The sequence below is a fragment of the Mesocricetus auratus genome, unplaced genomic scaffold (assembly GCF_017639785.1).
Source record: "Mesocricetus auratus isolate SY011 unplaced genomic scaffold, BCM_Maur_2.0 Super-Scaffold_100009, whole genome shotgun sequence".
Lineage (NCBI taxonomy): Eukaryota > Metazoa > Chordata > Mammalia > Rodentia > Cricetidae > Mesocricetus > Mesocricetus auratus.
Genome location: NW_024429193.1, coordinates 58,014,616 through 58,083,191, shown reverse-complemented (window position 1 = coordinate 58,083,191; position 68,576 = coordinate 58,014,616). Strand labels below are relative to the sequence as shown.

The window sequence follows — 68,576 nt, the reverse complement described above, 5'->3', positions numbered from 1 at the left end:
ACTAGCTGCCAGCTTAGGTCCAGGTTCAGTGAGAGACCCTGTCACAAGGGAATACTGTGGGGAGTGACAAGAGTAAGACACTGGACACCTCCTCTGGCTTCCACATGTGTACATATCACACATATACCACACATGCACTTTACACACATACTCTCACACACAAAACAGCGGGTCCATTTAGGTATTGGGAAGATGCAGTCTTTTTAGATCATGTTGTCCAGTCCCTTCAACAATTTGGGCAACTGGTAGACAAACCAGTTACTCAGTTGTACTTGGGTACAATTACTTGACTCAACAAGGCCTCTTTCGCTTTAGGAAATTGCCATTTGATGGGGTCTTGCTATGATTTTTCCCCATTTTTGCTTTTCTTAATACACTTCTGAATTTTAATAATGTCAAAGGACCAATCTAATATGTGGAATCATGTGAAATTGATGCATATGTCTCATATAACTTGATCTGGGGAAGTGTGGTCACCCCAGACAGGACACCATTGACAAATCAAAGAAATTCCACTCAAGTCTAGCTTGGTTTATTGAGGAGTAACTCAAAGGCAACTGGATCACAGAAAGGGCCACTTCAGCATGGGTGACAATAACCAAAGCTTGATTCCTACACTTGAGTAACAATAAAGGCCCATTAAGGAAAACCCTTTGCAGGAGAACAGACTCTTTGGCCCTAGCAGAAACCTAGCATTTCAGCTGGGTGGATCTATCCTGACCAAGGAACCACCTCTCAAGAAGGAGGACCACCCCTAGGAAAGTGGACCCACCTCAAACTATGTCAAAGAGATAGGCAGAATAATTATCCCTTTAAGGAGATGCTGCACTCTTCTTTCCCAGAATTCCTACCCTGTAGCTCAATTATATACGAAGTGCAGTCATACTGTTTTGGAATGTCACCTGAATTTCTCAGAGAAATGAACCTTCTCCTTTGCTTTCTATCTCTTCCCTAAGCATGTTTCCCCCTCACACCTCAGCTGTCACTCTTTCTTTGATACCTCTTTAAACCCTGTGGGTGACTCCATGTGGCCTTAACTTGAGTGACTTGTCCCTTCCTCTCTCCTCATTCTCTTCCTATGGGCAGCCGCTGAGCTATACAGATTGCCTTCCTGTGTGCTTTTCATTTAAGCTCTTAATTTACCTTGTGTTAGGGTTTCGACTGCTGTGCTCAAACACCACGAGCAAAAGCAGCGTGTGAAGGAAAGGGTTTATTTCATCTCGAAGATTACTGTCCGTCATTGTGAGAAGTCACGGCAGGGACTCAAGGAGGAACCTGGAATCGGGAACTGGAGGAGAAGCCGTGGAGAAAGGCTGCTTACTGGGCTTGCTCTTTACGGCTTACTCAGACTGTTTTCTGACAGCACTCTGGACCACCTAGCCAGGGGTAGCACTGTCCATAGTGAGGTGGGCCCTTCCACATCAACCTTGACTCTAGAAAATGTACCACAGGCTTGCCAACAGGCTAGTCTAGTGGGAGCATTTTCTCAGTTGAGGTTCCCTTGTCCAAAAATGATTCTAGCTTGTATCAAGTTGACATAAAATTACCCAGCACAGTCCTAAAGCTTTAATCAGAATTTCCCATCCTTTTCTTGGGATCTTACATTTTTCCTGCCCCTCTCCTGTCATGTTCCCTGAGTCATGGGGGGGGGGGAGTTGTATGGATGTCCCACGTGGCTAAGCACTCAACAGTCACTCATCCTCAGTGCCGTGTACCAGTTACAGATCCATGAAGTTACTGCCCAGTGTAAGCGTAGTAATTTAGAGTGAGCTTGTTAAGAGAATAGCATGGCCCTTAGAATCTTGAGCACAGGTATGACAGCTCCCCTCTACCCAGGGAAGTCTGGCTCACATGTCCTGACCTCTGACAACCCTGACTCTGCTGCTTTTAAAGTGCCATCCTTACCTCTGTTGGGCTCCCCATTGACTCTATTTTTCTACTGCTTATCTTTCCTCTCTTCTCCCTTCTCAGTTCAGATAACCACACTGTGTCACCATAAACTTCTAACTCCTTGTAAACACTTTGACATTGGTTCACTCAGATCTACTGAACTTTTGACTGTGACTGAATCCAGCTTTTGATCCACTTTATTTTATTATTATTATTTATTTTTTATTCTTTTCCACAGCAGTGTCTCTCTGTGAAGCCCTGGCTGTTCTGGAGCTTGCTCTGTAGACCAGGCTGGCTTCTAACTCTGAGATCCGCCTGTCTCTGCCTGCCAAGTGCTGGGATTAAAGGTGTGCGCCACCTCCTCCTGGTTATCCACTTTAGTCTTGCATCTGGGCAGCTAAGTATGGCTAACGGAAAACACAGTTCAGTGCTGGAAGGTTGGCTTTGGATTTACCATCATGCATTTCAACTGTGGAAGGAAAGAATGGCAGGTTCCGGAAAGGAGCCGTCAGATTATTGTTCAGATTGAACTTCATTGGGAGAGAGTCACGTGAACATGGGGAACCTGATTAAGAGGGATATAACACCATGTCAGAGACAACATGATGGGGTCTTAAAGAGAGGGAGAGGCTTTCTTTTAAGGGAACTGGCTTAACATACAGGAGTAGAAGAGGAAGTTTAAAGTGAACAGGATAATTGCCAAGGACAGCATGGTAGAGAAAGCCAAGGGAGAGAGGGGAGGAGAGGAACAGGGAGAGGGAGGGAGGGGGAGAGGGACAAAGAAATACAGAAGAGAGAGATAGAGACAGGAAGACAGAAAGAGACAGAGCTACAGAGACACGCAGAAAGAATGTGCTCTGAACACCAGAAAGCCCTTTCTTTCCTGTTTTCCCAGGAGGTGGGAACCTTGCCACAGCTCCAACCCAGTTCCGGGTAGGTATGGGAGTTGTTTGTCGAAGGGGCAGGAATAATGAGGAACATTTGTTTACAGATTCCTGTTATATTTGCCTGAGGTAGAACTGTGCTGCATAGGTGGTGTGGCCTGACTTCAGAGAGAGAGAGAGAGAGACAGAGACAGAGAGAGAGACAGAGACAGAGAGACAGAGAGACAGAGACAGAGAGACAGAGACAGAGACAGAGTGAAAGACACACACAGAGACAGAGAGAAAGAGACGGAGAAACACAGAGAGAGATCTAACAAAGTTATATTAAGTTCTCACATCCTCATTCTCAGCTGAACGCTTGGACTCTTGTTTCCCTGAGAACACAATAACCATCCTGAAGGGCTGCCCCCTCCCCCCTCCTCCCCTCCCCCTCCTGCTACTGGAGAGGAACAGTGCTTGCTTTGGGCTCGTGGCCAGTGTCACCACTTGCAGTGATGGTGTTGTCTCTTTCTGCACAAGGGCGGTTCGTTCCACGGCGCTCCCTCTCCCCCCGTGTCCGGTTTCCCTTTCTTCCTGTGTTGTCTTATCACCTGTTTCTGCACAGCTCCATCCTCTAAAGCTCTTTATAAGCCTCTTTGGTTTGCTGCTTGCCACCTAAGCTAAATCTCCTCTGTAGTAAATTCATTGTGTTACAATCTCTTTGGTTATCTGTCCCCAGTTCCCCATTGCCATAGAGATCTCTCCTATCAAGGTCACCAGTGACTTTCCTATCATCAAATCCAATGGCAGGTCCTGAGCCTTCAGTGTCCCAGACTGCTGGGTGACAAATGGCAAGGCCATTCTCCTTCTTTCTCAAGGCATAACAAGACCAGACAGGTCCTGGTCCATCCCCTGGCTGCTTCTCACGCTCTGATCTCCACATTTGGAGGAATGCAGGCAGTCCTCACGTGCTCCTGATGTCACTAAGATGTGTGGAGCTGAAAGAAACCTTGGGATTTTGCACAAACACACAATGTATTGATTTGATAATACTAGATACCATAAACATCCAATCTAATAGACACTTGATTTTGTATTATCAAAAGAGACAGCTCTTACTTCAAAGGAATAAAATACATGGCTTGTTCTGGAACAAAATTTGAATGACCCTGACATGGGGACATATATTTAGGTCTCTCCAAATGTAGTGTCCAACCTGGAAGCAGTTTCATGGAGTTTTATGGTAACAGAACAAAGAAAGTTCTAAATAAGGTATTTTTAAAATACATTGATGGAGACATCAGAGAGACAAGTTATAATAGGATGGGGGAAGCTCTGCTATGACCTTGGATGCTGTCTTCAACATTTAGCCTTTGTTAAGTTAGTAAGTTCCAAAGCCTTATCTGTCAGATGTTAGGTCTGGCTAGTAGTATGGTGTTAGGCCTGACACAGAGGAGCATGAAATGACTTATTGGGGTGCTAGAGATCACCCAGGATAAATTGTTTGTTTTTGTTTTTCAGACAGGGTTTCTCGGTGTAACTCTGGCTGTCCTTTGTAGACCAGGCTGGCTTTGAACTCACAGAAATCTGCCTTCCTCTGACTCCCGAGTGCTGAAATTAAAGGCATGCACAACCACCACCCAGCCAGAATAAATTGTTATGAGGCTCTGGAAGTGCAGCATTCAACCATTCCTCATCACTGAAGTTTCCATCATCAACCGCCTGTGTGGACGGATTCTATCCTGGGATTCTTGTTCCTGTGAATGTACTAAATGAGACACACTCGTAAGCCTTCCTGCAATAAAGATAGATTGTTGCCTTCAGCAACCTCCAGGGTCCCTTTAATTTTTTTAGGGACCTACCTAGACTAGGGCAAACTTTGACTTCAACACAAGAAAGGATTTCTGGGCAAGTAAGTATGAAGCGGAATTGGGGTTTATTAAAAAGAGGACTGGGGTGGGCGTTTGGGGAGATGGCTCTACTGGTGAAGTACAGACCAGAGTTCGGATTCCCGGCACCCACATAAATATCTGGGTGTGGTGATGTGTCTGCATCCCTGTGCTGAGGGTGAGGAGGCAGGAACACCTCTGAGGCTTGCTAGCTAGTCTGAATCAGCAAGCTCCAACTCCAGTGAGAGACCCTGATGCTAATTGTAAGAATAAAGAAGATGAGAGAGAGAAAAGACCCTACTTTGGCCTCTGGCCTCCACATGTACCCTACCACACACACATATACACACATAGAAAAAAATAAAATTTTTTTTAAAAACCCAAAAAGTAGATTTTAAGAACAAGAGTAAAGGGGGAAAAAAGATGTTTGGGAAGAAAACAGCAGAGGTAATGAGTATGGGTTTCTTTAAAAGAGTGTTGCATCTCATGGTCTTTAAAACAGCTATATATTCCAGTTTGGTGAGGTTGCTAAGGAAATGAAATGGCATCACAGGTCTGAGGGACAGTTGACATGACGTTGATTGAATAGGCAACCCTGTAGCCCTAACGGATGCAGGAAGGTATATTCATTGCAAACAGAGTTTATAATAGTCTTGTTTGACATTCCCACAAAACATCTTAGAAAAGAAATGGGTCCCTTCTCTTGACATAAAATGTCTGTACACAAAAGGGATGGTGTCTTTTTGTTGGCATCCTGGTAATGTGTTGGAATCTTGATGCTTGTCTGGGATAGGCTTTACCCATACTCAGGGGTGAGGGGCTCTTTCCCTATGCTCCCATGGTTCTCCATGTCTTTCTGTCCTGCTTCAGCAAGCACTAAGAATTCCAGCAAATTAATCAGCTTCATTTTCCTCTTTCAAGTATATGCAAAGTAGTCTGTGTTTGCCGGCTGCTGTGACAGGCATTTGAGAGTGTTCATTTTAATAAGTACTGGAGGTTGGTACTGTTATTGTACTCAATTTACACGTGTCTGAACAAAATCAAGATTATCACTGAGTTGCGAGGCTGAAATCACCAGGAAGACAAGAGCTTGAACATGCTAACTTCTGTAGGAAGCCAGGACGAAGGTTGATGCTCTAAAAGTGTTGAAGGTACTGATTGCAGAGAGGCAGCATTGATCCATGTGTTTAGAAACATCTGATGGGAAGTAGAGCAAGACTGAAACAAGTGTGATATCGGGTGGCCCAGACTGATGGCCTGGACTTTAAGACAACAGGCTTTGTTTATTTGTTTTGAGTCCAAAGTCTAAGGTAGTCTGGGCTGGATACATACCTCAGGGTGTGGACTCCTGGTCCTCCTGCCTTCACCCCTGAGTGTGTGTGGGGGGGAGAGGGCAGTGACAGAAATGCACCACCACATTTGACTTTTCAATAGCTGGCTTTGAAAGAATGGAAATTGTAAATACTCAATACTCGAGGTATCCGTGAAGACCCAAGAGGGTACATGTCTCGTTCTGAGTACTGAAGAGCCTTGAGTATGGGCGGCCAGAGGAGTGGATCGTGGAAAAGGAAAAGATTAAAACTGCCATTTAAAGAGCCAGGAGAATGCCGGCCGATCCATCCATTGGAAGTCCTGGGTCCCAGACAAGGGGCGTTTCAGAGGAGAGATGGCAGTAGGGAAGACTCTTGGTGAGAGAACTTCGAGGACGGCTCAGAGGAAGAGCATGCACACTGGGCGGAGACTGAGTTAGAATGAACACTAGCAAGAGGAATGCGGAGGGGAGGGAAGGAGGAACATTTGGCTCCCAGGATTGGGGGAAGGACAGAGGAGGAACACACCTAGTTGAGGTGCAGGGATAATGGGGGAGGGGGAATGCTACCACTGATGTGCTTGAGTCCTGCAACCTGAGATCTGTAAGCATCTTTGTGGAAGTGAGAACAGCCCTTGTCATTCTCCTCCCATCTACACCCCGGGGGAGTGTTAAGTGGAGGTCCACAGACAGGCTCTTGGTAGGGGTCTTGCCACAGAGAGACTGTTGCAGGTGGGCGTGACCTGAACAGTGGATTCAACAGTAAGGAGATGAGACTGTAAGGGGGATAGAGGACGTAGGACTCCAGGGGAATAAACGGAGCAAGAACTACCCTAGTCCTTGTGACGCCTTCACAGAGTTGCATTAGACACTGGCATTCACTGCCATCAGCGGCTGAGTGCACACATGATCACTGTGGGAGACAGAAGCCTGGTGACATGAGAAGGTTAGGGCAGACACGCACCCAGAACATCAGATGGCAGAACATCAGATGGCAGGAACTTTTGCCTTACGAAGTAGCAGAGGAGCTGGATTGGTGGCTCAGAGGGCAAAGTGAAAGCATGGGGACCTGGGTTTGGAACCCCACACCTATGTAAAAGCATACATCTGTAACCCCAGTTATGGAGGGGCACAGACGGGCGGATCCCAGCGGCTCTTTGGCCATCCGGTCTGGCCCAATAGGCAAGCTCTGGGCTCGGAGAGAGACACGTAGCAGAGAGTAACAAAGGAAGACATTGACGTCAGCCTCTGGCAGCCATAGGTACATGCACACTGGAGTGAACCTGCCATAGTCCACAAGTTAAAAGACACATGGGACCCCACTCTGCAACTTAGCAGCCATAGATCCTCCCTGGCTGTCTCCAGGGTCCAGCTTACACCTTTCCTTTTCAGGAGAGCCTGAACTTCAAGACAGTCTCCTTTTGGGGGACCCTGAAGCTCTCCACAGCACCAGCCGTGCAGAGAGCTGTGGAAGCATAATGGTGGGCAATAAAGATAACAGGAAAATAGTCAGCTCCACAGACCAAAGCCAGTCAGCCCTCACATGTGTGTCAACACCTACTCTCAGCTGCCTGAAGAGCCGGAATTAAAAGATTATAATGCAGTCGCAACACTCATGGGATGCTCACGGGATGCTGAGGAAGGGAGACTGACTTATAGTCCAAGGCTAGCCTGAGCTACATAGGGAGAACATGACAAGAGAAAGGAAGAAAGAAAGAGAGGGGGGAGGGAGGGATAAAGAATGAAAGAAGGAAGGGAGGGTGAAGGAAGGAAGGGAAAGGAAAAGTAATTTTTTGGCTTTAAAAATTGCTTCTTATACAAATAGCAATAGCTGACAGCACAGAGAGGCTTAGGAACCAGTGGTGAGTCACTCAGCAGGGAAGTCAGGGCCTGGGAAGATCGGTTGGGGTGACTTAGATATGTTAGGACCTGGCAAGAAAGCTTCCCCACTTCCATGGCTGGACAAATATAAGGCTGACGAAGGAAGTCTCAGAGCCAGCCAGAGAGCAGCCAAGAGCAGGGCAGAGCCAGCCAGCCAGAAGGCAGCCAGGAGCAGGGCAGAGCCAGCCAGCCAGAGAGCAGCCAGGAGCAGGGCAGCTATGTACATGTTAGAGATGATGTTTTTCTTCGACTTCGAGTTCTGAGACCTTTGGCCCAGTTTTTCCGAAGCAGGCAGAAGCCTCGATAAGGTGAGGCGGGGCTTTCCGAGGCTGGAGTCCCAGAGACTTATAAAGCCCAGCCCACAACTGCCAGGCATCTCTCCCATGGCCTGTGGACTGCTGGCTTTCCGCGGATACCCTAGAGATGCAGCGGCTTTTGGCTCCAGCAAGGAGGGTCTTGCAAGTGAAGAGAGTGATGCAGGAAGCTTTGCTCACACCTGCTCACCGGCTCTCAGCAGCCCAGCATAGGTGAGTCACCTGCTCTGAGGGTCTGTAGAGGTCACTCTCAGACAAGCACCACGGGAGACCAGTAAAGACCAGGCAGGGGACCTGTCGGAGAACTCACTAGAATCCCAGGCAAAAGCTGGCAAGGCTCACACTCAGTCATAAGCACACAAGTTAGCTTCAAAGCGCCTCTGTTGCCTCATTTCTAGTCAGGTGTTGAGCTGGAAAGGCCTAAGCATGAGTCTCCGATGTACGATGTGCTCTGTCTTAGGAAAAGCACATCCTCTCCCCTGAGCTACAGGAGGCAGCAGAACTCAGGAACCCGAAGCTGCAACCTTAGTTCAATTGCTCACTTTAGCTCGGTCCGGCAAGACCTAGAATGGACCCAAAAGAGGACGCTGTGTTTCTCCCTGCTTCAGTTTTATGAGATATAATATAGAAGTTGTGGGGGCGAGGGGTACATGTGCTTGTGCAAGAAGAAGACACGTGTGCCGTTTCTCTGTAAACACCTTTAGTCTGGTCCAAGTGCTGTGGTTGCCCAGAACTAACCGGATACAGCTGTGCTTCGTGCTTGGGCTCCCAGATACCAGTTTTATTTTCTCCTTTATTGCTGCCCACTGAGATCAGAGTCTCAAGGCTTCCTTTCTGCTGAATATTTGGGGGGGGGGGGGACAACTTTGCTCTCGTGCCTTCCCTTGCCTGCTCTCCACGGAGCCTGGTAGAGGTGTGTGGGGGGAGGGGCAATGCCCTTTACCTCTTCATGACTCCACCATCACCTCCACTCTCCCACTCCCGGCAAAACCGCTGCATTACAATAGAATATTCCAGCTCAGAATCTAGCTTGTCTCGGCATATGTGAGGAAGGGGTGGACGCGGTTTACTAATTTCAGAGCTGGGCAGGGGTGATCATTCCCTGGTCCCCCACCTGCACCCCTTTTTTTTATTGAGACAATGTCTCTCTGTGTAGCCTTGGCTGACCTAGATCTCACTATGCAGACCAGGCTGGCCTTGAACTTGTAAAGATACACCTGCCTGTGCCTCCCGAGCACTGGGATTATAGGTTGGTGCCACCATGCCCGGCACAAACTTTCCCTAAACCTCCATCCTCATCGACACTCTGTGACTTCTTTGATTCATGCTCTGGAATCCTTACATTTCCCTCTGGTTTCCTTGTGGTTAACCCCAGTGCTCACTGCCTGAACTATGGAAGTTCTTTACAGGCCACCTTTGCTCTAGAGGTCACCTCTAATCCACCCCAGAAAAACCACCACCCCAGCATCCTCTTGCCTGCCGTGATAGTCAACACCTGGGTCTCAGTGTCTCTCTCAACCGTAATCTCTCAGTTCCCTAGCCTGCTCACACACCCACACCGTGGTCACCGCCCCTTTTCCCCCTCCAGTCCTTCACTGACAGAAAACCACTGATCTGTCAATCAAGGTTGACCTTAGGGGCTGGTTCTATGATCCCATAGATAGAGGTGCCAAATCTGAGGGCTTAAGTTCAATTCCCAGAATGTACTCGGTAGGCGAGAACACACTCCTGAAATTTGTCTTCTGGCCCCACACATGTAAAAAACGTAAACAAAGAAAACAAGGCTGACGCCTAGCTTAGCCTCTGCCATGAAGCTCTCCTCATTTTCCTTTCGCAGACAGTCTCTGTTTCCTTTGCACTACACCATTTTGCCTGTGTCCCTTCATGGTTCTCTTCTCCCTCCAGTCTTGGCGGCTGGGCTGCAGACATGCTCATCTCCTTCCTCATGCCGATTAAGGGTTTTGAAAGCCCAGCCCTCTTTGTGTAACTCGTCCACATAACAGCACTCTTTTCATGGTGCAGAGCACAGGGTAGTCCGTTGTGAAGCCACAAGGAAACAGGCAGGATTGCGTGAATTAGAGATTGGTGCAGACTCTTGAGCTAGGCAGCAAGAAAAAGCTTCTTTAAATGAGATGCAGTGGTCATCCCTTGGAGGAAGTATGGGATGAGAAGGGAACTCTAACCAAGTGCCTGGTGCTTCTGGAAGCCTTTGTGCAGTCCTTTTATCTCCAAGGCTCGGAAATCCACGTCCAGAAAAGTCTCTACCAAGACAATAAGGAGAGTTCCTGGCTCTCTGAACTACTCCCTGGATCCTTCAACATGAGGAGGGAGGGACGGAGCCAGCCCGGATGAGACAGATAGATCTTGAAGGGAGAGCAGCCAAGCTGGCAGCTCCAAGCACTAGCTAACCATTAGCTCTTGGTCCTGGGGACACTCACCCATAAATATTTGAAAGTTCAAACTCCAGTTATTTGGAGGGCACCAAATAAATAAGTTAGTCCCCCCCCACCTCCTGCCAGAGGCCAATGAGACAATTGCTCTGCTTCAGTACCTTGTGACCATGGGATGCTCTTCTGTCTCACGGGATCCTTCAAAGTGACTCTCCTGGTGGGAGAGTTTGGGGACCCCAGATGTGCAGGTGGGGAGAAGCACTCAATATGAGACCGATCCCCTGGGGTACAGAGAAAGTTCTGTAAGCCAGGTGCCCAGGGCAACAACTAGACAGTATTTCTGAACCAAGATAGGCTGGGGAATTACTCCACTAGTGTTTCTAGCAAAGAAGGGTATTGGCTTCAGACCCTGGACACCTGTAGGAGGGGAGCTTGCAGCTGGGAAGAGAAACTGCCCATGTCCACCAGAGGAAGGACACAGAAAAGAAACACATTGTCTCTTTCCCTTCTACTGACTGCCATTCTAGTCCTCATTTGGAATGGCACTGTTGGTCATCTGTGCTCCCACGGGTTGGCCTGCTCCACTGCAGAAGGAGCTATGAAATGCCTGCTGCTCTGTGGACACAAAGGCTGTCTGTCTTGTTCTACAGTGAGTCAGCTCTGCACAGGGAGTGTCTGATAAATATTGAGAAGTCCCAATCAGAAGAAAGCAGACAGAACAAAAGACAGGGAATTTTCCTTTAAAAGTAGGACAATGACCTGGGCGCATTGGTGCACATTTGCAATGTCAGCATTCAGGAGCTGAGGCAGGAAGACCAGGAGCTCAAGGCCAGTTTGGGCTACACAGTGAGACTTTGTCTCAAAACAAAACAAACATACGAGCAAGTGGGGAAAGGATTCGTTTGTTCTTGTGTGGTAACAAGAGAAAGAGAGGAAGATTAAAGGGGTACACTGTGAAGATGAGTCGAGGTTTCTAGATTATTCCTTCTAAGAGCTTATAGCGCATGTGGAAATAAAACATCAGGATCATAACAGCTCAAAGTGATGGAAACAGTAACAGAACTGACCTGCAGAAAGGGTTTGCACTATTCTGGAGATAGTGGGGTGTACTCTGTTCTTAACAGACACACAATAACTGTCCATACTTAGGGATATGGTGTGATAATTAAGTGTGTGCTCATGGGCATGCACACATGCACACACACACACACACACACACACACACACACACACACACAATGACCCGATCAGAGAAATTGGCGTATTTATCCTTACAGACTTTTGTCATCTCTTTGTGTTTCGAACATTTGATATCTTCCCTGCTCGCTTCTTTGAAAAAATTAATTTCTGTCAATCATAATGACCCTGCTGTGTCATAGGACATTCAAGGTTACTTCTGGATCTGGAGAGATGGTTCGTCGGTTAAGAGCACTGGTTGCTCATCCAGAGGACACAGGTTCAATTCCCAGTATCCACATGGCATCTCACAGCTGTCTGTAGCTCCAGTTCCATGAAATCTGACACCCTCATACAGATAAACATACAGGCAAAACACCAACTCACATAAAATAAAAATAGATAAATTATTTAAAAAACAGAACGTTACTTCTGGCTGAGGATGTGGTATGGTGCGTTTGCCTGAGTGTCCCGTGTTTACATCCCAGCACCATGGAATAAAACAAGACAAAAATCGGAGCTTATTTCTCCCGTGTAGCTGTACCTGTGCACACAGCCATCATCTTCTCCCCATCTCTCATTTTCCTTACCCTGCCCAAGGCTCTTGCATCACTATTCCAGTCTCTACTGCTTTGAGGTCAATGTCTTCGCTAGCACCTGTGAGCAAGAACATGCAATTTTTGACTTTCTGTGCATAATATATGTCCCATCTGTGTTGCTGCAGTGACAGAATTCAGTCTTCATGACTAAATCATATTCCAGCATGCATACACGTCACAGTTTGCCTACATATTCATCTGTCAGTGGACAGCACAAACGATTCTTCTCTGTTGTGGTTCTTATAAACAGTGCTGCAATGTGTATGTGTGTCTATTATGTGTGACCATGAGCGATGTCTGTTCATTTCAGTTCCTTTGGGTACGTATCCAGTGTTGAGATTCATGGATCGAATGGTAGTTCTTTTCTGGTTTTTGGTGGTACAACTGTATGGTTCCCATGTGGCTATATCAATTCACACTCCCATCGTCTCTGTGTGAAAGGTTTTTCTTTGGAAAAAGTTGTGTGTCTCTCTGAGCACATGTGTGAGCATGTTTGCTGCCGCGGCGCACATGTGAAGGTCAGAGAACAACTCACAGGAGCCTTTCCTTCTGCCCTGTGGGTTACTGAGACTGAACAGAGGTCTGTCTCCTGGGGGAAAGCACCTTTGCCCATGGGGCCGGCCATCTCGCCAGCCCTGAAAGTTTCCTTTCCCAGCAGCCCCACTGCCTTTGGTGTTTATTTGCTTCTAAAGCCATGCAAACTGTGGTGAAGCCCCATCCTGGACCTTTACTCTGTATCTCCTTGCTGATGTGTGGTGCGTAGTGTGTTTGCTTCTGTTCTCTGTCAGTACATCCTCTCTTGAAAAATGTTGATTCCGATGTGGCCTATGTAAAAACACAACTATTTGGGTTTTTGTTGTCAAACTGTTTCAGTCCCTGGTATGTTCTGAGAGTTGTGCCCTTCAAATGAACAGATTGCCAAGTATTTTCTCCCACCGGAGGCTGTCTCTTTATTCTCACATCATTCCTTTTGCTATTCAGAAGCACTTTCAGCTTTAAATAATAATATTTACCTGATTTTGGGCGAAGGTTCTTAAAAAGTATTTGAAGGGCTAGCGAGATGCTCTGGCAGGTCATTGGACCAGAGTTCAAGTCCCCAAACCCGCATTGTGGGAGGAGAGGACTGACACCTACAGTTGCACTCTGAAGTTCACAATGTGCTGCCACGCTCGTGCTCACACACATGTAAGTAAATACATACATACATATATAGGTAAGTAAACACAGAAGCAGGGAAACTGAGGTGGAGAATCACGAATTTGAGGTGATTCCAGTCCAGGCGACACAGTGAAATTGTCTCAAGCAAATCAAATCAAAACAAGATGACTCTTCGCCAACATTAGCATGTGCTCTACAATTCCTTCCAGCAGAGTCATGATTTGAAGTCCTGCATTCGGGCCTTCCACCCATTTTGAACTGACTTTTGCATGGTGAAAGGCAGGGTCCGGGTTTACTGTGTGTGGATAGCTAGTTTTCTGAGCAGCACTCACTGAAAAGGTTCATTTCTTCAATTGTGCTGATTGCCTTCACCAAAAAAAAAATATCATCGGGCTATGAAAGTGTGAGTTTACTTATTCTGAGTTCTCAGCTCTGTTGGTCTATGCGTTGGTTTTTATTTCAGAGCTGTGCAGTTTGAGTTATCATAACTTTGTAGTGTGTTGTTGCTGCTTTGTTTGTGAAGAGTTCTGCTATGTAAGAGCAGGCTGACCTGGGCCTTGCTTGGTAGCCTAGTGAGGTCAACACTGGGTGTCATCTGCAATCTCTGTCCACCTTATTTTCTGAGACAGAACCTTTCACTGGTCATGGAGCTTTCTGACTAGTTAGACTTGCTGGGTAGTGATCCCCAATGCTGCTCCTGTATTCAACATGCCAGGTTTTTTTCTTGATTAATTAAACTAAAGGCCTATCACTGTGATTTATTATTTCAAAGACTACTTCTGTTTCGTTGTTTCTTCTATTTCTTTATTTCCTATTTTGTTTATTTCTGTTCTGCTGCTTATTGTTTCTTTCTTTCTCATACTTTTGACTTGGTTCTTTTCTTGTTCCTTGAATTGTGTCATTAAGTTGTTTATTGCATTGCATCATTAAGTTGTTTTTGTTTGGTACATAAGCTTCCTTATAAGTGTGTGTCTCATAGGTTTTGTAATGTAATTGTTTCATCTGCGCTGAGATTGTTGTTCAGAAACAGTAGCTGTTAGGTGATTCCTAGCAGCTTTGTTGACAGCCATCTGTTTTATTCACTTGGTCTACAGTCCAGATGAACTCTGTTGTTTCTTTGCTGACAATGATCTAACTCTTGATGGAAGTGGTGGTGGTGAAATCCCCAATTTTCGTATTAGAATCTGTTTTTCCAGTTATATCCGTAGTCTTGCTTTATGGAATTCATGCCCCTGCATTGAGTATATATCTATAGTATTTCCTCCTGTCGAATCAATCTAATTATTGTTAGACAATGACTGCTTTCATCTCTTTCTACAGACTTTATTTACGGTCTATCTTATTTGACATGAGCATAGGTACTCCTGTTTGCTTTGGGGTCCTTCTTCTGTATCTTTTTCCATCATGTCACTATTGGCATATGTGTATCTTCAGTGGTGAAATGAGTTTATTGTAGAGAGTTTATCACTGGGACTTGGTTGTAGTCCAGTCTTTAAGCTGGGAGGTTAAATACAAATGTCTTTCTATTACATGTTTTGCTGGTCATTTGTATGATCTGTGCTCCTTCCTTTTCTTGTTCATCACTGTGGTTGGTGGTCTTCTGTTCTTATAGGTTTCTCTTTCTCCTCTTTTGTGTATCTATCTGCTCTGCTATTGAGTTCTATGTTTCCAGATGTCTTCATAGTGTAGTTATCTTTTGTCACCTCAGTGTAGAACTACCGTAAGCATTCTCTTAGGAGTTATTTGTCAGTGATGAATTTCCTGCTTTTTCTTATTTTATAAAGACTTTATTTCTTCTTCATCTCTGAAGGATAGCTTTTCTGGATATAATATTCTTGGTTGGCATTTCTTTTCTTTCAGAAATTTGAATATATCACCCCATTCTCTACTGTTCTGCATGGTTTCTGCTGAGAAATCTGAATGTTTCCTTATACATAGCTTGAGTTGTTTTTTTGTTGTTTTTGGAATTTCTATCTTATATTTTCCATTTATTTATTTACTATGTTGGGCATATGGATGTGTCTGTGCCATACTTCAAACACCTTTCTTAAAAATCATTATTTTGAATTTTTTCAGGCAATTCACTGATTTCCTTTCTTTTGGTGGTGGTGGTGGTGGTGGTGTGTGTGTGGTGTCTGTTGCTAGAGAGTTCCTTTGGAGGTGTCATATTACTTGTTTAGTGATCCCACATTAACATTTGTGCATTTGGAGGGATCAGGTTCTCTCTCAATTTTATTGATTGGCTTTTATACTAAAAATCTGTGAACTGATGATCTGTCACACAGTACTGATTGTGTAGACCACATTGGCTTGGTACTCTAGTGTAGACCTTCTGTACATTCTCCAGCTGTCATCAGTGTTGGTGATGTATGTCTTTTTTATTTTATTATTTTAATTTTAAATAGCTTGTTTCACATGTCAATCCCAGTTCCCTCTCCCTCCCCTCCTCCCGCACCCTGGTGATGTATGTCTTAGTGATATAGGCTATAGGATTTGTGGGATTGCACACACATTTTCATGCATCTTTTTTTAGGCAAGGCAATATTGCTAGTAGTTGTGGGCAAAATGCTTTGAGGGTGGGGAGTGCCTTTCAATTTCTACAGATGGTATGCGAGTAGGGTCACTCCATGGGCCTAGACATGAATGGCACAGCATTCTCATCAGTAGAGCAGGGTGATAGTGGTGTCTGAAGCTTCACAGGGACTGAGCTACAGCTGTGGTACCACAAATGATAGAAGGTCATGGATGACATTGTGGGCTCAGAACAGGCTATTAATCTGCCTCTCAGAGACTCAGTGGGGTGACCTTCTAAGGTAGGCATATCTACTAATTTTTGAGGACTGCAGAAGGATTTTTCAGGGCCACTTAGAATCTCAGGGATGACTTCTGTGAATTAAGATACTCAAGAATATAGGGCTGCAGAGATAGCTCAGTGGTTAAGAGTACTGGCTGCTCTTCCAGTGGTCGTGAGTTTAATTCCCAGAAACCACATAGTGGCTCACAACCAGTTGTAGTGAGATCTGGTGCCCTCTTCTGGCCTGCAAGCGCACATGCAGATGGAACACTGTATATGTACTAAAACCTGTAGAATCATGGAAACACATGATGGCCTTAGAAGGAGAAGAAACCTACCTTGAAAAAAACCAAAATGAGTAAATAAATAAATCTTTTAAAAAGGGTACTCAAGAATAGAAACCTGTGTAGGCTTTGTGAGTCATGCAGGTATGACTGCTGACTGCCTGCCTACTTTCCATGTGTTTCATGGGCAGTAGAAAATGTGCCTCTGTAAGTCCAAGTCGTTCAACACAGCCTGCCCAGGTGCTTTCCAGGGGTGTGGGAAGGTAAACAGAGACACCTGTGTATTTCATAGAAATGGATTGGCTAAGCTTATAGAAACAGTTCTCTGGTTGCTTCATAAGCCCTAAGGTGAACAGAATCCCAAGATGGTCCTGTGGGGCAGGAGTCAAGTGGGAAGGGCATAACAGGGCTAGGCTCTTCTTTAGGGCAATTTGGTGGTGTAGTAAACAGGTAGTTACCCAAACCTGGCTCCAGAACTGCAAAGGCTGTAGACGCTCCAACAGTAAGCAGCCTGGTATGAAAGGGAACTAATGATCACCTTTTCCCTGCTAAGCAAAATTCCTCCTGGTTAAGAGTTGATCTTGAGAGGTAGGAGAGTAGAAATTAGTCTCTCCTTCTAAGGCCATCATGTGTTTCCATGCTTCTACAATGTTTTCCCCACATATCACTTTACTCCATGCAAACATGCTGGTGAAATAGCGATTGTTTTCCTTGTTACAGAGGGAAGAACACCAGACATGGCTCATGGATCATCTTCCTGACAACACCTTCTTAGTAGAAAAAGTAATTTATTTAGTTTGTGATAAGCTATGCCTGTTGTAACCTCTAGGGTCATCACTACAATGCAGATGGGGGTAAAGGCTAAGAAATATTTTAACTGGTAAATATTTAGTTAATTGATAAGAATTCAGGAAAGAGAAAATAAAGGATGAGAGATAATATAAGCAAATAAAATCAAATAGATGATGAATTTCACCCCAACTTTATCAGTAATTATAATAAATATAAACAGACTAAATACTCCAATTAAAATACCACTAGTGTCAGGCTTATTAAAAAATTAAAAGACTCTCCTATATGAAATGTATAAAAGATAGATGTGATAGTACATACCTGCTGTGTAAGCCAGTATTCTGTTGCTGTAAAGAGATACCACATCTACAGCAACTCTTTACAAAAGAAGCACTTAATTGTCATGGCAGGGAGCATGGCAGCACCCAGGCAGACATGGTGCTGGGGAAGTAGCTGAGCTTTCTATATCTGGATCTGAAGGTATGGGGAACAGAGAAACCCTGGGACTGAGACTGACTTAGGCTTTGAAACTCCAAAACCCACCCCCAGTAACACACTTCCTCCAACAACACCACACCTCCTAATCCTTCTCAAGCAGTTCCACTCCCTAATGCCCAAGCATTCAAATGTATGAGCCTATGGGGGTCATTCATATTCAAACCACCACCCCCAGAATCCCAATTCTTAGGAGGTAGAGTCAGAAGAATCCAGAATTCAGATCTAGTCTGCCTGGGGTAAAATGAGAGATCCTGACTCACAAAATCAAAACCCAAAACAGCAACAAAAGACACAAATGGAAACAAAACAAAACAACTATTAGAAATTAAAATAATAAATGGAGAAAAGGTATAAAGCCTTTTGTATTAGTTACTTCTCCTTTTGCTATGGCAGGATATCCTAACAAAAGCCACTTACTTAACAGAGGGAGCATTTATTTCTGTTCACAGTTCTAGGGCTTGGTTTACCATGGTGGGGAGGTCACAGAGACAGGAGCTTCAGAGAGTCAGGAGTCAGAGGATACTGTGAGTGGTTATGCTCAGTTAGCTTTGTCCTCTTTATACAGTCCAGGACCAAGCCCAGGGGAAAGTGCCCCACTCCTCCAGGGTGGGCCTTCCCAACTCAATTAAACCATCAAGATAATCCCTCACAGGCACGCCTGAAAGCTAACCTACTCTCAATGACCCCTCAAAGATATGTGTGGAGGCTTGTCTCCTGGGCAATTCCAGATCCTAACAAACTGGTAATCAACACTAACATTACACTCTGAGAATCTGGACAGACTACCATTCAAAGAGTGATCAAAGGACTAGCCTAGCTATGTTATTAGGAAAGGTAGACTTTATAATGAGTTAAAGGATAAAAGGGTCAAATTAGTAGATAAAACTACTGAATTTTCACTCACTTAATAACACAGCTTCAAAACATACTAAAACGTGAATGAAATTACTGCCACACTTTTTTGTTTTTGAGGCAATTGTCAAAAGACCATAGTGGATTTATGACTGTTATTTTAACCACAGGTTTTTTACAATCCCTCCTGCTCCCCTGGCCAAAACAGACACTTGGCCGAAAGATGTTGGCATCCTTGCCCTGGAGGTCTACTTTCCAGCCCAATACGTGGACCAGACTGACCTGGAGAAGTTCAACAATGTGGAAGCAGGGAAGTACACAGTGGGCTTGGGCCAGACCCGTATGGGCTTCTGTTCAGTGCAGGAGGACATCAACTCGCTGTGCCTGACCGTGGTGCAGAGGCTTATGGAGCACACAAAGCTGCCGTGGGACGCCGTGGGCCGCCTGGAAGTGGGCACTGAGACCATCATTGACAAGTCCAAGGCTGTCAAGACAGTGCTCATGGAACTCTTCCAGGATTCAGGCAACACTGACATTGAGGGCATAGATACCACCAACGCCTGCTACGGGGGCACTGCCTCCCTCTTCAATGCTGCCAACTGGATGGAATCCAGCTACTGGGATGGTATGTGTTTCCAGGACATTACAGACATATTATTCCTAGAGTAGAAGCTGAACACTATGCCCTGCTTATACTGGGATGGGAAAGGCAATTTATCTATACAGCTGCTGCTATCGCCCAACAAGAACACTGAGAACAGCCAGGTAGATGGCTACAACTTTATACAGTTGATCAGGTAGCATGTTCATGTAGCTGTTCATTTATTCTGTGCAGTATCCTGTGGTATGAGTGCCGCACCCGATCATAGATGAGAAAACGAAATGTCTGGTGTCTTGCTGTGTTAGTTTAGTTACTTGTCTTGCAGCTGTGACAGGACTCTCAAGGAAAGAAGGGTTTATTCTGGTTCACAGTCTGAGGGTGTAGCCCATCACGATGGGGGAAGTCATGGCTGCATGAGTTAGAGAGAGCTGGTCGCAGGGCATCCCCAGTCAGGAGGCACAGTCAGAGGAATGCTTTTGTTCAGCTCTCTTTCTCCTTTATTGTTCAGGCCAGGACCCCAGCCTTTGGGGTGATGCCACACACTTTTAGAGTGGTTCTTCTGTTTCAGTTAACCTAAATGAGAAGATTCCTCACGACATGCCCAGGAGTTTGCTTTCATGGTGGTTATAAACCTTATCAAGGTGACGGTGACATTAAGATCAAATGCCACACTGACGAAATGAGTGTAGAGGCAAAACTCCAAACCAAGCCCAACATATCTCTCCGGGTTTAGTTCTCTTTATTGCCTCCTAAGTCTCTGAAACAAAGATGTATGTGCACAAGCATCTGTGGCAAGGGGTGGACATTGGCCAAATGGACTGAGAGAAGCCCAGGGTAGACTGTGAACAGAGTGTCTTTCTCCTTCTCCTGAGCCTGCTCTTGAAATGTTGGTTTTTGTTTAACATATTAACATTGCTTTATAACTTACTTACATCTTTCCCCAGAGCTACATTGGTGGGATACCATCTACCAAGATGGCAAGGAAAGTCCAAGGGAAGAGTATAAGATGAGAATTAGATACCTAAGTTTGCTTCACTTAGTGTTCTGTTGCTGTGAAGACACATGTTGACCACAGCAAAAGGAAAACATTTAATTGAGGCTGGCCTACAATTTGAAAGGTTTTGGCCTATAGCTGTCATGTCAAGAAGCATGGCAGCCTGCAGACAGACAAGATGCTGGAGATGTAGCTGAGAGTTCTACATCCAGATCTGTAGGCAGCAGGAGAGAGACATTGGGTCTGGTTTGGACTTTTGAAACCTTAAAGCCCACCCTAAAGACACACCTCCTTCAACAAGGCCACACCTCCTAGTCCTTTCAAATAATGCCACTCCCCAGTGACTAAACATTCCAATACATGAGTCTATGGGGGCCATTCAAACCAACACATTAACCTCCTGGAGTCTCAAAGTTCCTGTTTACTTCTCTGCCTTTTGGGGCTGATGAAAGTATTGACTAAAGTGATGGGAATATGAGGGACCTTGGCTGTCTCTATATTTACTGAGTTGGAAACTATGAGGGTGAGCATTGAAAAACCGTAGTGAAATACTAATTACAAAATTAATTTTAAGGTTCTAATGTTGCCATGGATCTTAAGGAATATATAGACCGGCATTCTTTGCTTTTAGGTAAAGAGCAGGACTGCAGAGATGACCTAACGGTTAAAGTACTTGCAGTGCAAGCATGGGGACTGGAGTTTGGATCCCAAGTTAAAGCTGGGTGGACACGAGCACTTGCATGAAAACAAATAGAAAAGAGGGTAAACAATGTAAAAATGAGGGACTGGCAAGACAGCTCAGTAGATAAAGGTGCTTCTGCCAAGCCTGGTGATCTCAGTTAGGGTCCCAGACCTCACGAAGTGGAAGGAGAAAGCTAACTCTAACAAGTTGTCTTCTTGCTCCTTTTTGATTTGACTTTTATAAATGAAGGAAAATAGATTTTTGAAAAACTTCATGATAAAGAAGTTGGAGTTAAAATGACACACACTGAAATTAACTAGACTCAAAAGCTATTCAACTCAATAAACTTCTCTATAGCTAGAATAGCCACTCAGAACAGACACTGTAGGCTTTATACTTTCATTGTTGAATGTATTTTTATGCACTTACCCACCACCAAAACCAGAAGTTCCACGACAGAATTAGAACCAAAACAAGAATTAACTTTATAACTTGTGGCCACTACCCGAATCCAGTATTTTCTCATCTGTTGTGGAATAGTCTTTTTGTACACTGGGAAGATGTGTCATTCTGATTGGTTTAATAAAAAGCTGAATAGCCAATAGTTAGGCAGGATTTCCAGGCACAGAGAATGCTGGGGGAAAGAAGTGTGGAGTCTCAAGGAAACTTGAGGAAACATGACATGTAGGAGATGAGGTAACAAGCCATGAGTCACGCATCAGCATGTAAATGAATAGATATGTGTTAATTGAAGTTATAAGAGCTAGTTAGAAACAAGCCTAAGCTATCAGCTGAGCTTTCATAAATTATAGTAAGTCTTTGTGTGGTTATTTGGGAGCTGGCTGGTGGGACAGAGAAAGATTTGTTAAACTTATCCCTTAATATTTAGCCTCTCTTTTTCTTTTTTCTGCTTGTACCCACATGCACATTTGTTCGCAAATAAACAAATATTACTGATTGAATTCCACATCTGAGGGAAAACATGTTTTTTTCTTTCTGAAATTATATGACCTTGCTTAATATTATGCATTTTAAGTCCATCCATTTTCCTGCAAACTTTGTGATTTCATATTTCTTTAAAACAGAATAATATGGGCTGGAGAGATGGTTCAGTGGTTAAGAGGGACCAGGGGACCCTGGTTCAATTCCCAGAACCCACGTTACAGCTCACAGCTGTCTGTAACTCCAACTCCAGAGAGTCCAACACCCTCACACAGACATACGTGCAAATAAAACAATGAGAATAAAATAAAAAAACAGAATAATATTCTACTTTATATATAAAAATATTCATTATCCACTCAGTTACTGAGAACAATTAGGATGATTCCAATTCTTTGCTACAGTGACTAAAGCAACAATAAACATGGGGTATGGATATCTTTATGATAGGGTACAGAGATTTCTGGGTTTACGTCCAGGAGCAAAATAGTTGGATGGCATGGTAGTTCTATCTTTACTTTTTGAGAAATTTCCAAACTTATTTCCATAGCAGTGTATTAATTTGAACCCTCATGAATAAGCGTTCTTCTTTCTCCAGGATCTTTCCAACATTTATTGATAGATTGTTGATGATGGTCATTATGACTGGGGTGCTTAGGTAGCATTTCAAAGTCATTTTAGCTCACATTTACCTGATAGCTAGGAATATTAAACACTTTAAAAATAATTATTGGCCACCTGTGTTTCTTTTTTATGTTTTTGAAAAGTGTCTGTTCAGTTCACTCGCCCATTTGTTAACTGGGGCTTTTATTTCCTTCATATTTAATTTCTGTAATTCTTGATAAGTTCTTGATATTGGCCTACTGTCAGAAGCGTGACTGGTAAAGATCTTCTTCTTGTTTTTTTGTTCGTTTGTTTGTTTTGTTTTTTTTTGTTTTGTTTTTTTTTTTTCGAGACAGGGTTTCTCTGTGGCTTTGAAGGCTGTCCTGGAACTAGCTCTTGTAGACCAGGCTGGCCTCGAACTCACAGAGATCTGCCTGCCTCTGCCTCCCGAGTGCTGGGATTTAAGGCGTGCGCCACCAACGCCCAGCCAAGATCTTCTTCCAGGCTGTGTGAACATTTTAGGTAATTTTTCTATTACCCAGCTTGTCTTTCTTTTTTATTTTTTAAAGGAGACTTTTGTAATGAAGGAAAATAGCTTTTTGTTGGCTATAAGTACTGTAAATAGTCTTCAGTTTGTCTTTTGATTTTGTCTCTGCCTGGAGGTTGGTTTTTAGAGTTAAATTTAAAGGTCTTGTCCTAAATGAGTTCTAAGTGCTTTTCTATAGTTTCTGATATTTTCATATTGAAAGTGAAAAAAATATATATATGTTATTTTTCTCCAATTACATGCATGTACACCCCAATACTTTTTTTCTTGGGGTTGTTATAATTATTAATAGGAGGCCCTGGGACTTCCATGAATGTTGTGCTGGAGTCCTGTCCCTCAAAGCTTTATCTTACCGTTCATGTATTAAGTTCTTCAGACCTCAATTCCTTCCTTCTGTAAGGAGGGGATCACTAGGGTGTGACTCAATGGAGGTGTGCTTGTCGGGCATGCTCAAGAACTTGGTTCAATTGGCAGCACTGCCAAAACACAAGGGGAGAGGTTCTTACTGCTATCTCCCTATGGATCTGAGGCTCAGGATTCAGTCAGAACACGGTTTCAATTTCAAATCTGTATCCTCTAGGTCAGTGGTTCTCAACCTCCCTAAAGCTGCAACCCTTTAATACTGTTCCTCATGTTCTTCATAAAATTATTTTCATTGCTATGTCATAACTGTAATTTTACTACTGTTCTGAATCATAATGTAAATATCTGTTTTCCAACTGTCTTAGGTGACCCCTGTGAAAAGATCATTCAACCACAAAGGGGTTGTGACCCACAGGTTGAGAACCACTGCACTAACTGAATGCTTCAGATAAGTTTCTTTGGAGATAGCATCTTCAGCCATGAATGCTGGCATAGCCACCTGTCTTTCTGGCCTGTTTAGGGATTACTTGAAGCTGATGGCTATCTAGCCTGTTTTTAAATGCTAATCTCTTTCCCGATGTCCTGTCCTTCTATGGTTTAGTAGACATGTAGAGATGTGGGTGCTGTAAGTTAGTTGGTACAAACCTAAATTGTCTCCACAAGTTCCAGTTAAGAAAGTTTTAAGTGAATTTAGAAATGGAATTCTGGCCAGGCATGGAGACCCAAACTTGCTGATGCAGGATCTTGAGTTTGAGGTGAACCTGGGCTATGTAATGAGACCCTGTCTCAAGTACACTAAAAACAGGTAAGGAGCATGGTTCATCAGTTTTGAGCACTTGTTCTTGCAGAGGACCTGGGTTCAGTTCCCAGTACCCACACAGTGGCTCACAACCACCTGAACTCCAGTTCTAGAGAATCCAGCCCCTTCTACTGATCTGTGGTGCAGACACATGCATGCGGGCAGAAAACATATACACACAGTCTAAAATAAATAAATCTAGGCAATAAAGCTTAAATACTAAAAATAAATAATCCCTGGGGTCGGCAATATGGTTAATGACCTATGGGGCTACTGTGTCTATTCATTACTTACAGCTATGGATGGAATTTGAAGCAGACACTGTTTGGGCAGCAATTCTGCTCAGATTTCTTCCCCAGGAACTGTTGCAGTCACCCCTCACCCTAGGCTCCCCAGCTCCCAGGGTCTGCCCTTGCCAGAGACATAGCTATGCCTATAAACCCCTCTGTTCAATGAGATCCTGGTACCCTTGCTGCTTTCCCAGTTCTGAGCCACCATGCCTGGGGAGCCCATCAACCAGTGCTACAGGAGCCAAGACTGGAGAACTGGCAGCTCCCTGTCCCATGCTCTGCTGGTGATGAGAGATTGGGGTGGGTTGGCTGGAGCAGTGGCTCCGTGAACTGATATTATCAACCTCAACTCCCCTGACGTCCTTCACCAGAGCCCATGGAGTGGAGACCTGACTCTCAGTTGATCTCTGACCCACATGTGTTGCACTGTCTTGTATGCATGCAAACATACATTCACTTAAAAATTACACATGGTTCCGAGTGAGTATTTCGTAGCTGAACTGTAGGGACACTTAGCATTGAATTTATATTTCAAATACAAATAGATCATAGGTTTCACCAGAGTTTATGTGTGCTATTCTATTTTTGGTTTGCTTCCATCTACTTCCAGTATATAAAACTATGCTCAGTACACAGCAGGCTCACTCTACTCTAGATTTGACAGTGATGTCATGACTGTCTGTCTTTGCAGGTCGCTATGCCCTGGTGGTCTGTGGTGATATCGCAGTCTACCCTGTAGGTAACGCCAGACCCACAGGTGGCGCTGGGGCTGTGGCAATGCTGATTGGGCCCAAGGCCCCTCTAGTCCTGGAGCAAGGTTGGTAATAAACATTCCCAATAGGCTGCATGGGGCACAATCACCTTGTAGACCCTAATCCCAAACTGCCTTACACACTACTCAGGGCTGGGGGTTGGGAGGACTCATCTCTGAAAATCTGTCCAGGGGAGCAGCTGTCTGGGGGAAGAGAGAAGCCAGAATCTATGGTTTCATCATGTACTGGGATAACGATACGTGGAGTAGGCCTGGCAAATGCGGGTGAGGAACCAGCCACGGTGGGACTAAGAGTGACAAAATCCAGACATAAAGTGAGGCTTAGAGAATCCTAAGTCTGTGTTTCCAGAAGCCCACCAAGGTGTGGAGAGAGAAATCTAAACCTCGCTTCTCTAAAACTCCTTTTGCCTAAGCGCGAGCTCTGACTTGGGCGTAGGTGACAGAACACCTCTGCTTGAGGTGGCCTGTATGAGGCAGTCTCTGAAGCCTTCTGTGCCTTTCCAGGGCTGAGGGGGACCCACATGGAGAACGCATATGACTTCTACAAACCAAACCTGTCCTCGGAGTACCCACTAGTGGATGGGAAGCTCTCCATCCAGTGCTACATGCGGGCCTTGGATCGATGCTACGCAGCCTACCGCAAGAAAATCCAGAATCAGTGGAAGCAAGGTATGGGGCTGGGAAGGCAGAAAGGGGGGCTCTGCTCGTGTGGCCAAGAGCCCGCCTTTATCTTCCCTGTAGGGAACACTTGGTAATGTCTGTGGAATGAATGAATGTGTAGTGGAATGAATGAGAGAGCTTTACAGGTGTCTGCTGCAGCAGGAACTCTCTCTGGGAAGCTGAGCATCCTTACATCTGGGAGAGTGGGTCCCGGTAGCTCAATGTCACACTGCCCCTCACCTTCACACTTTCTTTTCCAGCGGGAAGCAGCAAACCTTTCACCCTCGACGATGTGCAATACATGATCTTCCACACACCCTTTTGCAAGATGGTCCAGAAATCCCTGGCTCGGCTGATGTTCAATGACTTCCTGTCATCCAGCAGCAACACACAGAATGATTTATACAAGGATCTGGAGGCCTTCAGGTGGGTCTTCTTTAAGTGGAGTCTTAGGTTTGTGGAAGGTGAGTGAGGAGGGGGCTCCCTCATGCCTCAGATGTTGACCTCCCTCCTATGAGAAGCAGGTGGCAACCCTCCAACCCAGCAGAAAGGGTGCTAAGACCTTCTTTCAATAGAGGCAAGGGACGGAGCAGGTCTGCATGCATTCTCCGTGTGTTGGGCGAGGAAAGGAAGGTAAAAAGAATGAAAGTTAAGCAGGGTGTGTGGCATGATTTGATTTCTAGCTTTCTAATGGATCATGAAAATATGGGTAGATGACACAACACAGTATGTGTACATACGATTTCAGATGACGGGAATGTTACTTTGGGCTTTTTAGATGTTTAAGTATAGTAACAAAAAAACAGGCACCTGGGAGCTTTCTCTCCTGCCGTGTTCCTGGCCTTCTCTTGTCACCCCTCATGTGACATCTTGCTCTGCTTCACAGGGGTCTAAAGCTGGAAGAAACCTACACCAACAAGGATGTAGATAAGGCTATTTTGAAGGCCTCCCTGGACATGTTCAACAAGAAGACCAAGGCCTCCCTCTACCTGTCCACGAACAATGGGAACATGTACACCTCGTCCCTCTACGGGTGCCTGGCCTCCCTTCTCTCCCAGTGAGTACTAACAGCCCGTCTGCTGTTTCCCGAGCATGAGCCGGGCCAACCAACTTTCTCTCCTTTTCCCATTCAAATTTCAGTTTGTTGAGATAGACTTTTGCAATAAAGGAAGAGAGAGGATGGATAGAAAGGTTACAACTTGTTCCAAAGGTAGTTGGGGGCCAGGTTTGCTAGCTGGGTTGAACTTCTCTGGTGTGAACATTGGGGGATTGCAAAGATCTCCGTGGGTAGTAAGAAAATAGAACTTGTGGGCATATGTTTATCTCACCTATTTAAAATCTCTGTACTTAATGTAGCATGGAGGATTGGAAGCTAGCTTTAGATCCCATCCATCACTGAGTTCAAGACTACTTACTACTTATCTTGAAAAACAATCCCCAAACCTGTAAGAGTCTTACTTTTCTTTATCTGTAAAATAGTTATATAACAATGCCTGCTTTCTACAGCATGTTTTTATTCTTTGGTGATTTCACATAGTATAAAATGTACTTAGATTACGTCCACCCTCCATCGCCTACTGCAGCTTCTCCTGGACCACCACTGAGCTACTCTTTTTTAATTTTATTTTTATATAACCCATTGAAATCGATTAGCACTTCCTATATCACATGGGTCTAGGAACAGCCAACAGAGCATAAGCAACCTGCCACAGGTCACGCCCTTGAAGAGTACTGACTCCCCTTCCTCAGCAGCCGTCAACTTCCAATAGTTCCTTGGTTAAGGATGAGGCATCATAAGCTCTTTCTCTGCTCATGCAGGGATTTTGATTGACTTGACCATGTGCAGACAGCCAGAGCTGCTGTGAGTTCCTGAGTGCAAAGGCCATGACATGCCCAGGAGATGCTGTTTTGCAGCTACCTAACCTGATTTCTGGTTCTCACAATCTTTCTTTTCCTTCTTCTGTGACTGTCCCTGAGTGCTCTCTCTCTCTCTCTCTCTCTCTCTCTCTCTCTCTCTCTCTCTCTCTCTCTCTCTCTCTCTCTGTCTCTGCAATAGTCACACAAATGTTTTTGGTGTAACCAACAGCTTTCTAATTGGATTTAAGATCAGCTCCATAGGAGGGAACCAATGCCTGGTATTGAATACCTGCCCAGGAACCCATGGCTGGGTAGGTCATAGGCCCTAGGAGAACCTACTATTACTTTACTAAATAGACATAGCGTCAAACTGCCTTCTAAATGCCCATCCTTATGCTTACAGATTAGTACAGCTCTCACCCCTGATCAGAGAGGCTTCTTTTTGCAGTGAATAGTGATCAATATAGATATTAACAACTGATCAAAGTACAAAGGATAATGGACTATGGAATGTTTTCCAGTTTTCATGAAAATTGCCTTAAAAATTAACATGCTCAGAAAGTACTTAAATGGCAACTATTTCTTTTACTTATTTTCCTGTTTTGTGGTGTTTATAAGAAAATATGTAATTTTTATATGGAAAAGATATGTAGAGGTAAACTTGATCAAATTACTGATAAGGGTGCTCAGAAAGCCTAGTCATAGGAATGTGTGTTGGCAAGTGCCTGTAATCCCAGAGCTGTGGAGGCTGAGGTAGAGGGACTGCAGAGTTCAAGGCCAGCCTGGCCACACAGGTACAGGGGTACATAGCACACATACCCTGAACCCTTAGGGTAGGTACATAGGCACACAACACACAGATATATATATATGCACATATACACGTGTACACCCACATACCTACACCCCCACCCACATAGAAACACAAGTTTGACCATGGAAGTTAAATTGGGAGCCCTGAAGGTTAGTCCACTGATTTAATCTGGCTACACCTAGAAGCATCTGCCCTCACAGTTCTGCCTTCATGTTACAGGCTGTGACTGCTCTCCTTTTGGCAAGGCCTCTGGACCCATATCTGGTCCACCAAAGGTCTGTCTGTGCAGAGTGCATGGGACACATATCTAGTGCTCCATGCATCAGGTGGGCAGGGATGAGATTAGGCTGACACAGAGAAGCTTTATGTGAAACGTAGAATAAATGCTCATGTGGATTTCCTTTCACCTTCAGCCACTCTGCCCAAGAATTGGCTGGCTCCAGGATTGGTGCTTTCTCCTACGGCTCAGGCTTAGCAGCGAGTTTCTTTTCATTTCGAGTGTCCAAGGATGCTTCTCCAGGTGAGTCTCATCTTGCAGCTTGCACTCCTGAAACAGTGCCACCTGGTGAATGAAGCCACCTTGTGTTTCGCCTTGGCTGAGGTTGCTGTCTTGACAGAGTTAAGTTGTGATTAAGAGCAAAGAAAACTCCTGCACAAGGTTACACACACCAGCATTTTCCTTGACTGTAGCAATGGTAGACACAAAGAAACCTGTTAGACAAGGAAAAGGTAATGGTGGGTTGGCTTGGCTGCCTACAGAGAGGCTGATGGTCCGGAGACATCCCGTATCTACCTGTTGATTGTGGTGTGACTGCTATGACCAAGATCAAGCATCTAAGCACCCTGTGGGGTCACCCTACAGACCCTGGCTGCCTATCAGCACCAGTGACAGTGACAACAGGAAGCTTTAACATTGCTTTTGCTTCCCAGGTTCCCCTCTGGACGAGTTGGTGTCTAGTGTGTCAGATCTGCCCAAGCGTCTAGACTCCCGGAGGCGCATGTCCCCTGAGGAATTCACAGAAATAATGAACCAAAGAGAGCAATTCTTCCACAAGGGTAAGAAAGGGGGCAGGAAGAGACAAGAAAGCAGTTCACCCCAGATTCCATGCCAGATTTCACCAGACATCTAGAAAGTAATGGGCCAGGGTCACAGTTTTTACGAGATGTGATTGAGAGAAGTGCTCATGAGGCAAGAACTTGAGCAACCGAACCATCGTCACAGACCTTCTTTCAAATACCAGAGCCGAGATGGCAGCTTCTCTGGTCCTTCTATATGGTCCCAGGAAGCAGGCCCGGGCATGCCTATTACTGTGTTCTCCCCTGCACGCCTGTATCACTCTTTGTAAGTATGGTTCCTTTTTTCTTTGTCCCACAGTGAACTTCTCACCACCTGGTGATACAAGAAACCTCTTCCCAGGTACTTGGTATCTGGAACGAGTGGACGAGATGCATCGCCGAAAGTATGCCCGGCGTCCTGTCTAAAGGAGGCCGCTGTGAGTTTGCAGGGTTGGTGGCACGAAGGCCTGGTGTCTTCCACTGGGTAGCAGATTCAGTTGAGTCTGTAAACACCTCCAGCAAGGCCATGGCTTAGGAAACGGTCAGGGGGAGTTACAAACTGTGAGCTCCAGAGCATGGATGAGAGGGGTCTCTGTCTTGGAAATCTGGGCTGTGAAAGTCAGACCTCTTTGAGTATTTGAGAGAAACTGGATCAGAACCCACAGGAGGAAGCAGACAGCCGCAGGAGCTCTCTAGCATATTGTTCCAACACAATGAGATGGGTGACACGGATCAGGAGCTGAACTGGGAGACAATTCCTAAGGGAGCTGGGTTTCTTGGCTGAAAGGAACTTCAGGGTGGGCAGCAGCAATGTGACAATTCGCGTGCCACAAGGTTCCTTCTAGGGAGAACCAGGGAAGCTTGGTAAATTAGCTAGGATGAGTGTAGGGAGAAGAGAATTGAGTAGAAGAGGGCTGGGGGAGAGAAGAAATGGAAGGACTCCTTGTGGCATTTCTTTAAGGAGAACCAAGGGTTCGGAGCTGCTAATGTGAGTGATGGGTGTGGTGTAGCTGTCTGTCGTTGTTTTCGTTGGCCCAATAGACAAACAGAATGCAAGTTCTAGAAACAATTTCTTCTACAGCCCCCAAATCTCAATAGACTCTTCGTGCTAGTTTATTAAATGCATGAGGAAGGATAAGGTGTGACGGAGGAAGGGCAAGGAACAGAAAGAAAGATGCCCACAAACACCGGAGAGGCTCAGGCAGCGCACAGGTCAGGACACTAACCACTGTCCCCAACCAAAGGAACAGTCACAGCTCCCTGTGCTCCCTTTCGAGGCCGCTCAAATGCCGGAGCCAGGATGTTAGGGGCGAGGCAAAGCAGTGAGAGTTGATGGGCCAAGGATACAGGACGAGCATGAGAAGGTCCAGGTCAGTAAGCAGGTTCACAGGACTTCGGTTCCAGCAGGAAACTTGCTTGAATATGGTTCTGAGGGGTAGGTAAGCGGCAAAGACAGGGCTGTTAAATCCACCGAGCCAGCTGAGTCATGAGATGCAAAGAAATAATGGACTGGGCATGATAGCTCACATCTGCAGTCACAGCCCTTAGGAAACTGAGGCAGGAGAATCACATTTGAGGTCAGCCTGTGTTACACAGTGAGTTCCGGGAAAGCCAGGAGTAGAGTAAAACCTTGTTTGTCTTAACAAATCAGAACCAAAAACAAACAAACAAGAGAAGGTAGATTTTGAAAGACGATTTCCAATCCTAGCCCTTTCCTTCATAAGAGCCATGACGTCATGCCACAGGGCGCCTGGGCTGTTCACAGAGTCAAGAGCACCAAGGCAGGGCTGACATGGAGAACTGAAGTTGGTAGAGCAGTCTGGGGAGTCACTGTTCCAGCCAACCCACCCTGGTCTCTCATCACCAGCATGGGACAGGGAGCTGCCTGTCCCGAGTCTTGGCTCCTGTAGCACTGGTTGATGGGTGGCTCAGAGCTGGGAAGGTGGCAAGGGTACTGGGATCTCATTGAACAGGGGGTTTATAGGCATAGCTATGACTCTGGCAAGGGGCAGGGCCTGGGGGCTGGGTAGCCCAGGGTGAGGGGTGACTGAATCTCTTTCTCCTCTCTACAGATCCATACAACAGTTCCTGGGGAACAAATCTGAGCAGAGTTGCTGCCCAAACAGTGTCTGCTTCAAATTCCACCCAAAGCTGTAAATGATGAATAGACCCAGTAGCCCCTTAGAATCTGCTCTGCAGTGAAGGGCCACCACCTCAGTGGGTCCTTAGTGACTCTCCCTGATGCAACCACTGCCCCAGGCACATGCTGCTACAGACCTGTGAAGAGGGAGAGGATGGAAGGGGGGGATCGCTGACCCCCAGGGAAGAGAATCAGCCATCTTCTCCCACATCCACACACACCACCATTGGTCACAGCTTAGTGGACTTCATTCACTGTTGTCATATTTTATGCTCCTTTCTTAAAGCTGAGAATTTATAAATTTTGTATCTTGTTCTAAAATATGACAATCAAAATGAGAGAAGAAATGGTGTATATTTCCTAGAAGCCAAGACCCACTCAGAATGCAGGACACTCATCACCCCACCCCCTCCACTCACAGACTAATCCCCCAGTCTCATCCAATTCTGCCAAGTCCTCTGGCAGATACAGGGCACATAACGTGACACGGAGCTCCCCATGCTCGCTTCCTATCCTACAGACTCATATCCAGGCCAGGCCAGCAGGTGCTGGGTCAATTGAAACCCCTTGGCATATGTGGCCAGTGTTACCAAGACCAAACATAAAACAAAACCCACAAGGTTGGCCAGGCACGGTCACGCACATCCAAAATCTCAGCACTTGGGAGGCTGAGGAAGGGTGGGCTCAGGGCCAGCCTGGGTTCTGCTGGGAGACCTTATCAAAAGAAAAGGATGATGTGGTGCCGTGTGCCTTTAATCCCAGCACTCGGGAGCAGAGGCAGGAGGATCTCTGTGAGTTCCAGGCCAGCCTGGTCTACAGAGCTAGTTCCAGGACAGCCTCCAAAGCAATACAGAGAAACCCTGTCTTGAAAAAAAGTCATTTAAAAGTGTGTCAAGGTGTTGGTCAAGCGAATGATTGCTATCACCCACAGCAGCTGAAGGCCCAGCTTCTACTCCTATCCCCACCCCGATCACCACACACACACACACACCTTGCTCTTTTCCTCATCAGCCTTTATAGCGCCCAAGGTCTTCCTTTGGCCCCTCTAGGATACTCCTCATTCAAACCGACAGTATAGGAGTCAACATTTCAGGCCAGCACAGCCATTTCTTTCCAGTAAGAAAATGGGGGGTCTGTTATCAGGACCCCCAGAAAGCAAATGTCGGACACCACTGGAGAGCTGTCTGCTTCCAGAAGCCCGTGTGCCCACACGTCACCCTTGGGTCTATTGACTGACGCCGCACGGCACCACCACGGTGTCCCAGGGCAGACCCTCCGCTCTTTCAAGGTCTCACACAGCAAGGCCAGGATCTGTTGCACCAATGGGAGCAGGCCTTTGCTGCTGGGGCCGGGGCTGGGATTTAGCTTATCTGTGCCAGTGGAAGGCAGGCTGGAAACGAATCCTTCCCCAGCAGCGGGGCCAGAAGGTTTCAACAGACACCGTTGTTTGAAGGGAGTTCATCTACCACCTTCCATGAAAGCGCTATCGAGCGCACACCAAGCTTGCTGTGTAGCTGCTAAGTAAACGGGATCCTTCAGCTCACAAAAGTCTGCCCAAAGCGACTGCCCAGACACCAACACCCTCTGCTCAATTTACTCAGGAGCATCTCAGTACTCCTTCAGCATGTGATCTGCGCGTTTAGCCACGCCCCCAAGACTTCTGGTGCAGGACCGTCCAAGTCCACTTTGAATTCAAAGCACCAGCCGGGGCGGCCTACACTGTGCTGAGTTTTACTCCCTAATTGCACTAACATGAAAGGGTTCTGGAACATTCAGCTATGATCCTGTGAAAATGCTTCTGGATAATCTTAGAAAGGAAAGGAAGGGCTATCCTCAGGGCACCCAAGCTCAGGTCCTTTGCACACCCCAACCCTTCCCTACACACCCTACTGGTCAGATGCCAAAATCGCCAGAGGCAGCCCGCGGGTGCCCTCTGCTGGCTTTTCCGTAGAACGACCGCACAGACACCATGTGGAGTTAAGACTGTTTACTAGATGTTATTTAAGGCAGGTGCCCAGGTTCTGCCCCAGGAACGTGGATCTCCTCTCCCTATAGATCATAGTGAGCGGGTTTCTTCAGAAAGGCCTGAGGGGCTGGCGCCTCTGTGCTCCAGGGTCAGAAGCAGAACTGGAAGGCCTCAGACACGTGCTGCTTCCACGCTTCCAGGCTGGGCAGCAGGGACGAGAGGCCCATGACGTGCCAGGCGTCTCCGTCAGATATCTTGGAGGTTTGGTAGGAAAGCAGCTGCACACCTGCCTCTGCCAGGAGGCCTGGGAGGAAAGGAAATCCCGGGTTAGCGTGGCACACGGGGGAAGAAGGGGTGAGGGAGCAGGAATCCAGAAGAGAAGTCAGAGGGCTTCTGCAACCAAGACCTCAGGCGGAGGAGGGGAGGGGGCGGGGCTGATCTCCATAGTAACAAGCTGCAATGGCGACTTGGGTGACTTCCTCTGTGCTAGCCTCTTCTCAGCCTGAGCATCAAGTGGGGGGGGAGGGGCAGGACTTCTTACCCTGAGGACAGCTAGCCAATAGCAAGGAAGGATAGCAAGATAAGCAGAGAACCTTCTGGGCACTTGGCAAAGATGAGGACATAAAGCACCCCCCCCCCCCAGGGCCTGGGGGACACATCCCCTGCCAAACTTGAACAAGACCCGGAACCCTCAGCAGACCAGGTCCCAGATGGCCTGTACCACAGGAGGGGCACTCTGACACACTTTGCTGTGGCTGGGCTGGTCACCAGGGCTGGCAGATGGAACACACGATGTAAACTCCGGGATACAGACAGTGTGTGGGAACATGGCAAACTTGTGCCATGGCCTCGGGTAAGTGGTACTCTGCCCACCTCCGCCACACTGCTCTGTGACATCAGATAAGCCACATACACTTTCCTTGTCTGAGCTGTCTCTAATATTGTGGAAATCATTCTGCAAGACCCTCTGTGAGGTACATACAGACATGCCCTGAGGCCAGAGAACGACCCAAAGGAAACCTCCCCAAGGCCCAATCCCAGGAAGACCCCATCTCTGCCTCAGGAGCCTCCCCCGAAAGCCTCCTCACCAATCATAGTGGGCAGCATTACAGGGTTGGAGGGCTGAGCCCGGAACATGAGCAGGGGCTGGCCCCGGCGAAGCGGCACCTCTGGCCTGAAGACAGCTCCATTGAGCGCCTGTAGCATCGGTGTGGTGCCCTGGACCAAGCCCACAGCTTTGTAGGGGGCACCTGCCAGGGCCACAGTCAGGAGGCATTCCCCACTGCACTGGTCTCCCGGGACCACGGGGCTGTGGGAGGTGGTGACCTGCAGAGAGAAGACAGAGGCACCTTGAATTCTCGACCCTCTCCCACAGCCTAACCACACATGTGCAAGACATCTAGCCCAGCCACCAGCTCAGTAGTCTGGGACTAGGGACAAAGGGGTGAGCCTTATGCCCCCAGACGTGAACTTCTTGAGACAGTCAGCACGCCCCGTAAAGGGAAGACCAGGGGCGTGGTGTGCCTGGCTGGCCAGGAAGGGTAGGAAGGCCAAGCATTGAGTAGCCAACCAGCCTGGCCCTTTCTGCTCCAGCTTCCCAGTCAATGGCTGGGCGGGGTGGTGTTGGGAGAACTCTGTTCTTGTGGCTTTGGCCAGCTTCAGCTGGCCAACGCCTACTCTTTGATCCCAAAGGAGAATGAGAGAAGCCACTGGAAGGAAGCTAAGGGTGGCGGAGGATCAGTTTCCCAGGGTGGGGAGCATCTCTCAGCTCCATCCAGGTGCAGCCTAGCTCAGCTTTATTCTTCAGTTTGAAATAGAGGTGCCTTATTGCACCCCGTATTCAGAGCGCTTATGCATCTATCCACGCAATAGTTTTGTGAGTACGTGCTCACTCCACTACACTCAAACATATGGGCTCCTCCTGCGCACGTGAGGAATTAAGGCTAGCTTTCACTGATAGGCGGGGCGGGAAACCCTGAGGGAAACTGTGGACAGGCTTCTAAAACGTGGGGTGGAGCTAGGCACTGCGACACGTGCCTGTAATCCTAGCACGTGGGAGGTAGAAGCTGAAGGATCAGGAGTTCAAGGACAACCTGGGTTATGAGACAAGTAAGAGAGGGTGGCAGAGCAGGGCTGACAGTAAACAGAGAGGGTGCGCACATTGAGGCCAGCCTCTTTCACCAGTAACTTAGCGTTCACCAAGTTCACATCTGACTGCTTTGACGCTTCCTTCAGAAGGCCGACAATGACTGCAGGGCTCAGGCAGGTCCCAGCGTTCTTCAGAGATGTTCCTGGGGACACACAGAGTTAACCTAAAGACCACTGTTCACTAGGTACCACGGGAGGGGCACTTAGCTCTCAACTACAAGGCTCTTGTTGCCCTGGGGGCCCCAACTGCAGGCTCCAGTGGGCACTGTAATTCCTTCAGAGTGCTGAAATCCAGCTAGGGACATATATGGGCCCAAGCCCAGAGACCTAGGATGTTTTAACCAATTTGAGAATCTCCCCCTCCAAAACTGACACCAGCTCAACTGGCATCCTTGGCCTGCCTGTCTTCCCAGAAGATGCTTGACTGGAACTCAAGACCCCTGCGAGCTCAGAGAAACGGAAGGGTCCACTGAAGTAACCACATGACCTACCATGCCTTCCTTCTCAGGGGCTTGGGTATCCAGGGCGGTGGGCATCCCCAGCCTGTCCCTGGTAATCTTGATGTTTCGGGTTCACCTATCCTGCCCATCCTCACAACCTCTCCCCAAAGTCAGGTGCCAAATAGACAGTTGGGGGGTGGAGGCAGCCCTGAATAGGATGAAGGGAACCACCCAATCCCATCTGCAGAGTGGTGGACCTGCTACCAAGGCAGCTGAGCTGCACACAGCCACAGGTAAAAGTAGACCCATATAGTTCTGCTGGCTAGTTGAGATTCTCTATGGATCCCAGACTCCTTCACGTGAACTTTCTGGTCTCTCTTGCAAGGGAAACAAGTCTATCCTAGAAACACTGCATAAACATGAAATGAGAAAATTAAGTACATTTTCCCAGGGAGCTTATATCCCACTTACATCTTGTGTCCACCTCCACAGTGTGTGAACTATGCCCAGAGTAGAGACCAAGTCCCCTGAGTCTGCAGCCAGATCTGCAATGAGCATCGGACACACCCGGAGATGAATCCACACCCCCTTCCCCCTGTCTCTAGCTTATGCTGTGGGTCCACCCAGACCTGGACTCACCTTGTGTCACCACCTGGATGGTCCCCTTAGGGGAGCCAGCCCAGGCATGCATGAGTGTGCCCAACGCTTCTGCCAGACCAATCCAAGGCTTGGTGTGTGGAGAGAAGGCACTGGTAAGGGCCTGCGCATTTACCTGCAGGAAGAGGGAGGGAGCAGGGTGAGGCTGGGAAGAAACAAGTAAGGTACATCTGCTTAAATGAGCAACCGAATCAATGCCCCGTGGCCAAGAGTCAGCTTGGCAGGCAGGGGCAACCCAGGTGATGGGTGACAATTTCCAACCAACCAGGAAACAGTGACTTATCCCTATAGGTGAGAAGAGAGTCCGAGGGGACACAAAAGCTATATGGCCGGAATGGGGGGCCGGAAGTCTAGCTTCTTTCATTGAGCAGCATTGGTATTGGCACCGCTTGTGGGAGACTGGCTTCCGGTGTGATAGAGAAGGATCTGGACAGCTCATCATGCGGGGGAGTCACAGATGGTAGGGAAGCAGGGTGGCGGCTCTCAGGGAGGGCGGTCTAATTTTGTGTGCGGGCTTGCACCTCGGGCGTTGTTTAGAGCGAGGGCTTCACTATATAGTCCAACCTGGCAGAACTCCTGAGTGCTAGGATGACGGGAGTGAGCCGCCACACCTGGCTCATTTTATTTTCTATCTTGATAATTTTAAGCGACTGTTCACATTTGTCACTAAACACTATGCTCAGTTACCATGACTTGCAAAATCAGATTCAGGCAGTTCTAATGATCCTATATCAAGCTTCAGACATCCACCTATGCCCTGTATGCGGAGACATGCTGGGAAACTGAGCCACCAGAGCCAACTGAAAGGCCCTGGGCATTCCAAGTACAGGGTCTCAGGGCTTGGACCTCCCTCCCCCTCCCAGGGACCTAATAACAGAGCTTCCTTGTTCTGAGGTAAAACTCCTACTCCTTTTTGTGGTTCCAGATGCTCTGGCTCCCAGTCAGGCATTAACATTTTCTTTGAGGCTACTTAGAAAGAATCCATCTAAGAAGGATTTAATTAGGAATCTGGGTTTTAAATTTGGACGTGGTGGCTCATGCCTGTACTCCCAGCACTAGGAAGGCCGAGGTAAGAGGCTCCCCCTCAGTTCCAGGCCATCTGTAACTACTGAAGAAGAAAATACCGTCTCTAAACATGAGCTAAATCCCCACTCCACTGGCAAACAAACAAAAACTCGGGTTTGATTAAAAAAAAAAAAAAAAAACAAAAGCAAACAAGCAAGCAAGCAGCTTTGAGATGAGAAAACAACCTAATATGTCTGCTCTGCTCTTGCTTTCATAGTTATCACTAGAAGAGTCTTTGGTGTTGCTCCGAGAAGCTGCAGGGAGACAGGGAGGAAAGGACTAGGAAGTGAACTCAAGACAGAGCACGCATGCTCAGCTAAGAAACCCCAAAGCAGGCATCGCACTCACTATTGACTGTGGAGCCCACACCCCAGCCCAGGAATATGCTTGCTGATCACAGGTCTATGAAATAAAAGGGTGAGCAGTGATCCGTCTTGAAAAACAAATAGCAAGATGCCAGGGCAGAGTCCGGTCCTCTGAAAATCAAACTGGCCCCAGAGCCAGGGAGGAATTTCCTTTTGCAGTACAAATGTCTCTTTCCAAAGAGTTTGATTCGCCAACATTTATGAGACTAGGATTTTTCTATCTTAGATAAGATGGCAACACTTGTCTTTGTGCTCTGTGGAGCTTGTGTGAAGAAGTCCCTGTCAGAAAAGGTCATGGAATCTCACCACCGCCTCACCATAAGTGACTTCCTCAAAGGGTTCCAATGAAGAGGGCAGAAACCCACCTTTGAAAAAGCTGAAAGGGTTGGGCTCTACTATCAGGTTGCCCAAGAGGGGGCTCTTCCTTAGCAAAGGCATGAGCTGAGGCAGAGATGGTCTGTTTTGTTCAGTTTTCCACTCTCTGGTTAGACAATTCAGCCAGGACCCCCAGTTAAAGTCACCTGCTCAGGAACTCACTGGGGAGCCAGATGGGTAGGGAAATGTGCTGTGGCCTCAAGGAGCCAACTCTGTATGCAGAGGAAGGAGAGGACAGGCAGCCAATGTCACCTGGTCGCCACAGGCTCTGCAGGTTCTCACACCATAACTGGCCCTCAAGGTCACCCCTGATCACAGACCAAATGGCATCGTGAGTGTCTCAAGACACAGAACTGAATCGTCTAACTAGAGAAAGGAGGCTTAGTGAAACTGTCTGTCCTGCCGTAGTTCTGCCCCAGCCTGTGAGTCAGCCAGGAAGGAAGGCAGCATGAGCCCCCTCTCACACACCTAGTCTTATCCACTGATTTCTGCAGGGTATTAATCACATGCCAGCGGCATTCATAAGCTGCAGAGAAACTTAAGTATTAGCAAGATAACAGACCCATTAGAGCTGATAAGAATGTGGTGAGTGAGTGGGGCGGTGCACACCTTTAATCCTGGCCCTCAGAAGGCAGAGAGAAAATCCAAAGCAAACAAACAAAAACAAATAACAACCCCCCCCAAAACAACGTGGTTAGCAAAAACAATGAGGCAGAGCTCCAAGGGCCCAGAAAGTCTTGGCAAAGGAAGGATAGTCCCTAGGAAGAGCTGGGTTTTCCTAATTCTGAGTCCTTTGCCCTACCCATGTGCGTGCATGTGTGGGGGTGTGGGGGGGGAGGGGAGGGGAGTGAGGGGGGAGGACGAGGGTGGGTTGGGACCCACCAGACTAAGCAAGGGGGCTAACTAAAACAGCAAAGGGTCTAGAAAGTGTGAAGACTGGGTTGCTATGGCAGGGGGAGCTCTGCAGAGTGTTGAGCATGCCCCCGTCACACACACTGGGCCCTGCTCCCTCACCCTAGCAACACACCCTCATTCCCCAGGCATGTGGACAACAAAGGAGCCTTTTACTGCTTGCCGAGCCTGGGAAGCTCACAATCTCTGCAGTGAGGCTACAATATAACAGCTCAGACCCTGACTCCCTGCTCCAAGGCCTTGGCTATCCAGACTATAGAAGGGCTGCTCCTGCAGGGACAACACAAGTCAGCCTCCGGATTGGTTCTCCCCAGCTGCTGTGTCTGTGCCCCAGTCCCATGTGGAGATACTTACGACCCCTGTTAGAGACTTCCCCTTCACCATGTCCACAAACTGGACTGCGATTTCCTCCCCACAGCGGCTCTGGGCCTCCTTGGTGCTGGCACCCAGATGGGGACAGCTGATGACATTCTCATGGTCCACTAAGGCCCGGTCCCGTGGTGGCTCCTGCCCAGAGAGGTATCTTTAAGTTAGTCACGGATTAGCTATATACCCTTTGCTGCTGCTCACGTTGAATTCTGAGAATTGCAACCATTTGAATCCTGGCCTCCTAACGGCAGAGGAAGATGGTGCATTATTAGGAAGATGGTCATACATGGGGAGCTTGACATACACCATACACCCTGGGCGGGGAATAGACAAGTTCTATGGAGTTCAGAGAGGGCCAGTGACCGCCATGGCCTCACGGCTAGCTAGAACCTGCATTCATGCTAAGGTTCATATTCTTTCCCCGAGCCACACGGAGGAGCCCCGACGCTGAGATAGCATCTTTACGGAGAGGGAAGAGGTGCACACTCTGCACTCTACGCTGGGCTGAACCTTTGCACAAGCTGGGACAGCAGTCTACACTGGGGACTCTGGGAGAATACTGTCATCCCTGGGTTTCTGGCCCTCCTGAGGAAGGGGGAGGGAAAGAGGAATGCTAATGGGTACTGGACAGGCCATCTCCTAGGCTATAGGGCTGACTTCAGTATCAAGACAACATACTAACTTCCTGCTCCCATGTCTAGAACTCCCAGCTTCAATTTGCCTCTGGCTTCCCCAAGTTACTGGCACAGCAATAGCCGGACCAGGAATGGGAAGACCCGGGTTTTGCAGAAGACAGCAGAGTGGAAAGACCTCCTCTAAACCACAGGAGTTTCTCGGCAGCACCGCTTCCTCCGTGCCAGAGACACAGTGAGCTACTGTCCCGTAAGATGCCACGTTTTCCTGCCTGTGGCCTCTCGCTTCCTCCCTTTCCCCTCCGACCCGACCCGGAGGCCGCAAGCACTTACTTCTGTAAACACATCCAGAGCGGCCCCAGCACACTGTCCCGACTGCAGGGCACGGAGCAGGGCGCCCTCATCCACAATTCCTCCTCGAGCACAGTTCACTACTCGCACGCCCTTCTTGCACTGGGCAAAGGTGCTGTCATTCAGCAAGCCTGGAAGGAAGAGGTGCTGCCTGCTGTAACGGTTCCCCTCCAGCCGCCTCTCTCCAGAGGCCTCCTTCTGCGGGATAGGTACCTTGTTCTCACCCGTCCCCCTAGATGCTCTGCGATCACAGACCCTGTACCGGGCTAGACTCAGGAACTTCTGGAGATGAGTATGTTTTGAGTGGGTCTAGGAATCAAAGAGCCCCTGCAGGGTCCCACGAAGCCTCCACATGGGAGGCTAGCTGCATGCGTCCAGATCATCGACCCACCCGTGCTTTTTCAGCTAGCTCGGCCTCCTCCATCTGAGGTAAGGACTTGTGACAAAGTGTCAGCGTGCTTAGCAGGTCCTGGGGAGCCCCTTTCTACACCCGCTTAACGGGTCTGTAGAAAACCCACGTGGAGAGCCTACCTGTGGTGGAGGGCAGGAGGGGGGTGTGGACAGTGATGAAATCACAGAGAGGCCAGACCTCCTCCAGAGGCAGCTGCTGAACGCCAAAGGAGGCTGCGACTTCCGGAGAGATGATGGGGTCATAGCCTACAGTCTGCTCAGAAGCGAGAGAAGGAAGAGGCATCATTACTGTCAACGTTGTTATTATCAGAAACGGCACCATTTGTTAGTCGTTGACACCACATTGATCCTAACCGAATCCTTTAGGTTCAGGACAGTGCAGTGTGCTTAGGACGACTCTCCTGCCAGCTGTAGGCCAGTGGAAGGAGGCTTGCTGAACTAGGAGGGAGGAGCGCACAGAGAAGGGAAGCCTGCCTGTCATCAAGTTCCAACCTCGGGCAGACGCGGGAGCAAGCAGCTCCGTGTGTGGCTGGACAAACTGGAGCTCAGAAGCCCTGAGACAGGAGCGCTGGTGGCTAGGCCGGCTCTCCCCAGCGTGCCAGCAGGTGCCTGGGGCTGAGGGCCGTGGGCTGGGACAGGGGTGAGCAAGCACATCCAGAGGCCGGAGAGCATAGGCTCAGCTTCTTTCTAGTACCAGCAAGGGCCATGCCCAAGCAGCCAGCCAGATTTAGCAACTGGTATGGGGCAGGGGTGTTTATAATAATCAAGAGCAAAGCATTCTCTGTCTGAACTACCCAGGAGGCCTTGCTGGGCCTCCCTCCCGAGCTCAGCTCTTGTCAGCAACTCTCACTATGGGTAGTCCACGAGGCCGGTGTGCTTTCAGCATCCAAGAAATACGGCTGGAGCCAGGAATCCTTCCTCAGCTGCTGTCAGCCTTGTGTCAGGCTCCTCTAGATGGGCGAGAACCCCAATATAAGAGCCACTGGAGAGATGACTTCGGCCACCTACTGCTCTAACATTCACTAAGGTAAAAATATGTTCATGGTGGACGTAGGTGTAAGTGAAAACAGGGAAGAAACGAGGCCTCATCCTTGAGCAGTTGCTACCTCTGTGGAGAGGAATCCTTCCCTTCCTATGGTTTTAAGTCCTCTAACTACATGGTGTGGGAAGAACTTGAAATTAGGGGACTATCGATCCTGCCTTACGATAGATAATACAAAGACTTCTTTTTCACACTTCATAGGTTCTGGGGAATAAAATGAAAATAAGCCCAGTTATGAATAAGTTAACACTTCAGGGTCACATTTTTGCATCATTAGCCTTGTTCATAGGCAAAGCCAAGGAGCTCCCTTCCCCCACCCCAGCCACCAACCAGTGAGGGCTACAGGAAAGACACTGCTTGTGGGTCTGCAAAGACCACTGCGCAGAGCACCAAGGGCTTGTGGGTTCTGGGCCTATTCAGACATTATTAGTGCCCTCTGATGGCATCCACTCATTTCTGGACAGAGAAGGAAATGCTCGGGGGGAGAGATGGATGCCTGGCCTCATCCTCACAATTCGTCTTTGTCTGCTGACGCCAGGGATGACTGGAACAATGGCTTCGTTCATCTCTAACCCAGATGTGTTTTTCTTCTCATGTGCAGTGAGGGTAGAAGAGATCACCAGAGATCACAAAGCCACGCGTGACTGAGCTAGCTCACAGCACCCTGTGGTCTGCTCTACCCTTGGGGAGAAGGCAGAGCTCAGGGCTGACTGCCAGACCCACTGTCCCTGCATGTTAGCAGGTGCCTGGGTTTTTTGGGGGTAGTGGTCTGGGAAAGGGGTGAGTGAGCACTGTCTACAGAGGCCAACGAGCATGGGCTCAACTTCCTCCTCATGGAGAGACAGCATCTACTTATCTGAGGTGACTGCCAGGAATGAATCTAGCTGGGAGGAGCCACGCTTCAGCTTTTTTCTTCACAGTGATAACTAGGGCATAAGCTGAACTCAAAGGTTTTCACACTAGGAGACAATGCTGGCGAAAGTGAACAGTATAACACCAGGCCCATAAGCCAGCCATAGGCCTGCCTGGTTCCTGAAAATGCTCAGCCAGCCTACTGTACAAATACTGGGGAGCATGCTGGTTGGTTTTTGTCAACTTGACACAAAGCCAGACACATGTGGAAAGAGGAAATCTTAATTGAGAAAATGCCTCCATAAGATTGGTCACAGGCAAGACTGTGGGATACTGCCTTGACTGAGTGGCAGTGCCACCCCAGGGCACATGGTCCTGGGCGGTATAAGAGAGCAGCCCCAGCAAGCCAGTGTGCAGCACTCCTCTGCGGCCTCCACATCAGCTCGCGCCTTGGGTCCGACTTCCCTGGAGCATGGACTACAAGCTGTTAAGTGAAATCAACTCTTTCCTCCACAAAGTTGCTTTTGGTCGAAGTATTTTATCAGAGCAGTAGGAAAGTAGCTAAGACACTGTTGGGCCCCAGCCCCATGGGGTCTCTGTGAGTTGCTGGTCAGCCTACAAGTGCAACTTGTTTTCCAGTCCAAGTGCTTTCTGTTTTCTAGTCCTGGCTTACCGCCCGCGCGCACACACACACACACACACACACACACACACACACTCTCTCTCTCTCTCTCTCTCTCTCTCTCTCTCTCTCTCTCTCTCTCTCTCTCTCTCTCTCTCTCTCTCTCGGCAATAAAGGTAGCACATGCATTCTCTTAGTACAAACAAATGGACGTCTGGTCTTTCTTTCCCTGATACCTTGGAGTTGCTTGCAGCGGGTGCGGCAATTGGAGGTTCCACCAAGACCCAGAGAGACTTGGAAAGACTGGGAAAGATTGACCAGAAAGAAGATTCGGGAGAGGAGAGACTCAAGAAAGAAAAGAATTAAAAACAGGTGCCTCAACTTCTAACAGTAAAATTGAATGGTCAAATCTCCAGGCTTTGCTTCAGAGATCACCCTCAGTTGGAGGGTGGATTGGATTAAATCTCCAGGCCTTTGCCTGACACCAAGGTCAGGAAAGTAAGGGGACCCTGAGAGATTGCCCTCAGTTGGGGGGTGGATTGGATTAAATCTCCAGGCCTTCACCTGACACCAAGGTCAGGAAAGAAAGGGGAACCTGAGAGATCACCCTAGGTTGGAGGGTGGATTGGATTAACTCTCCAGGCCTTCGCCTGACACAAAGGTCAGGAAAGAAAGGGGAACCTGAGAGATCGCCCTCAGTTGGAGGACGGATTAAAAGTGGGTGAATTGAAAATTGGTAACAGTTAATAAAGGAGGTACTGGTATTAAGGAAAAGAAAAGGAAAAGATAAAAGTATATAGAATGGAAAATACACAGAGAGTCTGGATACTGTGTACAGTTGTGTTGTCTTTAAATTGTTTAATTGCTAAAAAAGGAACAAAAATTGCTAAAAGACATTTGATTATTAATGTTGCTAAATTAATCCAACTTATATATTTTGGAAATGCTTTGACTTCTAAATTTAAATATAAGGACAGGTTACTTGGGGAAAAAAATTCTGCTTTTGTTTCCACAGAACATAAAAAGCTGTAGGTTCCTTCCAGACTAGTATGGCTTGAAGAAGCAAGACCACCTGAAGCAGTGGCCCAGGTGATCCAAAATCTAAAACAGCTGAGATGATGCAGCCTTACAGACCACAAAAACAAGAACTTCAACAGGTTTCTGGGTTTTTTTTTTCTTTTGTCATGATCCCCATGGTATTTCAGCGTCCCTTAGCAGCAGGAAGTAGTTTGGAAAGGACAACGCCCACATTCCCAAATATTGTTTATAAATGTTTGTTTTTGTATACTAAAATTGACATTAACATCCTAGTCACCTGAGATAGGTGCTAATTTATATATAAAGAAGGGGGGAGATGTTGGGCCCAGCCCCATGGGGTCTCTGTGAGTTGCTGGTCAGCCTACAGGTGCAACTTGTTTTCCAGTCCAAGTGCTTTCTGTTTTCTAGTCCTGGCTAGACCGCCCCAGCCTTGACCCTCTGACATCAACATTCAGCAGGAGGAAAACAACGATCTCTTCTACCTGGGGTTTTTCCACTGTGCTGTAAACCTGTATATAAAGCTCCTCCCTCTTACAAGAGTGAGAGCGGTTAGCACTTGCAATGAAGACTCTCTCTCTCTCTCTCTCTCTCTCTCTCTCTCTCTCTCTCTCTCTCTCTCTCTCTCTCTCTCTCTCGGCAATAAAGGCAGCACATGTATTCTCTTCCAGCTCCAGGGCTCTGTAGGCTCAACAGAGGATGGCACACTGAGACCTTGAAGTTAAAGGGGCTCCAAGCAGAGCTGGCTGGAACATATCTTCCTCCTAGCTGTGTGCTCTGACTGAGCATCTGAACTCCTTCTGCCACTGCAATGGATTTTACACACACAGTTAACAAAAACTATTACCTCAAAGCTGCTTAGGTGAAGGCCCAGAGTCTACCCGCAGCTCTCCTCGACCCCCTCCTCACTCCTGCCTTTGGGGCGGTAGGGGTCATGAAGGTCACTGTTCTAGAGCAGTTAAGAATTCTAGGTGCCAGAAGCAGTGAGACGGCTTGGTGGCTAAGGATGCTTGCCACCAAGGCAGGCCACTTGAGTTTGGTCTTAGCACCCACATGGCGTGGAGGGACAGAACCAACTCCCATGGGTTGCCCTCTACCTTCCACACAGTATCACATGCTCACACTCACATCCTAAGAATAAAAACGTGAAATAAGATGGCAATAATAATTGTTTTCTGAGGTAAGAGCTGCGTGCCCTAGAAAGGGTCTGTCATGTGTGGCCGGAGCAGTGGCCGCTTAGGGACTTAACGTGGGTCACAAGTGGACTCGGTGGTGACCCAGGACATCTGAATAAACTCTCACTTCCTAGTTGACTGTGTCTGTAGATGACTTTGCTGGGCCTCAGTTTCCTGCGAGCATGGTGACCGACGCGGCCACCCTCAGGAAACAGAAGCTGGCCAAGAAACACCAATGGCCACCGGGGCCTCGGGAGCTGAGGTCAGACTCCTCACAATGCTGGTCACACAGACACTGCTAAGAGATGCTGATGGGGTCAGGAGGGAAGGAGGCACAGGGCTCAGCTCTGAGCTGGCTGGGGCTGGCTACACATCTAGGAGATACACCAGCATAAACAAGTTGAGTCAATAACTACGGCTCTTTATGTAGCAACACATTGAAGAAAAGTCCAAGGTAACAGCAGAGTGTAGGGCCTGATGACTCAGGTCACCAGCAGCCTGGCCTGCAGTGTCCCCTTCCCCTGACCTTGCCCTGGAACCCGGTTCCTCTTCAATGCCGTAAAGTCATATTGCTATTTCCACTGGACACACACTGCTAGCCACTATTTGTTCTGCAAAGGATTTTTTATAAATGTTTCAAAAGCCCAAATCTGTCTGGTTACTTTTTTGGACCCCCATACAGACACTGAGCTATAGTCTAGCTAAACTTCCTGCTAGGATGCCAACTATTCCAGCCTCTCCATGTGCTCTAGGACTTAATTCTTCTGTACACTTGAGGCAGGATCCCAGGCTAGTCTTGAATTCTTGATCCTCTCTCAGTCTCTAGAATCACAAACACACTCTACCGCACCTGGCCGAAATCTAACTGCCTCTCCTTGCTTTCTGGCATCCACAGATGATGCATGGCCTGGGCTATTGGTGAGAATGGTGGATAAGGCAAAGCTCTATGCCATCATGGACAATCGTCCACCAACCTGACAGGCTCCCTTCTTGAACCCTCCATGAATCCCTCTAAGGTACTGGGGGGTGGGGGTGGGGCAAGGGTATAGCTTATCCCCATGGAGATTATGGAAGAGGCTTTGCTGAAACCTCACCGAGCATCATTAGTAGAACAGTCAATAACCCATACCACAGCATTCTAGCCAAATGTAAAAACATAGTAGGTCCAGTTCTATTTTTACGTCAATGCCATATGCAACACTGTATTCTACACAGGCCTATAACCTTCTCTGGGCATAGTACACGTTCCATGTACACACAGAGAATGCAGTCTGGGGTGACATATGCCAAACGGATGCCACTAAGAGAAGACTTGTACTAGGAAGCTAATGCAGGAGATAGTTATTTGTATGAATGCATTCACTTATTACATAATTGAAAGAGTGCTAAAGCATTGAGCACCCTGACACATGTCTGTAATCTCAGCACTTAGGAACCAAGGCAAAAGGGTCGTAAGTTCGAGGCTACCCTGGGTAATTCAGCAAGATCCTGTCCCGAGACAAAATAATGAAATGGGCTGACTATGTAGTTCAGTGGTACAGCAACTTGCCAGCTTGTATGAGGCTCTATTATGTTCAAGGCCCAGTACCTCAAAACAAATCAAACAAAACTCCCACATTTAAAAATAGTCTAGATAAAGAGATATTTATAAATGCCCATGATCTGCCAGTTAAATTACTGTTTTCAAAGGGAACAAGACTAGCTTGAAAATGAGCTTAATAAGGATTGCTCTCAGGGCTAGTGAGATGGCTCAGCAGCCACGGGCACTTACTACAAGGGCGGACAACCTGAGTTGGATCCCTGGAACCCACATGGCAGAGAGAGCCAGGTCTCAGCCTGTCTAACCTCCACATGTGCACCGTGGTGCATGTATGCATTCTTGTGAGTACATACGCACATACATGTACATACATGTGCACACACACACACACAACACAGTAATATAGTTTCTTAATGTGATCATTGTTTCCTATTCTAGATACTTAGAAGAACTAGGTTATCTTGTTCTCTGTAGCTTTGAGGACAGACAGGAACTGGATAGTGTACAATTTCCCTGTCCCAGGAACACTGCAGAGTGGTCAGCTGAGCAGGAGAAGGCTGAAGGGCTGGGTGGGGGACAGCATCACAAGCCGTGATTTTAGGTTTACAAAGAGTGGCTCAAAACCAAGACAGACAGTAGTGACCCTCCAGAGACATCTAGACAGAGGAAGGCCCAAGAAAAGGCAACATACACTCAAAGTCCTGGTTGTAGTTAAATATGGCTAGGCATCGCTGTGCCTGCCTATAAGTTCAGGGCTCAGGAGGTTGAGGCAGGAGGATTATCAGTTTGAGGCTAGCCTCAACTACATAGCTAGACTCTATCCTAAACACATTCAAGCATGTTGTGTGAGATACTCTCAAAGCTACAAACCAACACTGAACAAACGCATGTCTGAAAAGTATCTATTACTTCTTGACATTGATGCTCAAGGCCCCGCATGGTGACACCTGTAGGTGGGGGAGCAGCTGGGCAGTACCAGATGGCTGGGAGGGAAGCACCACTATTATTCAGGAAACAAAACGGGGCTGTTTGGTTAGATTCAGCTACTGTCAAGGCCTCCTCCCTCCCCAACCCCCACACCTGGGATAATGTTCTACAGCTAGAAAAGTCTGGGTGTTGATGCCACAGGGACAACAGAAGTCATGAGGTGGTGGAGAGTCTTATTGTCTGTCCCCAAGCCAGCTGATTGGTTCCATGTGCTTAATACTGCTTAAACATGGACCTTAAGATTTTAGCTCAAGCCAGGCTTTGGTGGTGCACGCCTTTAATCCCAGCACTCGAGAGGCAGAGGCAGGCAGATCTTTGTGAGTTGGAGACCAGCTTGGTCTACAAGAGCTAGGTCTAGGACAGCCTCTAAAGCTACAGAAACCCTGTCTCGAAAAAACAAAAGAGAAAAAAAAAAAAAGGTTTCCCAGACCTGGGATGACTGATTATTGTCAAGACAATTTTCTTCATGTTTAACTGAATGAACTAAATGAAACCTTCTGGCTTCTGTAACCCATAATCCCTATAATTCCCTCAACAAACACATTAAATACGGAATGCCCACTGGCACCCATTCAATTGCCTTTGTCTGTCTGGCCTATCTGAGCAGACATGTACTGATCACAGCCAGCATCCAGCCAGAAACCTCCCAGCTCCCAGACTTGGAAAAGATAGGGTCACAGTGACTTCTGAGACAGGTATGAAGCTGTCTAGTAATTTCTTGTATCAGGACATACAAACACATTTTTAAAAAGGATCTTGGTATGCAACCCAGGCTGGTTTTGAATGCATGAGCCACCTGCCAGAGGCTCCTAAAGGTTGAGGTTATAGACATATGACACCATGCCCAATTATTAGCAACTCTAATCTTTGTTGGAATAGTGAGGGAAATAGGAAAGACAGAAAGACAATTGCCTTAACATAGGCTATAAATTATCAGAGAGGAGACACAGCAAGACCCGAGGTCATGCCTTTAATCCCAGCACTAGAGAGAATACAGGCAGGAGCTCGGTGAGATCTAGGCAGAAGGAAATCTGAGGATTCGTGGAGACAGGATCACCTTTCAGCCTGAGGTAGAGGTAAAAGCTAGTGGCTGGTTGCTTTGCTTCTCTGATCTTCAAATCTGTCTCCGGGTTTTTACTATTCATGCTACACCTGACTTTACTACTTACTTAATAAGCGACTCTAGAGATCCGTGGATGATGAAGCCTCGGCTTCCCAAGCCTAGCTATCTCTCCCAATGCTGCTTCAGAAGGGCCCCCACCCAAAGATTCTGGAAGCTCCTTACCTTCATCCCAAAGGACTGCATCCGGGTGGCTACCTCTCTTCCGATTCTGCCCAGGCCAAGAATTCCCAGCGTCTTCCCATTCAGCTCTGTCCCCATGAACTGCAACCAGACAGGCAAAAGGCAAGGAGGCCCAAATGAGGACCAAGACTGGGTCTTGGGCGCTGAGCCCACGTGGGTGAGGCAAGACAACAGCTCACCTTCTTCCGGTCCCATTTGCCGTCTTTCATCGAAGCTGTTGCCTGGGGAATCTGCCTGCAAGAACACAGCAGGTTCAGTGGGTCACCCTACAGCCCAGGAAGAAGGTGTGAGGACAGCTCAACACATCCACTGTGTGCCACTCACCGTGGCCATGGGGGCTCAGGTTCAGGGCCACTGTGTATAAGGGGAGCTGGCACAGTGGCAGCATTGGCAGGGCCTAACCTGGGAGCCATAGGCCATCTGTCTCTAGCCAGGAGGCCGGGGAAAGAATCTCAACCAACGAAGTACCAAGGAGAATGAGTGGGCTTGGCAAATTTTCTCCTGTAAGCAGTGGCTAGACTTCCAGTTTACAGGGACAAATGCTCCAATGACTCCAGGTACTGTTTCCTTCCTCATTGGGATGACTCTTGATGACAGCTCTTGTTTTCAAGGAAAGGGCAGCTGGTTATCTGCTGCCTTTTGCAGGGAATATCACATTGTCCATTCTTTTGGTATTCCTCACAACCCCACGGGACAGGCTATTGTGGAGCGCACCCATGCCACTCTCAAACAGTATTTTAAGAAAATAAAAAAGGGGGAGTATGTTACCTCCCCCAATATTCAATTATCCACCATACTTTACATTTTAAATTTTTTGACCATAGACCGTAATAATTTGTCTGCTATGGAGAGACATTGGAACAAACCCTCCCAGTCCTTGGGATGGGTCAGATGGAAGGACTTAATTACAGGAAAATGGCAGCCACCCACCCCTCTATTAGCTAGGGTCCGAGGGGCTGTTTGTGTTTTCCCTCCAGGAAGTGAGAAGCCTATTTGGGTCCCCGAACGGTGCATCAGGCATGTCGACCCCAATACTGCTCCGGATACTAGGAATGCTCACCATGATAAAAATGATCCAACCATTGCTGAACACTCAGGTAAGGGAAATATGGGCGTTGGTGAGGATTCCCCGCCATGTTGATGCCAGTTAGTCATTCCAGCTCCCTGTTCATCAAATTTTATAACACCAATAATACATTGGGAGCGGCTGCCGCCAATGAGATTAAAAAGTCAGAAACTAGACATTCTGAGTTTCCCCCTCCTAAGCCTGATACCAGGGTCAAGAAGTAGGGAAACCCAAGAGATTGCCAGCGGCATACGCCTTTAATCCCAGTGGCATACGCCTTTAATCCCAACATGCCTTTATGAGGGAACATCCTGGGTTAAAAGTTGGATTAAAAATGGGTGAATAGCCGGGCGTTGGCGGCACCCGCCTTTAATCCCAGTACTCCGGAGACACAAGCAGGCAGATCTCTTGAGTTCAAGGCCAGCCTGGTCTACAAAGCAAGTTCCAGGACAGCCTCCAAATAGTACAGAGAAACCCTGTCTCAGAAAAAAAAAATTGGTAACAAGATGGGCAGTGGTGGCACACGCCTTTAATCCCAGCACTTGGGAGGCAGAGGCAGGCGTATCTCTGTGAGTTCGAGGCCAGGCTGGACTGACAGCCTCAAACAATACAGAGAAACCCTGACTCAAAAAAAATTGGTAACAGTAAAGAGGTACTGGTATTAAGTAAAGAAAAAGAAAACGACAAAGGTATATGGAATGGAAAATTTTGTTTGCATTTAAGGTCAATTTTGTGAGTCCTCTCTAAAAACTTTTGGCCAAAAGCCTGGCCTCTCCACCTTGCATCTACAGAGTTACAAGGAGTAGGTACGGCTGTACCCCATGACTGTAGCTCAAATGGAGGAATGATAAAGAACATACAGGACTTTTTAACCTCTTAGTTCAAGGATTGGCTGGAGTTGTTCTTTTACATAGATTTCAATTAAGGAAGCTTCATTGCAACAGACTAATCATGACCTAGGGAAAAAGGATAACTAAAAGATGCATGTATGTTCTGAATGTATGCTGTGGCCACACCGGTATGTATGAAATGTGATTGTGAATGCGTGAGTGTGAACTGCTTATATGATTAAAAGGATACTTAAATCCCTTCAAAAATAGTTAAGAAGCTACCTAGATTGCTTTAAATATAGCCAAAAGGAACATCCAGCCAGTCTGTTAATGTTTTAACAGAAAAATTTAAGATGCAAATGAGGCCTTGTCAGCTAGTGAGAGCTCCACAGGTTAGATTGGGAAAGACTACTCACAGACTTAAAATAATTTTAAAAAGTTATTTGGACACAGTATAGTTTACAATCTTTGAGTGATTTTCAGAAGTTTTTGGGAAATATTTAATGGATATGTCCCTTTTAATGGGCATCTACAAATAATCTAAGTAGTAATCCCAATTTACCTAGATAGTTTACCAAGGAGGGTAGACAAATCCTTCTACTGTTATGGTCCAGCTTCAACAGTTCAAAAAAATTTTTTTAGAAAATAAAAAAGGGGGAATAATGTCCCCAGTCCCCATATGACTCATCAAATAATACACTCCTCATTTAAAAATTTTATAATGTGAATGCCAGTGAGCTTCAGACAGATTCTGGCATGATGGAACTTGAGCAACCATTGCTCAGGTCAAATGGAGACATCCATGCACTAGACAGTGGAGAAGACCCTAATTTGGGGTCGAGGGCATGTTTGTGTTTTCTTGCAGGAAAAGAATAAAGCTTCGGCAGCTGTCAGACCATTTAGTGAGATGCATGGAGCAGAGAAAAACTGGACCTGAGACCATGGGAGCCTACCTAAGCCAGTTTGAGTGAGATCTCCTAAATCAGTGTTCCTGACCCTTGATGTCATCGAATCTAGAGCCCAAGAAAGAAAGAAAACAGTCGGTTCGAGATTTCCAGTTTCTCAACAGACCTGCTGCATCAACCTTCCGGACCCATGAGTTTTCATCGTGAAGCCAATAGAGAAAAAAGGACCCATTTAAAACATTTGGACATTGGTATGGACTGTGATGAGGGGCAAAAGCCTCTTTTCAGTAATTGAACAGGACATGGTCACTTGAAATATCAGACTTGGTGGTTCCTGTTTCTGGAATCGTGCCTAGGCCAGTGTATTTTTCTGGAGAAATGCAACTTGTCCTAATGCGACAAAAAGGAGACTTTGGCTCAAGTCGCATAATCAGCTGACATTAAATCAACAAACTGCATCACCACAGGAACAAATTGGTGCTCTGTGGATAGTGCAATAAGCCTATTGTTCATATTTTTCATAATGCTACATGTGTAACATCAATGATTGTACCTAATGTATCTGTGCAAGTGCACTTTCTAAATGCTTTCCTGAGCAGATCTTGGAACAATTGTAAACTTTATCAAATTGTAAATGTAAATCACATGCGGGTTACCCTTGTAACAGAATGTAAATCACGTGCATGTTACCCTTGTAACAGATGAAGGCTGGTAGAATGTTATGGCCCAGATCTGCTTAAAGTTTTCTTTACATTGTTGAACAAGTCTCTGTGTTGTCAATCCCCGACACCCTCCGCACGTTCTCGGACACAGGCGGCGCAGCAGATGCGACAGTTATCCTCCTTCTTAGACCTCAAGACAGCTAAAGTGAGGCAGGCGGGTACCACAGTCCAAACCCGTTCACTCTGCCCTAAATGAGCCTGATACTTCCCACAAGCCCACCACCTTCCTGCCTACTCCCCCACAGACTATCTCCTTCTACTGGCTCCTATGCAGGTCTGAGTAGCCATGACTTGTGTTATTCTGTTTTCTGGATCGAACAGAGAAAGTGGCAGTTAGGGGAAAGTCAGAATTTAAGGGCAAGACAACATGTCATCAAGACCATCTCTGAGAACGACAAAGAAGAGATGGGGGTGGTATAGAGGGCACACCTTCTCTATCTGTGCCAGGCGAGCTCCATGAGAAGAGCCCAGGTCCATTCTACATTTCCTGCAGGAGGCACCTGGGCTAAACCGCTTAGCCAGTCACAGGAGAACAGCCTGAAGAGGGGAAGACCCACTAGCTCAGCCAGGCACTTCCTTCCCAGTAGGGTACAGTTTCCAGCTCATCCTGGATGAGAAATCAGCAGGGGGTGCTGGGAGGGGGTAGCCTATTCTAAATCACAGTGCCCTGCCTACTCCTTTAGATAAGCTGGCCCCAGCACTGGAGGGAAACCATTCCTGGTTCGCCACCTCAGGGATGGGAGCGGGAGAATCAGGAACACTTATCTAACAGACAAATATATCCCCGAATTTGGGTGAAACTGGGGCACGGGGCGTGGATAATCCTCCCAGGAAAGACAGATCAGATATCCTGGGAGACCTGGGGACCCTCTAGCTGAGGCTTTCCTGCAGTGCCTGCTGTTCCCTTGCCCCACTCTCCCCTCGCTGACCAGTGCAAAGTCTGCACTGCTCTGAGGGAATCCTGGAAGAAGTTAGAGCAAAGGTTAACTCCCCCAGCAGGAGGGAGAAGATAGGAATGAGATTATGTAGTCACAGCAGGCTTCAGGCTGCCTGGCTCTTCAAAAGGACCTCTGAACAGTTCCAGGCTTGGTTTTTACTAGAAAGCCTGTATCATCACAGCAACAAGAGAAATGCCTATGCAGTGTGTCCTGTCTGCCAAACAACTGCCTGGATTGTTAGGAGGAGTTCACATTATGCGATCCATCTACTTGGTCCCCAGACTGTCCCCAGAATCCTGCCAGAAGACTCCCTTCTATGGGAATCCACAGGTAGGTACACGGACAATGAGCAGGTGTTTATTCCATGTTACAACACAGCTCTAGAGGACAGTGTCGGGTAAACGCTGGGGGCCATGGCCCAGCTGTCCAAACCAGAGTCTCTTGAATGAATTAACAAGAGCTAAACCCCAAAATCTCAATGCTTAACAAGTTAGCAGCAACCTGGACACACATGGTACTTGAGGTTGCAGGGTACGGAAAGCATCCTTAAGGTTTGGGGACAAGAGAAGGCACAGCACCTAGTGGGTGAGGAGCGGTCATAAGTAGGAGGAAGAGAAGGGAGCTTGGAGTTGAGTTAGCATCCACTTTCTCATGCCTACTTCCAAGCAACCTGAGAAACTACAAGGCATCCGCATACTCAAACAGCTGTACCTTTTTCTAGGTCTGTTTGCTTTGCCAAGTAGTAATCATTGACCTGCCAGGAGGTAGCTGGGTGTCCAAAGAAGTCAGGGACTTACCTGGCCAGGCACATGATCATCCCGCAGGTGAGTTCCGCAGCACTGAGGCTGTTTCCATTAGGGGTGCTAAGGATCCAACAGAAGAGAGGTCAGTGGGCCCAGACAAATACAGAATCCTACTCTTCCAGCCCCACACTCCCATTCTGGCTTCTCTGATACTCTGTTGCCCTAAGAACCAGGCTACCTGGGCCTGCTGTCCCAGGCAGAGGCCCTCCCTCATTTCAGGCGGGTTCGAGGCAGGGAAGCACCTCACATGACAGGAAGATGGATGGGTGGTTCAGCTCTGCACTTTTTGTTTGTTTGTTTTTTTCGAGACAGGGTTTCTCTGTATTGTTTTGGAGGCTGTCCTGGAACTCGCTCTGTAGACCAGGCTGGCGGCCTCGAATTCACAGAGATCCGCCTGCCTCTGCCTCCAGAGTGCTGAGGTTAAAGGTGTACACCACTGGCCTAGCTCAGTACTCTTATTTCCAGGTCCATCCATCTACATGCTCCTCTCTTTGCTCCTTCCTAGGGTGAGCCTCTAAGCAAATCTATGACTTTCAGGTCAGCCTGCTGTCGGGTAACCCTCATCAAGTCACATCACCTGGCTTGTATTAGGAACAAAGCTCATGTTTTTTATCTCCACCTGTTTGGATTCCCCTTCTTAATCTATTTTGAACTACGGAAAAGCCTACACTTCAAAGACAATCAAAACAAAACACCAAAATAATGTTGACAACTCCCCAAACCTAACACATTCACCCTACTGGGTGTGTTCATCTCTAGAAATGAGACAATGAAAACACAAGAGGTCTAGCAAGACAGCAGAGCTTCCAGCTCTGCCGGTAGCTCACAGCTGGGGCAGGGGAACTGTGCAGGACTAGACAGCAGGAAGACGGGTTATCCTTTAACACCATTTCCACCATCAGGGACTGACCTCTGTCAGCCATTCTGTCAACAGACCCCTACCCTCCTGGGGGCAGGAGGGAGGCACAGCAGACTCGGAGTCTCCACAGTGGGCCAGGAATAGCTAGCTGTACTGCTCAGGTGCCTGCAGTAGCATGCTAGCCATGCTCTCTGTCCCGGGGCTTCTATAAACAGCACTAGCAGGGACCCCTCTTCTCTGGGGCCTAAGTGCTGGAAGAGAAGCTGGGATCTTCACTTAGACTGGTGCAGGGAATCGAAAGAAGAGACAAGATGGGATGTCACTCCACCAAAAAGCGTGTGCACCTGGACAGGGTGCAGGACCACTGAGCTAGTGAATACTGAAGAGCCAGACTGGAGTAGGAAACCTGGGAAACCTCATCTACAGTCTTCTGATTCCTACACTAAGCTACCGATGTGTGGGCCCCACAGGAGGGCAAGTGCCATACCGAGAGACTGCAAACCACAAGCTTGGGACAAGCCAACTGAACTAACTAGTCACCATCAATCACGGAGACTCGGGGCCTAGCTCAGGCCCTACCTCCCAGCTCTCATTTAAGCGCCTCTTCCCCTCTCTTTATTGGTCTCCCCACCCACGCTCGGCTTCCACAACTTACTTCATGACCAGGATGCCCTTCCTCGTGGCGGCCTCCAGATCCACATTGTCCACGCCTGTGCCAGCCCTGCCCACCACCTGGAGCTTCTCTGCTGCGTTGATGACATCAGCGGTGACCTTAGTGGCAGACCGGACGATAAGGCCTTCGCAGTCCTGGGCAGAGGAAGAAATACCCGGGTTCATACAGTTGTTCTGTGAGGCACCTGAGGCCTCAGGTGTGTTCCCAGTGGGAATGAATGCCCACTCACAGATAGCTCTGCCTTCCTGGCACACGGTAGGGTGGAGTAGATTAGAATCTACACAGGTTTGACTTGGAGTTGACACCAGTTGTAAGATACAAGTGCCTTGCCAGCACACTCCAGCAGCAGCCTACCGGCTCGAGGCATCTGATTCATCTTTCCCTAGATGGTACCCAAATTAGTAAGCACCTATAGCCAAAGGATAACCCACCCAGTATGACCAGACACTAACATTCCTGTATACAGCTTTGCTCCACAGCTGAATTCCAAAGAGAGGAAGGCAACATCTCTTGACATCAGTCTGGCCTGGGTTCACCTCTGAGCTACATCAGTTATCAGAGAGGAATGTGGGTTCCAGCCTCAGGTGCATGAGAAGCACACAAGACAGGCAGGCATAGCACCTGGCCATCGCTTTCTCCATTGGACTGCTGATGAGCAGAGATGGAATCTGATTCCCCTCCTCAAGCCCCTGGGCCAGGCACCTGGAAGGTAGTCTGTAAAGGCTGGCTGGCTGAATGAGTAAGCATTATTGACAGACAGACATGCCTGCCAAAACGAAAATGGTTCCCGAGACAAGAACCCACAGGAAGGGAGAGGGGAGGGCCATGAGCCCAAGCCACACCATCTGCAGCTGCTCAGAGGCTCAGGCAATAGCACATTAAAAATCACATGTGAAAATTAAGCTGGGCATTGGTGGCGCACGCCTTTAACCCCAGCACTCGGGAGGTAGAGGCAGGTGGATCTCTGTGAGTTTGAGGCCAGCCTGGTCTAGAGAGCGAGTTCCAGGACAGTCTCCAAAGCCACAGAGAAACCCTGTCTCCGAAAGGAAAAGCAAAATAGCACCAAGCCCCAGAGGCCAAAGTTCAGGCAGGTCACTGGGACAAGTTACCTCATTCCCTATCCCCAAACCCCACAGGTAATGAAGGACAGTTGGAGTAATGGCCCCTCAGAGGTGCTCTCTGTCAGGTCCTGTCTCCCCAGGCATGATTCTGAAGACAGAGAATCTGTCCCCTAGGGTCAGGCACACACTGCATTTGCTGTGCATCAGCCAGGAATTGGGGGACAAGTGCGGAGTGGTTAAAAGCTGAGAGAACAGAGCTGTTTGATCTCTGCTGGGGAGAGAGGGCGAAGCGCCTGCCAGGTGGAGGGTATTTACGCTGCGCGAGGGGTGGCTTAAATGCTGGAATGGACGCCTGCTCTACAGCAGTTGTAGGATCCACAGCGACAGAATTCAAGGCCAGTCCAGGCAACACGAGACCTTGCCTTAAATAAGAGTAAGAGTGGTTATAGAATCACTTCTCTGGAGCTATTGATGCTCCAGGCGTACTCATTGATCTGGTCAGAGTGATAGAGATACAGAGAAATCCTGTCTCAGGGGGAAAAAAAGTGATGAGTGCGGATCTCCAGTAGGTTTTGGAAAGGGAGATAAAGTTGGAAGGACCAGGAGAAACATAAGAAACACACTGGGATGAGCCGGGCGGTGGTGGCGCACACCTTTAATCCCAGCACTCAGGAGGCAGAGGCAGGCAGATCTCTGTGAGTTCGAGACCAGCCTGGACTACCAAGTGAGTTCCAGGACAGCCTCCAAAGCCACATAGAAACCCTGTCTCGAAACAAACAAACAAACAAACAAAACACACACACACACACACACACACTGGGAAATCGACAGAAAAAAAACTCATGGTGTGGTGAGGTCACTGAATACTTTAGCAGGAGTTTGTAAGTTCAAGACCAGCCTGGTGACAGAGCAACCATTGTCTTCAAAACAAATAGCAACACTTAACACTCACAGAACTAGGAACTTATAAAAAGGCAGGCATCAAACAGAAAGACGTGAAGAGGAAAGGCTGAACAGCAGTGCTATGAAGATTTAGAGGAAAAATCATTAGATTTTCAGAATCCAGATGAGCTAAAGACATTTAAAATAAAGCACTAGAGAAAAGCTCATATTGAGTTGTCTTAAGATTTTGGGATGACAATGTCTTTTATAAGAAATACACACACTTCAGAATCTGTAAGAAAATGGCCATATTCTTTCTAAATGTAAACCTTTACAAAAAGAAGGTCTCATAAAAAGAATGAAAGGCAAGCCAGGAGTTAGTGGCGCATGCCTTTAATCCCAACACTCAGGAGGCAAAGGCAGGTGGATCTTTGTGAGTTCAAGGCCAGCCTGGTCTACAGATCTTCCAGGTCAGGCTCCAAAGCTACACAGAGAAACCCTGTCTTGAAAAACAAAAACAAACAACAAACAAAGCAACAACAAAAATCTAAAGAAAGGCAATGGTCTTCATATGGGAAGAAAATCCCATGAGCCACCAAAAATAACTATGTTCCTTCAAAGAAATTGAACGTGAGTGTAAGTAGAGCCTAGAGGCAGGCTTGCTGTCCTGAGTCTTGTGTGTGGGAGCCTGAGGACTGCCACGGATTTAGACCAGCCTGGCTCACACGGTGAGTCCCTGACACCAAAAGACAAAACAAGGGCTGGTGAGGTGGCTCAGGTGAAAAAAGATTCTTGTGGCACAGTCCTGGGATGCCGCACCCAGGATCCCTTGGCGAAAGGAAGAAAAAAAAAACATCTGAAAGTTGCCCGCTGCCCATCCCTAATCTCACATACACATACAAGCAGGCAAAACACCCATCTCCATGAACTAAAACTAAAACTTCGAATGTCCACTTCAGGTTTACCACTTGTGAAAAGAAAACTGACCGTTCCCTGAGGGTGGGCCCATGGGGAAAGGACAGTGGGCACCGCACAGCCTTTGCGAGGGCGCCTGGGCATTGGATGGAGGCTTAGCAGGCCTCTGCAGCCAGCAAGCACACTTTTGGGTAACTGGTAACATTAGACCTGCCCGGGAACTGATCAACCCCGGAAGAAGGATCCAAGTTCAACTGACAAGCAGAGTATGGAGCAAGTGTGGGGCACAGGCCACCCAAGGAATCATAATCGTCCATCCGTCGTCTCTCCGATGAGCCAAAGCCCAGGCCCCGCCCTGCTCAAGGCATCCTGGGCAACCATTCCACTGGGCTTCGGTACTCCCTCCAAGGCTGCCAACTGAGAGACACCCCATGCCCCCCCCCTGCTGCCCAACAGGAAACAGCAGCTGCAGAGGATGTAGGGGCCTCAAACGCCCACTTTCTCTGACAAGCACAACTGTGCTCTTTTCTCTCTGGCTGGGTCTGCTCCGTGCGACCATTACTCTGGAACCGTACTTTCTACCCACCAGTGCCAACCAGCTTTTGACCCTGAGGAACCCACACCTCCAGCAAAACTAGCACAGATGTGCATCCAAAGCTGGTACGTGCCACAGGCCCAGAGCCTACAGTACAGCCAACACTGCTCAGAGTTTGCCTCCTACAACACCAACCAGAAGCCATTTCCTTGACTTACTCAGTACAAACATACTGAGGCCACCAACCAACCCTCCTCATGCTGAGCACTCAACCCCCCCCACTCCTAAACTAAACACCATCACATCCCTTCCCTAGGACCACGGCTCATCCTTCAAAGATTCCCCCAGGATGCTCCTCCCCTCTTCTACATATACAAACTACCCAACAACCCAAATGCTCACACTTAACAAAACTCCCAGTGCAGTGCTGGGATTAGAATGCACGATGCATGCCTATAGTCCCAGGACTATCCAGGTGCTCCCACACAGGGGAAGGGGCAGAACTTAAGTTTAAGGCTCTCACAATCGAATCCTCCTACCCCACCCCCACCCCAGTGCCTGCTCAGTCCACTCTGGCACTCACCAGGTGGGGATGCAAGCACCTCAATACAAGCACCTCCACGGCTCTTTACCTACAATTTCATCTGGAATGTTCCACATCTGCCTGCAAATTTCGTCATTCCCACCCCCAGGCCTTAGAGGTAGGAAACACCAGGCCATGGCTGTTCCAGAAAAACTATGCGAACACAGTGGAAACCTAGCCCCACTCCCTTTCAAGTTCACACATGCTTCCTCCCACAAGAAAATGGGCTTGGCCATGTGGGTACTTTCATTATTGTTACCACTTAGTGTTTAGCTCTCCAGGTTGTAGGGAATGCGCTGGCTGGCCTCTAACTCACAGAAATCCACCTGCCTCTGCCTCCAGAGTGCTGGGATTGAAGGTGTGAGCCATCGACTTTTGCATCCCCTCCCTCCCTGTTTTTTTTTTTAACATCACCTTACAATGTGGCAATGCTGATGTCCCAGCTTCCCAAGTGGTAGGGTTACACCGGCATGCTCCACCACACACAAAGCATGCTGTGTTTCTCTGGATCTCAACTAAACAGTAACCATTTTACAAAGGACTCAGCTGTATGCATGAACAACACACACACACACACACACACACACACACACACACACACACGCAGTGAGACCCTGTCTCAAATAATAATGGGCATGGTGATGAAAAAATATGTCAACCTCTAATTTCTGTCTTTGTATTCATATGTTCACATATGCACGTGCCCTCACACCCTCTCCACACGTAATAAGATACCACCAGCATTGCTGATCGTGACTTGGTGAGTGGCAGTCTATCGCTAGGGGAGATAGAGAATGGTAACATCTCCTTCCTCGGCTGAGGGCAAACAGTTTGCCTAGGGTAATATGAAGCAGCAGAGGCCAGCTCCAGCAAGGGGGCTAACCCTTGCTTCCCACTGCAAAGATTAAGATGGGGGTGGGGTAGACATGGCCAGACGACTCTCCGAAGGAGATAAAGTGAGGGGGGAGGGTGGAATGAGTTCTTTCTACTTGTTAGCCAAGATTAATTGGCATTCTGAACTGGGTATTTTGCCAAGGCAGACTGAAGGCTGAGAGCTCTTGAAGGGGCCAGTCAGTCGAGTCAGCTGGCACCCATCTCTTTCCTGCTAAAGAGCCTGCATTTTTTTGTTGTTGTTGTTTTGTTTTTGTTTTTCGAGCCCTGGAACTTGCTCTGTAGACCAGGCTGGTCTCAAACTCAGAGATCCTCCTGCCTCTGCCTCCCGAGTGCTGGGATTAAAGGCGTGCCACCACCGCCCAGTTTATGCAGTCTGCATTTTAAACACCGTACTCCCACCCCCAAGCTTTCAGGTTTTTGATGAGGCCTGGCCTCGTGCCCCCTATTCCTGCCCCTTTATTTGGATGGATAGAACATTTCTCACTGCCACTGGGAAGCAGCAGAGTCCTCAAACTGCAGTCAGTGAGGCTCTGGAAGCCATTCCCTGGCCACTGCTTAGATTTTAGAGCCAAGGTCACTGACACCAGGAGGTGAGAATGACCGGCCAGCCTGTAATTGCTCCATTGTTACAGCCCCATTGTAGGAGACACACCCTGAGCCGCGCCCACCCATTCAGTCCCCAGCAAGTCCCCTCTCGCTTTCCATTCCAGCACAACGCTACTTGAGCCAGACCGCTCTACATCGCTTTTCTTTTTTTAGACAGGATCTCAGGCAGCCCAGCAGGCTGGGATACAACGTAAGAGCCTCCTCCTTGCCTCGACCTCCTGAGTGATGGAGTTACAGCCGTGTGCTACCTCACCTAGACTCCTACACGTTTCTTAACGACCGGCACCAGAAAAGTCTGCAAATAAGGGCTGCTGGGCAAATGATATCAGCCCCACAGAGGAGGGGGGCTGGAGGCGGGGCGGAGTCCTGGGGAGAAAACCGACAGGCGAGCTCAGCTCAGACAGTTTCCAGGGTAGCCAGAGCAACCCGGCTCGGTCCCTGCGGGTTAAGGCCTCTCAGCCAGCGCAAGAGGAGGTGCACATTGGCTCTGGCGGCAGTCCTTAAGCACGTGGAACTTGGGGGTGGAGCAGGACAGCTGAGAGGCAGCGAAGAGACAGCATACCTGGATGGATCAGGCCCGCAGGAAGGGCAGAAACTGGAGTGAATTTCTCATAAAACAAGCCCCCCTAAATCTGAGCAACGTCACCCATTTTAGCAAACCCTTTTTAAAATAAGGGAAAGGCTTTAAGTTATAACGACCAGAGGTTTGCTCCTAAGACTTGAAAAAAAAATAACCTTTCCCGATGGCGCATGGGACAAGATTCTGATGTAGTGAAATTGATCCAGATCCGCATGAAGCCGACGGCGGAGGCCGACTCCAGGCGGCGGCCGCGTGGGCGGCGCGGGACTCTGGCTTTACCCTCCGGCCCGCCCCGAATCCCGCGAGCGCTCCCCGGAGGCCCAGGGCCCCGGAAAGAGAGCCAAGGTCTTGCATCAGACAAAAGGCGGTGTAAGTTCGCTGCCACAGATGCCACAGGACAGGCAGTGGCAGAGCCAGCGCCCCCCGCCCCCACCCCAGCGGCCTGTCTTGAGCGAGGAAGGGTCAGACCCCCATGCACAAGTCTCGGAATAGAGAAACCCGAGCCGGGAGCCCGCAGGCTGGGCAGTGGGGTGCGAAGGCTCCGGGGCGGTTCTGGCATCCCGCGATACCAGATGGCAGCAGCTGCATTTTGCAGCGCCCTTAAGAAACACGCGGTTGCAAACAGCACGCAAAGTTTGCGTCCTGCAGCCCCGGGCCTTTCCTCCCTCCCTCTGCTGGTCTCCAATTTCGGGAGACCCCGGGACCAACGGGGAGGGTAGCCCTGGCACCCGTGAGGTCAGCGGGTTTGGCCATAAAGATGCCCGGTGACTTCGTTCGTCTCCGGCTCGTCTTACCTGCAGCTCGGCTATCAGCTCCTCCTTGCTCAAGTTCTGCTTCTCCACTACCTGCAGCCCTCCATCTTGCAGGATCTTCCGGCAGCAGGGGTCCAGGCTGTCACTGATGAGCACTTTGCGCAGATTTGCGAAGGCCATTGCTGGAGCAGGCCTCGAGATCAGTTGCTCTGGGTGGGCAGAGGCACTTAGGCCGGGAAGCTGCAGGCAGGGCTAGCGCCGGTGACTGGGCAGGGTTCTCTCGATCTCCCGCTCCCCCTTTATTCTCCCCCCTCGCGCCAATGGTCTCCTTTTGATTGGTCAGAAATGCTTAAACTCTGCCGACTCCGCCTCCCCGAGCAGAACCTCCCACACTTTTTTTTTTCTCCTAATTTCTGAAGCAGCGAATCTCTTACCTGCACCTGGTGAGCTTTAACATGCACGATTTACGCTGACTAGCTGATTCATATCTAAAATCAACGGAGAAATACACGGTTGCCACGAGAGAACTAAATCTCATAGCAACTTCTTTCCTCTTGTGGGCTGGGTATTTATAGCTCCTTAGTGAGTGTAATTAGCATGTGAAAGGCCACGGGTTCGATCCCCAGCGACCACCCGCCCACCCCTTAACCCCTTAATCTCCACAGCATCTCTCTCTCTCTCTCTCTCTCTCTCTCTCTCTCTCTCTCTCTCTCTCTCTCTCTCTCTCTCTCTCTCTCTCTCTCTCTCTCTCTCTCCTTTCCTCCCTCCCTCCCCCCGCCCTGGTCTCTCCCTCCCCCCCTCAGACTCTGAAAATTGAACTGTTGATTTAGACTGGCCTCAGTCTTTTTAAACATTTTTTTTTACTCTAAAGTACAAGGAGCAATGTTTGACACTAAAAAGGTAACCCTATACACGGATAGCCTAACACAGTGTAGTACAAGTACAGACAGATTCAAACTTTAAATAATTAAAAAAAAATTGTAGACCAGGCATGGCTCACACCTTAAATCCCAGCACTCTGTCGAGAGGCAGGTGGATCTCTGAGTTTGAGGCCAGCCTAGCCTACAAAGCAAGTTTCAGGATAGCCAGGGCTACCCAGAGAAACCCAGTCTGGAAAAACAAAACAAACAAACAAGGACAACAGCAAAAACCAGTGCGGAACTTCGTGAGATGTCAAAAGTTGTCAGCTCTAAATTGGTGATGGAGTGAGAAATAATTAGTTTAGTTGTTAGTAATTCTTTTACGTCTTTTATTTCTGTGCTGGGAAGGCATAGCACAGAGGCCTCCTCACCAGCTTAGACACTCATCCAGTGAGCTGCACCCCAGCCCCTACTTATAATGTGTAAATTATGCCCTTTTTGTTTCTGAGAAGTCTGTGTCTTGCATGACAACTACCCCAAGTGTTAAACCACATTACCCAGCACACAGTAGGTGGCTTAGTAAGTTAACTTTTGAACAAAATATACCCTGAACACTTACAATATGAAATGGCTGTGCTAGGAGCTCTTATTGGGAAATACAGATCAGCCTCTGCCCCTTTTGCATTTTTATTACTATATATTAATATTATAATTACATAATTAGGTGTTTCATTATGATTTTTTGTTTGTTTGTTTTTCGAGACAGGGTTTCTCTGTGGCTTTGGAGGCTGGCCTGGAACTCGCTCTTGTAGACCAGGCTGGCCTCGAACTCACAGAGATCCGAGAGTGCTGGGATTAAATGTGTGTGTCACCACCTCCTGGCAGAGGGCTTGCTCTAAATGCTAAATCCCCAGCACACTACTAGAATAGGCTAGATGTAGGCACTCTTGGACCCTGTCTCAAAAAATGCATGAGACCCTGCCTCAAAAATAAACAAATATGGGAGATATTAAAAGCCGGGCGGTAGTGGCACACACATTTAATCCCAGCCCCCAAAAGAATACAGAGAAACCCTGTCTCGAAAAACCGAAAAGCTAAAGAAAATAGCACATGATTTAGATGTGGAAAGTTCTCTGGGTTATTGGTTCAGATAGTATCCAGAGAGTTTGGCTTTGTGTGTGTTTATTTATTCATGGGTTTTCTGTGTAGTCCTGGTTGTCCTGGGACTTGAGGTGTGTTCCATCACTTTCCAGCTTGCTTTTTGAGGTAGGATCTCACTCATGCCAGCCTAGCCTAGAGCTTACTATGCCTTGGAGGACGACCTGAACTTCTGATCCCCATCCTTCATCTCCAGAGGGCTCAGATTACAGGCCCGGTGTTTTTATTTGGTTCTGGGTATCAAATCTGTGAATGTTAGGTAAGCGCTGTATCAACCGAGCTACAACCATGGGCCATCCCAGTGGCTGGGAAAGGCAAGAGCTGCCTATGCCTTGCCCAGAGAAAGAGTTTCAACTTAAATCTAGAGGCAGTATAGGCCAGGGATGAAGCAAGTGGATCACTTGAGCCCTGGAGTGGGGTGGGGGTGGGGTGGGGTGGAGTGGGGTGGAGTGAGGGGTGGGGGGGGTCATGTCACTGTTAAAGTACAAGGGTGAGTGGTGGTTTTCTTCTTTAGAAGTTAGATGGTAATTTTTTTTTCTTTTAGAAATGACTGAATCTGTTGAGTAAGCTGAGCCCTGATTATGCTACATACACAGCATCCCTTACTATGTTATACCCCACAGTGTTGCAGCCAGCAAACACAAGTAAGAGCATTCTCTTTCCTAACTGCATGCTGGCAAGTCCTCTCTCTGCTCGTGGGCTTGTCTCCATTCACTAAACAGAAACTTTGACCTTCTTGGAAGAACTGGAAAGTGGTTCTGCCCTTTTCTCTAGGCTTTCATTCCGTTCCTTCCTCTAGCCCCAGACCCATGGGAAGAGAAACTCTCCAGGAATGACAGCTGCCCAGCTCTGCCAGTGACTCTCGGCATAAAAGTATGGACTATGTGGATGAGAGGAGGGCAGTAGCCTTACTTTTCTGTTTACAGGTCAGCTGTGATCTCAGCACTTGGGAGGTGGACACAGGAAGATTAGAGCCAAATCAAAACCAGTTTCAGGGCCGGTGGCACAGACCTTTAAACCCAGCAGAGGCAGAGGCAGGCAGATCCTTGGTCTACAGAACTAGTTCTAGATTGCCAGGGCTATGCAAAGAAACCCTGTCTCCAGAAGCAGATACCCACACCTAAACACTGAACTGAACTCCTGGAACCCAGTGACAGAGATGGAGGAGTGATGAGCAAAGGGGTCAAGACCATGATGATGAAACACACAGAGACAGCTGACCGGGCAAGAGGGAGCTAATGGCTGAGAGGCAAGCAGGGGACTGATCCAGACACCCTGAATATAGTTTCAGTGAGGAGGCCTCAGCAATCTCTGGGGCCTTGGGTAGTAGATCAGTGTTTACCATGGCGTATGAATGAACTTCGGGAGCCCATTCCACATGGAGGGATGCTCTCTCAACCTGGACACATGGGGAAGGGCCTAGGTCCTGCCCTGGATGAAATGACAGACTCTGGAGATCCCCCCCAAGGAGGCCCTCACCCTCCCTGGGGAATGGGGTGGGGATTGGGTGGGGGTTAGGGGGGGCTGGTAGAGGGACAAGGGAGGAGGGGTGAGAGAGGGAGCTGGAATTGACATGTGAAGCATGCATGTTTCTAATTTAAATAAAAACATATAAAAAAAAGAACAAACAAGACAACCACCAAAACCAAACAAACAAAAAGCCCAACAACTCCAGGCTGGCCTAGGTTACAGGAGATCTTGTCTCAAAGTATAGCAAAGCAAGGATAACTTCCTGTGTTCTGCGAGCATTAGGACTGCAGCAGCAAATCCCACCCCCATCCGACTCCATCCCATCCCACCCTGCCCTGCCCTATCCAGTGCATCCTGATTATAAGGTTACTGTACCATCCACACTTCATAGCTTACGTCCTCCGCAGAATGGGAAGGAGTAAGACTCAGTTCAACCAGATGAAGTGTCCCAGGCAACAGTCCAAAGTTCAGGAGACAGTGAACACTGCTGTCTCACCAATCTGTTAGATTAACACCCATTTTCCCTTCCCCTTCACATGATAAAGCTAGTTGGAAAGCTTCTTTGAATGGAGCTGGAGCTGGGAGTTGGGGCGCACAACTTAGGAGTCAGAGGCAGGTGGATCTCTGTGAGTGTGAGGCTGGACTCGATTACACAGTGAGTTCCAGGACAGTCAAAACTACAACTGTATATATGTATATATGTATATACTGTATATAGTCAATCATGTAAAATCTGGTGTGTTACTGGAGATATATATGATCTTACATGATTGACTTCTCAATGAGAATAGCCAGGGGAGTATTCATGAACCCTGATACTATGACTAGTTAGAGTGTAAAGGAATTCAGAGATGTTCACTCAGTGAAGGAGGTGGGGTAGCTGTAAGCCAGACCAAGCACAGGACTAATGCTTGGGGCCATCTTAGTTGGCCATTTTCAGTGGGATCCTTTTGCATGAAGAACTTGCCATGTTGTCCATGTGTATGAAGGCTCTAGGTAGGATCAAGCTCTCTTAGCTCTTCAATTGAAGATACTTGAAAGTAAAGTGTTGCAGTTCTAAGGAAGGGATGCTTCTTGGAATTTATATTCTGTTGAGGACAAAAAAAAGTTGAAAACAATAACCTGTGGGGATGGTAAGTATAGCAAAGAAAATAAAGCTGGGTGATGTGGTTTGAGGACGGGGAAGGGTGTTGCCTTTAGACTTCATGTTCAGGGAAGGCCTCCTGAGAAGATGGCTTTTGGGCCGAGACTGATAAAAAGTTAGTTCTACAAAGAACTAAGAGGGTGGGGACAGAGCTCAGTGTCGGTGTCAGCAGCAGCAGGGGAGGCCACCCAACACTGTCACCAGCAGCCTGAGGGGTTCACTTCCTTCCCACTCAGGGGCTTCTGCTTAAAGACCTTCCTAACGCTGCGACCCTCTGATACAGT

At 47.8% G+C, this 68,576-nt stretch overlaps 2 protein-coding genes across 2 annotated transcripts; one reads left to right on the top strand and one right to left on the bottom strand.

Annotated features, from left to right (window-relative positions):
• Positions 1 to 8,084: 8,084 nt before the first annotated feature.
• Positions 8,085 to 32,110, top strand: Hmgcs2 (3-hydroxy-3-methylglutaryl-CoA synthase 2). The gene is made up of 10 exons (XM_005084220.4): positions 8,085 to 8,359; positions 18,860 to 19,314; positions 25,202 to 25,327; positions 25,787 to 25,951; positions 26,203 to 26,368; positions 26,829 to 26,999; positions 29,027 to 29,133; positions 29,544 to 29,669; positions 29,989 to 30,106; positions 31,742 to 32,110. The coding sequence occupies exons 1-9, from the start codon at positions 8,256 to 8,258 to the stop codon at positions 30,093 to 30,095; spliced, it is 1,527 nt and encodes a 508-aa protein (XP_005084277.1). The 5' UTR covers positions 8,085 to 8,255; the 3' UTR covers positions 30,096 to 30,106; positions 31,742 to 32,110.
• A 1,671-nt stretch (positions 32,111 to 33,781) lies between these two features.
• On the bottom strand, positions 33,782 to 63,959 carry Phgdh (phosphoglycerate dehydrogenase). Its single transcript, XM_040752158.1, has 12 exons — positions 63,703 to 63,959; positions 56,835 to 56,986; positions 55,315 to 55,380; positions 50,236 to 50,290; positions 50,039 to 50,137; positions 41,621 to 41,753; positions 41,072 to 41,220; positions 40,092 to 40,244; positions 37,003 to 37,135; positions 35,936 to 36,066; positions 34,864 to 35,101; positions 33,782 to 34,079 (listed from the first exon to the last, which is right to left on the bottom strand). The coding sequence occupies exons 1-12, from the start codon at positions 63,838 to 63,840 to the stop codon at positions 33,925 to 33,927; spliced, it is 1,602 nt and encodes a 533-aa protein (XP_040608092.1). The 5' UTR covers positions 63,841 to 63,959; the 3' UTR covers positions 33,782 to 33,924.
• Between the last annotated feature and the right edge of the window lie 4,617 nt (positions 63,960 to 68,576).

Bases quoted from the DNA above. Each gene is read 5' to 3' on its own strand.
- Hmgcs2 (XM_005084220.4), top strand. From the start codon at position 8,256: ATGCAGCGGCTTTTGGCTCCAGCAAGGAGGGTCTTGCAAGTGAAGAGA. The intron at 8,360-18,859 runs GTGAGTCACCTG...TTTTAACCACAG, and splicing joins CTCTCAGCAGCCCAGCATAG to GTTTTTTACAATCCCTCCTG. The intron at 26,369-26,828 runs GTGGGTCTTCTT...TCTGCTTCACAG, and splicing joins AAGGATCTGGAGGCCTTCAG to GGGTCTAAAGCTGGAAGAAA.
- Phgdh (XM_040752158.1), bottom strand. From the start codon at position 63,840: ATGGCCTTCGCAAATCTGCGCAAAGTGCTCATCAGTGACAGCCTGGAC. The intron at 50,291-55,314 runs GTAAGTCCCTGA...GTGTTCTTGCAG, and splicing joins ATGATCATGTGCCTGGCCAG to GCAGATTCCCCAGGCAACAG. The intron at 36,067-37,002 runs GTGAGTCCAGGT...GTGTGTCCCCAG, and splicing joins CATCCAGGTGGTGACACAAG to GAACATCTCTGAAGAACGCT.